At 54.3% G+C, this 60,948-nt stretch overlaps 4 protein-coding genes and 1 pseudogene across 14 annotated transcripts in view; 4 read left to right on the top strand and 1 right to left on the bottom strand.

The window, feature by feature from the left end:
• Positions 1-17,513, top strand: part of LOC138999548 (patr class I histocompatibility antigen, A-126 alpha chain-like) — a 375,823-nt gene extending 358,310 nt beyond the window's left edge. For 5 of the 11 annotated variants that reach the window (XM_070401695.1, XM_070401698.1, XM_070401692.1 and 2 more), the window contains exons 7-8: positions 5,248-5,295; positions 5,444-6,982. In XM_070401695.1, coding sequence (XP_070257796.1) covers positions 5,248-5,295; positions 5,444-5,448 — 53 coding nt within the window. In that variant the 3' untranslated portion in view covers positions 5,449-6,982. Of the gene's footprint in view, positions 1-2,279; positions 2,388-2,472; positions 2,788-3,018; positions 3,295-4,146; positions 4,423-4,545; positions 4,651-5,082; positions 5,116-5,247; positions 5,296-5,443; positions 6,983-17,432 lie in introns of those variants that run through there. The other 6 variants (XM_070401693.1, XM_070401694.1, XR_011469399.1 and 3 more) reach the window with 5 other exon arrangements.
• LOC138999563 (patr class I histocompatibility antigen, A-2 alpha chain-like) lies at positions 13,587-16,763 on the top strand. The gene is made up of 7 exons (XM_070401723.1): positions 13,587-13,698; positions 13,815-14,099; positions 14,409-14,684; positions 15,255-15,530; positions 15,654-15,758; positions 16,188-16,220; positions 16,545-16,763. The coding sequence occupies exons 1-7, from the start codon at positions 13,626-13,628 to the stop codon at positions 16,547-16,549; spliced, it is 1,053 nt and encodes a 350-aa protein (XP_070257824.1). The 5' UTR covers positions 13,587-13,625; the 3' UTR covers positions 16,550-16,763.
• On the top strand, positions 16,869-19,418 carry LOC138999574 (transforming protein RhoA pseudogene; annotated as a pseudogene).
• Positions 19,419-27,140: 7,722 nt separating this feature from the next.
• LOC138999579 (patr class I histocompatibility antigen, B-2 alpha chain-like) lies at positions 27,141-30,335 on the top strand. The gene is made up of 8 exons (XM_070401736.1): positions 27,141-27,214; positions 27,330-27,614; positions 27,828-28,103; positions 28,646-28,921; positions 29,045-29,146; positions 29,579-29,611; positions 29,742-29,789; positions 29,938-30,335. Exons 1-8 carry the CDS (start codon positions 27,142-27,144, stop codon positions 29,940-29,942), a joined length of 1,098 nt encoding a protein of 365 aa, XP_070257837.1. The 5' UTR covers position 27,141; the 3' UTR covers positions 29,943-30,335.
• A 4,475-nt stretch (positions 30,336-34,810) lies between these two features.
• NLRP9 (NLR family pyrin domain containing 9) lies at positions 34,811-59,794 on the bottom strand. The gene is made up of 9 exons (XM_070402494.1): positions 59,515-59,794; positions 53,117-54,680; positions 50,600-50,761; positions 48,816-48,983; positions 46,024-46,194; positions 40,603-40,773; positions 38,284-38,454; positions 37,658-37,828; positions 34,811-35,343 (listed from the first exon to the last, which is right to left on the bottom strand). The coding sequence occupies exons 1-9, from the start codon at positions 59,792-59,794 to the stop codon at positions 35,211-35,213; spliced, it is 2,991 nt and encodes a 996-aa protein (XP_070258595.1). The 3' UTR covers positions 34,811-35,210.
• Positions 59,795-60,948: the final 1,154 nt, after the last annotated feature.

Here is a 60,948-nt window from a genome sequence, read left to right on the forward strand (position 1 = left end):
GTCTCATGTGGCAGCTCCACGACCCCCATGGAAGCTGAAGTAAAGGTCCATGACATGAAAGTCCCCCTGCTCGGCACAGGACCCACGTGTCAAGGGCTCAGTGGCCACAGCAGTTGGTGGCTGTCATGTGGGAGGAACCGACACAGAGCGAGTCCTCGCTCACAGAATGTCCTGCTGGACAGACTGCTCTGCATGTTGTCTGGGCCTCAAGTGAGAGCACTCAGCCTATTTGCATAAAAGGGCCAAGATGGCTTCTCCTACAGACCAAACCACATCAGGTTTCTGTCTGGGGTGTGAGAACATACTCAGCCGGGGTACAGAAACCACAGTATGTTTTCTGTGGGACTGGTGTCTTCAACCACAAACTGTTCTGAGTTCTGAAGGGGAAACACCTGTCCCTCCACCTTCCTTCCAGGCTGAGGACACTTTCTGGCATAGAATATCCAGGGTGAGCTCTCTTCTAGAAGGTCCCAGGGGCAATGCTGTGAGCTCAGTTTTGGGTGCAGGGATTCCACCTTATGGGAGGGATTCTGGGAAGAGAAGAGGAGGCCAAGTCAGGGATGGGGTGGGAGACACCCCCAGGTTTATCCAGAACCAGCTTTCTCAAAGTGTGGTCTGTGGAACCCTGAAGTATCTGAGAGCCTTTCCCGGGATTTGGGGGGTCAGCACACTTTGCATGAGATGGAGGACATCTCCTTCTCCTTGCCTTTTCACTCTGCTGACATGGACACTGAGGGAAAGATGAGAGATTCATTGATCTGCTGCTGCCTGCACACCCCACACTGGAAATTGAGCCCACAATCCAGGCATGTGACCTTGATCTGAATCAAACCTGAGACCCTTCAGTCTGCAGGCTGACTATCTACTGAGCCACACTGGCCAGCTTTTAAATGACACTGTTGAAGGAGGTGAAATTATTGCCTTTACTAAAGCCTCATCCTTCCATCCACATTTTTAAACATCATGGCCTCCAGTGAAGATGCTCAAAAGGTGAACGCGGTGCCTGCATCGCCCACAACCACAGGACAATGACCACCACCCTCCCCACAACCAGCATTCAGAGCTGCCTGGAATCCGCCCAACAGGATCCTACAGCAGCCACAGACTCAGCCACAGAGAGCAGACTGCTGGCTGCCGCAGGGCAAGGGAGGGACTGGGCACAGCAGGTGGAGGGAGGAAAAAATACAACATGGTCCTTACAGTGTGGTCATGGGGAGGGGAAGTAGAGCACAGGGAACACAGTCAATCATGTTGTAACAATTACATATGAGGTCACATGGTACTAGATGTATGGCAGCGATCACTGTATAAGTTATATGAATGTCTAACCACAGGGTTGTACACCTAAACTAATACAATATTGTACATCAACTATACTTGAAAAATTAAAAATATTTTTAAAAAGAAGATAAATGTATCTTGCATTCATTACACAAATGGGTCCTCTTAACTGTCTTTAATAAAAATGGATGAAAAAAAAACCTTATATGATGGCCTGGGAAGTACACAAAAAACACTTCTGCCACATTCGCAAGTATCATGTACCAGGGAGATCATGTGTGGGCGCTGAGCTAGCCTATTTCTCATGGGATCCCATGTTTACTTTTCTTAAAAAAATAGAGCCCTAGCTGGTTTGTCTCCATGGTTGGAGCATAGCTCTGTGGACTGTAGGATCGCAGGTTTTATCCAGGTCTTGGGAAACTGCCTGGGATGTGGTCTCAATTCCCAGTAGGAGGTGTGCAGGATGCAGCGGATCCATGATTCTCTCATGTCATTGATGTTTCTCTCGCTCTCTTCCTTCCTATTTGAAATCAACAAAAATATATCTTAAAAAATAATAGTTGGAACCTGTTTGATTCCGTGAGTGGTCAGTATGATAGATGTAGCCACATACATAAGGTTATCTGGGCGCCTGCCTATGTGTGAGGCCGCACAGAGATGGTGACACCAAAATCCTGGAAAGTCCCTGGACAGCACAGCGCCCGGGCCCGGCCTCGGGGACAGTGTGACGGGCGCCCCTCGCAGAAGGAGGGGCAGGACCGAGACCCAGGGCCCAGGCCTGCGCTCAGGACTCCGCAGGGGACAGAGTCTAGGGGTGCAGCTCCGTGGTGGGGACTCCCCAGCGCCCTGGTTTCACTTCTCCTCTCCCAACCTGTGTCGGCGCCTCCTTCCTGGAGACTCGTGACGCGACCCCATTTCTCACTCCCATTAACTGAGCGGTTTCCCGAGCAGCCAATCAGCGTCCCCGCGACTCCGGTTTTAACTCCTCCCCGGCAGCGCCAGGACTCAGATGGTCGCCCCCCCCTCGCCAAGGATGCGAGTCATGAGGCCCCCCACCCTCCTCCTGCTGCTCTCGGGGGCGCTGGTCCTGACCCCCAGCTGGGCCGGTGAGTGCGGGGTCGGAGGGGGCGGCGGTGCGGGAGGAGCGAGGGGACCCGGCGGGGGCGCGGGGCCGGGAAGGCGCGTGTCCAGCCCCGGCCCTGCCCTCCGTCCGCCCCCCAGGCCCCCACTCCCTGAGGTTTTTCTTCACCACCGTGACCCGGCCCGGCCGCGGGGAGCCCCGCTTCCTCGCCGTCGGCTACGTGGACGACACGCAGTTCGTGCGGTTCGACAGCGCCGCCCCGAATCCGAGGATGGAGCCGCGGGCGCCGTGGATGCAGCAGCCGTGGGTGGAGCAGGAGAGGCCGGGGTATTGGGACTGGAACACGCAGATCAGCAAGAGCAACGCACAGGCTTTCCAACGGAGCCTGGAGACCCTGCGCGTCTACTACAACCAGAGCGAGGACGGTGAGCCGCGCGCCGGGCCCGTCACAACCCCCCTCCCCACGGACGGACCAGGGTCGCCCCGAGGGTCCGGATCCAAGTGTCACCCCGAGGCGGCGGGACCCGCCCAGCCCCCACCCGGGAGGAGCCCGCGGGGACTTTGACCCGATTTCACTTTCAGTTTTAGATTCAGTCCCCGCGGGGCGGGCGGGGCGGAGCTGACCTGGGGGCAAGCTGACCTCGGGGCGGGATCAGGGTCTCACACCATCCAGTGGATGTTTGGCTGCGAAGTGGGACCCGACGGGCGCCTCCTCCTGGGGTACAGTCAACATGCCTACGATGGCGCTGACTACATCGCCCTGAACGAGGACCTGACCTCCTGGACCGCGGCCGACATGGCGGCTCACATCACCCAGAGCAAGTGGGAGGCAGCTGGTCACACTGAGCAGCAAAGGAGCTACCTAGAGGGGGAGTGCATGCAGTGGCTCCGCATTCACCTGGAAAAAGGGAAGGAGACCCTGCAGCGCGCAGGTACCAGGAGCCCTGGGGCTGAACCCTCTCCCCGGGCCTGAGGGTCCTACAAGGAGACAGGACAGGGGGTCAGTGTCAGACACCCCTCCTTGGGTCAGGGAGGGAGCCCCCTGGAAGTCCAGGTCAGGTACCAGAGGGACCCCCCTCCACTCAGGGACAGTTAGGGGTGCAGGCTCTCCTGGGGTGCAGGGAGACCCCCCTGAAATAACCCATCAGCGGTTCCCATGGGCCCTGAGGGGCTCTGGGACCCACGGGAACCTTCTCTCTCAGGCCTTGTGCGCTGCCCACACCCACTGTGTCTGAGGTCTGACCCCAGCTTTAAGAGTGATGTAGCCTCCACCCAGGTCAGGACCAGAAATCCCTTTTCTCCCCTCAGAGACCTGCCTCCTGCCCTGGGCTTTGTCTCTCTGATTCTAAAGACTAAATTTTCTTAGCCGAAACCGGTTTGGCTCAGTGGATAGAGCGTCAGCCTGCGGACTGAAAGGTCCCGGGTTCGATTCCGGTCAAGGGCATGTACGTTGGTTGCGGGCACATCCCCAGTAGGAGATGTGCAGGAGGCGGCTGATCGATGTTTCTCTCTCATCGATGTTTCTAACTCTCTATCTCTCTCCCTTCCTCTCTGTAAAAAATCAATAAAATATATTTAAAATAAATAAATAAATAAATAAATAAATAAATAAATTTTCTAAAGACTAGGAGGTCCTTCCAGGTGCCTCTGTCCATGCTCATGTGTGGGCTGTGTGTTCCCTCCCCCACCCCAAGTGGTTGTCCATTCTCAGGATGGTCACATGGGCACTACTGGAGTGTCCCATGGCGGGAGCAGACTTCCTTCATTTTCTCCCCTCCCCTCAGACCCTCCAAAGGCACACGTGACCCACCACCCCGTCTCTAAGCATGAGGTCACCCTGAGATGCTGGGCGCTGGGCTTCTACCCTGCGGACATCAGCCTGACCTGGCAGCGTGATGGGGAGGACCAGACCCAGGACATGGAGCTGGTGGAGACCAGGCCTGCGGGGGACGGCACCTTCCAGAAGTGGGCGGCCGTGGGGGTGCCCCCTGGAGAGGAGCAGAGATACACGTGCCATGTGCAGCACGAGGGGCTGCCCGAGCCCCTGACCCTGAGATGGGGTGAGGAGGGGCCGTGGGCACAGAGCCTCTTCTCAGGGGAGCAGGGGCCCTGGGGGACCTCAGTGGGGTCGGGGCTGAGGCCTGGGGTCAGGGCCCTCACCCTCCCTTCCCTTCTCCTCCCAGAGCCGCCTCCTCAGACCTTCATCTTCATCATCATGGGCATCGCTGGGGGCCTGGTTCTGCTGGGAGCTGTGGTTGGAACTGTGATGTGGGGGAGGAGGCGCTCAGGTGGGCAGGGGTGGGGTCTGAGTGTCTGTCCCACTGGGGGTTCAAGCCCAGGTAGATGCGTGTCCCGCCTCCTTCATGGGAAGCACCATCCCCACCCGTGTGATGGCCAGTGTGGGGTTCTCTGTGCTCACACTTACTCTGTAGTGAGGCCCATGGGAAAATGAGCAACCCCTTATCACCTGATGATGCTGGTGGTGGGGACCCTGTTCCCAGCAGTCCTGGGTCAGAGGGAAGGTCCCTGCTGAGCACAGACCTCCAGGAGGGCGGTGGGTCCAGTCCCCACACATGCACTTCCCTCAGGTTTCCTGGTCCTGCCCTGGGTCTATACACAGGGTTCTGGAAACTTCTCTGGCGCCCAGGACTAGGGCTTCCTTTAGGACCTCATGGCCCTGCCTCCTCCCTGGTCTCTCACGGGATGTTTTCTTCCCGCAGGTGGGAAAGGAGGGAGCTACGCTCAGGCTGCCAGTGAGTATGGAGGGGTGACCCCTGAGACCCTGGAAGAGTGCAGATGGGAGTCCCTGGGGGACCTCACCCCCATGGTTCCTCCTTAGTCTCCTGCCCTGGGGCTCTGACCCCGTCCTTGTGTGTCCCCACCAGGCAGTGACAGCCCCCAAGGCTCTGATGTGTCTCTCTCGGCTTCTAAAGGTGAGACCCTGCCGTGGGGAGGGGTGGGCAGAGGGGAGGACTGGGTGGTGGGGAGTCAGTGGGACACTGTGAGCATGAAGTGGACTCTGAGAATGTCACCAGTTACAGCCACTGACCTGAATGTGTTCATGATGCTTGTCCTCCACAGCGTGAGGCAGCTGCCTTGTGGGGACTGAGTGATGGAAGATGTGTTCACGCTCCCACTTCCTGACTCAAGAACCTCTGATTGGGGGGCTGGCCCCGTCCTACACCCCACACTTTCCTGTTCAGCAGAGGCAGCACTGCGCCCTCACTATCGCTGTCTATTTCCTCATGCGCTGAGCTGCAAGTTCCTGCTCTGTATTGAAATGAGGTTTTGGATGTGACCTGGTTTGTTCATTTCTTGCGAAGAAGGGAGCTTGGGACACGGGACCAGCTCTGTGGGCTTAGCGAGGCCAAAGTCGGACCGGCTCCCGAGCACCTTTCACCTGAGAAGGTCAAGGTCCTTTGCAGAGCTTCTCTCACAGGCGTCGCGTGCGTCCTGCAGCACCTTTGTCAGCAATGGCTGCCATCCAGGGAAATCGGTGATGGTTGGTGAGGGCGCCGGTAGCAAGACTTGCTGGCTCATTGTTCTTACAAGGACCGGTTCCCAGGGGTGCAGGGACCTCCGGTGCGTGGGGACGAGGGGGCTGCAGGAAAGGCGATGGAGAGCAGGCCGAGTGGGCTTTGGGGTCACAGCTGGGCAGGAGGAGGATGGTCGCAGGAGTTCCCGCTCCTGCCCGGACATGGATGTTCTCCGGATGTGTCTCTCCATTGACAGCCCTGAGGGTTTAGAGAACATCCCAGAATAATGGCCTCTGCAGGTCAAGCTGGGAGCGAGGAAGATCTTGGGAAGGATGAGCCCACAGGAGGGAGCAGTTAAGCTGCAGCAGGAGTCAGTGAAACCAGAAGAAGGGGAGAGATGGCCACAGGACTGGCGCTTAGGGGACACGGAGTGCTCAGCATAGACAGAAGATGGAGGGAGGGAGGTTTTGGAAATGGCCACAGGAGCTGCTCTGCAAGCCAGAGGCGGGAAGAAGAAATCGGGGTGCCTGTGTGGTGAGCCTGCTGCGAGCAGTTTGGAAGCTATGTTTATTAATCTTCGTGTATGACTCCGGGCCTTGTTCCTATATCTGTAATTTACCAGAGATGACAAATCGGAAGTCACCTTGCTACCATTGCTTAGGAGCCAACCATGATTATGAAGGATCCAGCCCACCTGGCCCTCCGGGTCTCCTGCCACCGCTCTCCCAGCCTCTTCTGCGCTCCCACCTGATAGGCCAGGAGCAGATTCAAGGAATTCCTTCCCTTCCTGCTTCTCTCTAGAAGGAGAAATGGTAGCTTTTGTGAGTGAGGCTGTAACTACTTCATCACTCACGTGCTTGCCTGGCATCTGTCAGCTGCCAGGGCCTCTGGGAGCTGCCCCTTCAGGGCTGGACTCCTGAGCAGGTTTCCTGGTCGGGCCCCTGGAGGGGGCATCCAGTTTCCCAAACTGCTCAGCAGAGAGGCCCAGGGCCTGCAGCTGTGGCCGTCACAGTTCTGTGCTTCAGGGTAGTTACTGTATAATCACTGTGTAATGCACGCCACCTAATGTGTGTCACCAAAACATAATATATCTACCCAACTAGATGTAGTATCCTATATAATAAAAGGCTAATTTGCAAATTGACTGAACAGTGAAATGACTGGTTGCTATGATGCGCACTGACCACCAAGGGGCAGACTCTCTGAGGCGTTCCTGGAGGTTGTTGCACCTGAAGCCCTTTTCATTCCTGAGGGTGGGACCTGGCCTCCCAGCCATTAACCACCCACCCACAGCCCCAGGGACACATATGTGGACCCGCAAATCCATGTGAGTCACAGTAGGTCATGAGCCGCGTTTTATTTATTTTATTTTATTTATTTATTTGTTTTCTTACAAAGGCCTTTAGTTCCTCCTCATCAGTGTCACTGAAGTTCTCTTGTTCACCTTTCCCAGTGGCTCCTCCCCTTACAGTAGTGAATGTGAGGCTCCCTTACAGGCTGCAGAGGTGGGGGTGGGGGGGAGGCTCAGCCAGAGAAGGGCCGGTGTGGGCACTCCATGTGGACACTGCAGCTGGCCTGTCCCTCAGGAACAGGGGCGGGGACAGGGGCGGCCAGAGGCCTCCAGTCCTTTTGTGTTGGGGATTCTCCATTCATGCTTTTTCCTGGCTGCCCAGGTGGGTGTGGGAACCCTGAAGCTCAGAGCTGGGCTGAGAGAGGGGCAGAAGGGGAGGGAGAGCAGCAGGCCACCTGAAGGGAGGAGGGATGGGCACAGGGGTGGCTCCTGGGGTGAGGCACAACCCTGTGTTTGGCTCCCCTGGTGAGGAATCCCCCCCTTCCCCTCAACCCCCTCCCTCACCACCAACAAACAGTTCCCTGGAGCCAGAGGCACCTCCTGGGGTCCCTGAAACAAGGGCTTCTGCTACCCACCCCAGAGCTGCAGGGTCTGGAGGAAGGACAGGGGCAGGCCCTGCCTGAGGACAAGGCAGGGCGGGGGCCGGGCAGGGATCTGCCCAGAGAAAAGGAGCTGGCCCCCAACTGAGGCCTGGGAGGGGGAGTAGCTGGAGACTCCTGCTTCCTTTGGGGGCTGCCTGGAACCCCAGTCAACCCACCCCTCTGTGGGCCCTGGAGCCCACCAAGTGACCAGGATATTGTGCTTTGGGGTGATGCTAAAGTAGAGTGTCAAGGCCAGGATGAGGGGCAGGGGAGGTGCGACTAAGGTGATTCTAATGTAGCTGGGGTGTCAACTCCCCCTCAAACCTTTGCCTCCCCCCCACCCGCCCACACACACACACACACACACTTACACTTGGCCAGAGAGGGGAGGGCCAGGGTCACAGCCAGACCAGGCACCTACACCTCCAACTCCACAAACAGGTGCTGAAGGGACCCCCTTCCCACAGGCCTGTGGGGGCTACAGGGGGCACAGAAGTGGGTGAGGCCTCCACGTCAGATTCCAAGGGTCCATTGAAATAGCTCCACCACCCCACCACCACCCCCATCTCTAGCAAGCTCCTGCCTCTGGGAGCCATAGGCTGTCAGACTCAGAAGGGGATCAGAGGTGAAAAGAGAGGTGATGAGAGAGACAAGGAAAAGGGGACAAAAAATGTCACATGAAAACCAGCAGCACAGGGGGGTGGGGAGCAAAAAAGGAAAAAAAAAAACAGCACTCTGTTTCACATGTGAAACTCAACAAAATCACTGACACTGGATGAGGCTGCAGAGAGGAAGGGTTGGAGAGAAAACCCAGCAAACAGCTGCTAATAAAGGCAGTGGGTCCTGCCCCGTCCCCAGGAGCTGGGCTCTGCCAACAGGCCAAGACCAGGGGACCCTTCACATGCAGCCCAGGCGATGGTTGGGCCTGGGTCCCACCTTGGAAACGTGCATCCACACTCTCCATGCACCCACACATCCAGCTACTCCCACACCCCTCACCCCACCCTACCTTCCCCGCCCCCAGGGACAAAAGGGCACATCAGACACAGTCCCATTGGTTTGAAAATAGAAGGAATCTTATAGTTCAACTAGAGGCCTGGTGCACAAAATTCATGCACGGTGTGTGTGTGGGGGGGGGAAGGGGGGTCCCTCAGCCTGACCTGCACCCTCTCCAATCCGAGACCTTTCGGGGGATATCCAAATGCCGGTTTAGACCCGATCACACAGAAATTGGGCCTAAACCGACAGTCGGACATCCCTCTTGCAATCTGGGACCACTAGCTCCTAACCGCTCACCTGCCTGCCTGCTTGATCATCCCTAACCACTCTGCCTGCCTTCCTGATCATCCCTAAACCACTCTCCCCTGCCTGTCTGATCACCCCTAAATGCTCTCCTCTGCTGGCCTGATTGCCTCTAACAGCCTCTGCCTCAGCTCCTGCCACAGTGGCTTTGTCCAGAAGGATGTCCGGAAGACGTCCGGTCTAATTAGCATATCACCCTTTTATTAGTATAGATATTTCAAGAGCAAAAACAATGTATTAAAAAGTATGTGCAGGGGATGAGAGCTGGGAGCCCTGCCGTGGGATGGAGTGGGGAGGGAGAAAAGGGCAGCAGCCCGCCAGCCTGCTCCCCTGCTCCCACTGCCTCTCTTCTCTTCACTTATTTTAAAGCAAAACTTCCCCACATTCACACACACACACACACACACACGCACCTGTGAGTCCCCAAAACCTCTCCCCCTCCCCTCAGAGACTCTGGGTCTGTGCCCCTCACCCAGGACCTGCCCCACTCAGGTCTGAGGGGCCTGATGGGAAGAGAGGCTGAGTACAGGGAGGAGGGGGGGAGGGCGCTGGGCCCACCCCCGCCTGTCCCCTTAAGGGGGTGAGGTCCGTCCTGTACTGTCTCTGAGCCCAGGGTTCCTCAGCTGTCACAGGAGCGTCCCCACTGCCTGGCCCTCCCCAGCCCCTGGGGCAGGAACAGACCCAGGAGCCTAGAGTCGCTTTTGGAAACATGGAAGCCCTGGGAGGGGGTGGCAGGAGGGTCCCGAGCACCCCAGGGCGCCTGCATTCCCAGGGGGCTGCAGGGAAGGGTGGCGCAGAGGACTGCCCCTGCCTGCCCCTCCCCTGCCGGCCTGGTTGAGGGGAATGGGAGACAATGGCTCAGGGTTAGGAGAGGGGGAGCGAGTACTCCCTGACTGTGCTCCAGTGTGTGTGTCTCTGTGTGTGTGTGTGTGTGTGAGAGAGAGAGAGAGAGAGAGAGAGAGAGAGAGAGAGACAGAGACAGAGACAGAGAGAGAGAGACAGCTCCTACCACTGCCGCCCTCTCCCAGCCACTCGGACTGGGGTCAGGGGTGGGACAAACAGCAGCCCGTGACCAAGCTGGTGGGTGGGTGGGTGACAGGAGGGGGAGTGTGAGGCCTCATGGAGGGCTGGGTGGGGGTGGCTGGGGGGCCTCGGCTGCGGGCCAGCCTCGCCCTCATGGCTGCCTGTTTCACAGCTGCCCTCCACGCCCATCATGGCCGCGTCCGCCTGCCCCAGTCACTGAGGAAGGTGGTGCGGGTGTCACCCTCAGGCGGCTTCCTCTTGGGGACCCAGCTCTTCCGCACGACCCAGCTCTTCCGTAGGCCGCCATGGCATTCATGTCCCTCTCCTCGACTTCGGAGCCCAGTCCTGGCAGGTGTCCTTGGCACCAAGGGAGACTCGACTGTCCAGCGGCTGCATCTGGGGTCGCTGGTGGAGGAGCGGGTGCTGGCGAGAGCAGGAGGCCGGAGGCGCCGCAGCAGGACCCTGGGCCGGTGCCCGCGGGGACAGGGCAGGCCCTGAGCGGGGCCCTGGGGACGCACATGGGGGCTTGTCACACGCTCTGGCTGCTCAGAGGGGGCGCCCTCCTCCCCGCGCTGGGGGCGGCGGCAGGGACCGATCTGCTGGGTGAGCTCGGCTGGGAGAGACGCCAAATCTGGCCTACCCCGGAGGCGATTCGGGGTCAGGGGTCCCCTGCTCATGGAGGGCCTCCCCCTTCTGGGCACCGGGCCGGCCATCGTCCTGCTGTGCGCGGTGCCCATGGCGCAGACCTGCCGGGGCTGCTCTCTGCCCTCCCCGCCGCATCCTCCTCGGCGCCCTCCTCACTGTGAGGCGCCAGGCTGTCCTGGGACAGGCGCGGAGGGACCAGGGCGGGGCCGCGGGGACACGCTGGGCCGCTCACCGCTCCCCCGGCCGCCGCCGCTGCCGCCCAGGCCTCCCCGGTGGCCGGTGGCCGGCGGGCGGCCAGGTCCCATGTGGGGAAGCGGCCACCTTTCGGCCGCCATGGCCACAGCTGCCCCCACCCGCCTCCTTCTGGCTGCGGTCCCTCCGCCGCTGGGCCGCGGGCTGCGCTGCAGAGTCCGGCTCCCGCTGCTGCTCGGTGCTGACACGGCCCCAGGGCCGCGGGGGGCTGAGGCCACCCAGCTCCAGGTCTGAGCCCCCGGGCTCGGGGGCCAGACGGCGGGGCTTCCTGGGCAGGGGCCCTGGGAGTGGCCGCTGGGAGTCTCCCTGGAAGGTGGCCCGGCCGGGGGTCGCCGGCACACCCCCCTCCCCACCAGGCTGGGGAGACAGGGCGGCCCTGGGGCTGTGGGAGCCCCGCCCCGGGAGGGAGAGAGACGCTGGGAGGGGCGGGCTCTGCGTGGGAAGCGCGCTTCTTCCCAGTCCCTCGCCGGGAAGGGGTCGGGCGGGGGGGGGGGGGGGGGGGGGGGGGGAGGGACCTGGGCTGAGCCCTGGGATGATGGTCCCCCCGTCTCATCCCATAAACTCCTGCGGGAAGGGAAGGCCCCCACGGAGGGAGCCTCCTTTATGGGGACTCTGCCTCAGGGTCAGGGGGCCACGACCCAGACGCCAGGTGCGGGAGGAGTCCCCAGGAGAGCGCCCCCCCGCCCCACGCGGCCGGTCCTGGCTGCCCACGCGTCCTCTTCACACGGACACGGCCCCGGGGGCCCCGCGTGTTCCCATCAGATCATCTCTGGGGCCGCAGGGACTGGGCACAGCAACTGCGCAGGCGTCCAGGACCTCGAAGGGCCTCAGGAGCTTTCACAGAGGGTCCCGCGGCTCCCCCTCTCCCTTCCCCCTCCTTTCCACAGCCGCTTCCAGCCAACCCTCTCTTTTCATTTTTAATATATTTCCATTGATTTCAGGAGGAAGGGAGAGGGAGAGAAACATCAATGGTGAGAGAAAATCACTGATGGGCTGCCTCCTGCACGCCCCCCACCGGGGATCGAGGCTGCAACCCTGCAGGTGTCCTCACCAGGAATGGAACCCTGACCTCCTGGTTCATAGGTCAATGCTCAGCCACTGAGCCACACCCGGCCTGGCCCATGTTTATGTAACAGAATGAATGGCACAGACGCTGGGATTGCTGAGATCTGGTGAACTGGCTCACACTTTCTCAACCATGAACGTGAGCTGCTCCTTCAGGACATATCACCTGGCAGGTGCCAACTGACAGTCCTGTTGTCTTGATACAATGTCAGCCCCCAAGAGAAAACCAGAATGTGGGAACAGGTGTGTCCCACCACGTGAGCTAGACCGCTCCCCAGTACTGACTCGCTTTTCTAGGGGGCTCTGTGGGAACAGCAACACCTGTGAGCTTTGATGACGTCATTAAATGCATCAGCACGGGAAGGTCTCTAGGACTTAGAGACACAAGGCATCACTTTACATCACCTGCATGAGGACCAGAGCCACCCAGCAAGACAGCCCTGGGGACTGTGACAGAACAGAACAGAAATTATTCATTATTCCCCAGCCAGCGGGGCTCGGTGGTTGAACATTGACCTAAAACCAGGAGGTCACAGCTTGTTATGCCCAGATATCAAAATCCCCCAAGACAGACCACTAGGGAGCCCAGTCCGATGCAAAAGCAAAGAGTCTTTATTCAAGCTAGCTTGGTCCCTCTGTCTCCTTTACCAGCAGGATGCGAGAGAGCCCAGAGTCCCAAGAGAACAAAGAATTTATAGGGTTTGGGGTTAGGGGGTGGAGGCACTTGGTCAATTCCCGTTGGTTGAGTGAGGGGGGGGGGGGGTTGCTAGTTTCCCTTGCTTTCCCATTGGCTGAGATAAGGGCAGGCTGAGTAACTGATACATTCTGTGGCTTTCCTGGGAGAGGAGTTAGGGACACAGCTATCAGTTCCGTTCTGCTCTTTCACTATCAGTTCCGTTCTGTCCTTTTGTTAGGGACACAGCTATCCCCAGTTGGGGTGTGAAGGAGGCAGCCCATCAATGGTTCTGTTTCATCATTGATGTTTCTCTCTCTCTCTCTCCCTCTCCCTTCTTCTCTGAAATCAATATAAAATATATTTTTTTAAAAAACATGACTTCTGTTACCATCTCACAGGCAGTGAGCATGAGACATGGATTAATAACTGTTTCACCCTGTGTGATCCGTGAGTGGTCAGTATGATGACGTCACCAGATAAACAAGGTTATCTGGGCGCCTGCCTGTGTGAGGCTGCACAGAGATGCTGACACCAAAACCTTGGAAAGTCCCTGAACAGCACGGCGCACGGGCCAGGCCTCGGGGACAGCGTGACGGGCGCCCCGCGCAAGAGGGTCAGGACCGAGTCCCAGGGCCCAGGCCTGCGCTCAGGGCTCCGCAGGGGACAGAGTCTGGGTCTGGGACGCTCAGTGTGCGGGCTCCACATTGACCTGGGTTTCACTTCTCCTCTCCCAACCTGTGTCGGCGCCTCGGTCCTGGAGACTCCTGACTCGACCAGACTTCTCACTCCCATTGGCTGAGCGGTTCCAGAGCAGCCAATCAGCGTCCCCGCGGTTCCCCGTTATAACTCCCCGAGGAAGCGCCCGGACTCAGATGGTCCCCCGACGCCGAGGATGCGGGTCCTGAGCCCCCCCACCCTCCTCCTGCTGCTCTCGGGGGCGCTGGTCCTGACCCCCAGCTGGGCCGGTGAGTGCGGGGTCGGAGGGGGCGGCGGTGCGGGGAGAAGCGAGGGGACCCGGCGCGGGCGCGGGGCCGGGAAGGCGCGTGTCCAACCCCGGCCCTGCCCTCCGTCCGCCCCCCAGGCACCCACTCCCTGCGGTATTTCCGCACCGCGGTGTCCCGGCCCGGCCGCGGGGAGCCCCGCTTCTTCGCCGTCGGCTACGTGGACGACACGCAGTTCGTGCGGTTCGACAGCGACGCCCCGAATCCGAGGATGGAGCCGCGGGCGCCGTGGATGCAGCAGCCGTGGGTGGAGCAGGTTTACCCGGGGTATTGGGAGGAGGAGACGGAGACCAGCAAGACCAACGTACAGAATTACCGACGGAACCTGAACATCCTGCGCGGCTACTACAACCAGAGCGAGGACGGTGAGCCGCGCGCCGTGCCCTTCACTACCCCCCTCCCCACGGACGGGCCGGGGTCGCCCCGAGGGTCTGGGTCCGAGCGTCACCCCAAAGGGGCTGACCAGTCCGGCCCCCACCCGGGAGCAGCCCGCGGGGACTTTGACCCGATGTCACTTTCAGTTTTAGATTCAGTCCCCGCGGGGCGGGCGGGGCGGGAATGGGCGCGGGGGGGGGGGGGGGGGGGGGGGGGCGGGGGGGGAGGCTGCTCTCTGGCCCGGCTGCCCTCAAGGGCCCGCTGACCGCGGGGCGGGGCTGACTTAGGGGCGGGGTCAGGGTCTCACACCTTCCAGTGCATGCTTGGCTGCGACATGGGACCCGATGGGCGCCTCCTCCGCGGGTACAGTCAGTGGGCCTACGATGGCGCCGACTACATCGCCCTGAACGAGGATCTGCGCTCCTGGACAGCAGCCGACATGGCGGCTCAGATCACCAAGAGCAAGTGGGAGGCGACCCGTTTCCATGAGCGTAGGAGTAACTACCTGGAGGGGGAGTGCTTGCAGTGGCTCCGCCTTTACCTGGAAAAAGGGAAGGAGACCCTGCAGCGCGCAGGTACCAGGGGCCCTGCGATCGCCCCCTCTCCCCTGGGCTGGGGCTCCTACAAGGAGACAGGCCAGAGGGTCAGTGTCAGACACCCCTACTTGGGGTCAGGGAGGGAGCCCCCCTGGATGTCTAGGTCAGGTACCAGAGGACCCCCCTCCTCGAAGGGACAGTTAGGAGTGCAGGTTATCCTGGGGTGCAGGGAGACCCCCCTGAAATAGCCCATCCGCTATTAGAACACACGGGGACCTTCTCTCTCAGGCCTTGTGCGCTGCCCACACCCACTGTGTCTGAGGCCTCATCCCAACTTTTCTGAGTCACCTGGCCTCCACCCAGGTCAGGACTTCAAATCCCTTTTCTTCCCTCAGAGACCTGCCTCCTGCCTTGGGCTGTGTCTCTCTGATTCCAGAACTTTCTAAAGTCTAGGAAGGCCTTCCAGGTGCCTCAGTCCAGGCTGGTGTGTGGGCTGTGCTCCCTCCCCCACCCCCAGGTGTGCTGTCCACTCTCAGGATGGTCACATGGGCGCTGCTGGAGTGTCCCATGGTGGATGCAAAGTTCCTGCATTTTCTCCCCTCCCCTCAGACCCTCCAAAGGCACACGTGACCCACCACCCCATCTCTGACCGTGAGGTTACCCTGAGGTGCTGGGCGCTGGGCTTCTACCCAGCGGACATCAGCCTGACCTGGCAGCGTGACGGGGAGGACCAGACCCAGGACATGGAGCTGGTGGAGACCAGGCCAGCGGGGGACGGCACCTTCCAGAAGTGGGCGGCCGTGGGGGTGCCCCCTGGAGAGGAGCAGAGATACACATGCCATGTGCAGCACGAGGGGCTGCCTGAGCCCCTGACCCTGAGATGGGGTGAGGAGGGGCCGTGGGCACAGAGCCTCTTCTCAGGGCAGCAGGGGTCCTGGGGAACCTCAGTGGGGTCTGGGCTGAGGCCTGGGGTCAGGGCCCTCACCCTCCCTTCCCTCCTCCTCCCAGAGCCTCCTCCTCAGACCTTGATCTTCATCATCATGGGCATCGCTGGTGGCCTGGTTTTGCTGGGAGCTGTGGCTGGAGCTGTGATGTGGGGGAGGCGGCGCTCAGGTGGGCAGGGGTGGGGTCTGAGTGTCTGTCCCACTGGGGGTTCAAACCCAGGTAGACGTGTGTCCCGCCTCATCAAGGGAAGCACCATCCCCACCCGTGTGATGGCCAGTGTGGGGTTCTGTGCTCACACTTACTCTGTAGTGAGGCCTGTGGGAAAATGAGGGACCACTTATCACCTGATGATGCTGGTGGTGGGGACCCAGCTCTCAGCAGCCCCAGGTCAGAGGGCAGGTCCCTGCTGAGCACAGACCGCCAGGAGGGCGGTGGTTCCAGTCCCCACACATGCACTTCCCTCAGGCTTCCTGATCGTGCCCTGGGTCTATACACAGGGTTCTGGAAACTTCTCTGGGGCCCAGGATTAGGGCTTCCTTTAGGACCTCATGGCCCTGCCGCCTCACTGGTCTCTCACAGAATGTTTTCTTCCCGCAGGTGGGAAAGGAGGGAGCTACGCTCAGGCTGCCAGTGAGTATGGAGGGGGGACCCCTGAGACCCTGGAAGTGCAGACGGGAGTCCATGGGGGACCCCCCCCATAGTTCTGCCTTAGTCTCCTGCCCTGGGGCTCTGACCCCGTCCTTGTGTGTCCCCACCAGGCAGTGACAGCCCCCAGGGCTCTGATGTGTCTCTCTCACTTTCTAAAGGGGAGACCCTGCCGTGGGGAGGGGTGGGCAGAGGGGAGGACTGGGTGGTGGGGAGTGTGTGGGACACTGTGAGCATGAAGTGGGCTTTGAGAATGTCACCAGTTACAGCCACTGACCTGAATGTGTTCATAATGCTTGTCCTCCACAGCGTGAGGCAGCTGCCTTGTGGGGACTGAGTGATGGAAGATGTGTTCACGCTCCCACTTCCTGACACAAGAACCTCTGATTGGGGCACTGGCCCCGTCCTACACCCCACACTTTCCTGTCCAGCAGAGGTGGTGCTGCGCCCTCACTATCGCTGTCTTTATTTCCTCATGCACTGAGCTGCAACTTCCTGCTCTGTATTGAAATGAGGTTTTGGATGTGACCTTGTTTGTTCATTTCTTGCTAAGAAGGGAGCTTGGGACACGGGACCAGCTCTGTGGGCTTAGCGAGGCTGAAGTCGGACCGGCTCCCAAGCACCTTTCACCTGAGAAGGTCAAGGTCCTTTGCAGAGCTTCTCTCACAGGCGTCGCGTGCGTCCTGCAGCACCTTTGTCAGCAATGGCTGTCATCCAGGGAAATCGGTGATGGTTGGTGTTGGTGCCGGTAGCAAGACTTGCTGGCTCATTGTTCTTACAAAGACCCAGTTCCCAGGGGTGCAGGGACCTCCGGTGCGTGGGAAGGAGGGGGCAGGCAGGAAAGGCGATGGAGAGCAGGCAGAGCGGGCTTCGGGGGGGCACAGTTGGGCAGGAGGAGGATTGCCACTGGAGTTCCCTCTCCTGCCCGGACACGGATGTTCTCCGGACGTGTCTCTCCACTGACAGCCCTGAGAGTTTAGAGAACATCCCAGAGAAAGGGCCTCCACAGGGCAAGCATTTCTGTCCCCGTGAGCCCATCGTCCTGGCTGGGAGCGAGGAGGATCTTGGGAAGGATGAGCCCATAGGGGAGCCGCCAAGATGCAGCAGGAGCGGTGGAAGCGGAAGAAGAGGAGAGATGCCACAGGACTGGCGCTTAGGGGACATGGAGAGCTCAGCAAAGACTGAAGATGGAGGGAGGTTTGTAAATGGCCATGGGAGCTGCTCTGCAAGCCAGAGGCGGGAAGAAGAAATCAGGGTGCCTGTGTGGAGAGCCTGCTGCGAGCAGTTTGGAAGCGCCGTTTATTAATTTTCCTGTATGACTCCGGGCCTTGTTCCTTTATCTGTAATTTGCCTGAGATGACAAATCAGAAGTCACCTTGCTACCAGTGCTTAGGAGCCAACCATGATCATCAAGGATCCGGCGCACCGGGCCCGCAGGGTCTCCTGCCACCGCTCTCCCAGCCTCCTCTGCGCTCCCACCTGACAGGCCAGGGGCGGATTCAAGGAATTCCTTCCCTTCCTGCTTCTTTCTAGAAGGAGAAATGGTAGCTTTTGTGAGTGAGGCTGTAACTACTTCATCACTCACATGCTTGCCTGGCATCTGTCAGCTGCCAGGGCCTCTGGGAGCTGCCCCTTCAGGGCTGGACTCCTGAGCAGGTTTCCTGGTCGGGCCCCTGGAGGGGGCATCCAGTTTCCCAAACTGCTCAGCAGAGAGGCCCAGGGCCTGCAGCTGTGGCCGTCACAGTTCTGTGGTTCATGGTAGTTACCCTATAGTCACTGTGTAATGAGCGCCACCTAATGTGTGTCACCAAAACATTATATATATATAACTAGATGTAGTATTTTTGTATAATTGGATTTCCTAATACTGATATTTGTCATCCCCACAGAAAGTGTATTGGTTTTTTGGTTTTGTTTTGTTCTTTTAAAAACAAGAAAGTGTATTAGAATATAAAGTCAGATGGGAAATTCAAAAAACAAAACCAAAAAAAAGGTGATACCTTGGCCCTGGCCGGTTGGCTCAGTGGACAGAGCATTGGCCTGCTGACTGAAGGGATCCTGGTTTGACTCCTGTCAAGGGCACGGATCTCGGTTCCAGGATCCTCCCCAACCCAGGCCCTGGTCAAGGCTCCAGCAGGAGGCAAACAATGGGTGTGTTTCTCTCACATCGATGTTTCTCTCTGTCTTTCCCTTTCTCCTCCACTCTCTCTAAAAATCTATGGGAAAATATCCTCGGGTGAGGATTAACAACAACAACAAGAAAATAATAATAATAATTACAACAGAAAGAAGGTGGAGAAGAAAGTGTTCCTACAGCACAGTTTTGGGTGGTGCTGCCCTCAGGGGGATGGAGAGGGGTGGCGGGGAGGGGGTGGGACCCTCAGAGGGAACCAGGGATCCTGGGGGCTCCTCTTCTCCAAATGAAGGACATTTGCAGGACAATATGGAGCCTTTCCTGTCACTCTGACACTTTCTAAACTATATTTTAGCCCTTTATTTACTCTGCTCTTACCCCAATGGTAGTTTTTAAAATGTTATTCAGTAAAGAAAAGTCATCACAATAACATGGAAGAGCACTGGGTGTGACCCAGGCAATTGAGATTCTAGTAAAACACATGACTATGAACTTCAGAGGGGGGAGGGGCATGTCATTATGGTACATGCGCATTGGCTGAGCTTGGGAAGGCTTTCCGTACATAAGTCTAAAAACTGTACACTGTCGTAGGATCTAAGCTTCTTAAAAAAGGTAATTGATTATTCCAGCTGCATATGGTGTGAAGCAATATGGGGGTACAAGTGAATTTTTTTATTTGCATGTTTTTAAAGCCAGTGAATTTGATTTGCTTACTGAAAAGCAAGACGTTGTCCACTTGTGAGAAGTCTAGAAAGAAGGTTTTTAAAATGGAATTGAATGTCTATCTTACCTTCTCAGGAGGGTTAAGTAGACACTAGACCCCAAACAGAAGGTGCTTCGGGGAGCTCTGAGCCACTTAAAACAAAGAAATAGGAAAAGGCAGCGCCTACAGGTGAAAGTCCCAGGAATGGCCAGGCCTTGGTTCCCATGACAGTGAAATTGAGTGTAACAGGCCTTGGGAATAACCTTCAGATGACATGTTTACTGACTCCATGGAGGTGGTTAAACTGTATTTTCAACCTTTTTAAAGTTTCTCTTTCTCTGAAAGAGCTACCCGTTTCCTGTTTTGTGGTATTTCTCCGAAAGCTTAGAGGACATTCTATCCCGCCCTCAGTGGGTCCTGGGAGGGAGGAGGAGGCGTCGGGGCAGCTCACTCATGCCCAGAGGCTCCCCCTGAAAAGGCCTCCCTGGAGCCCTTTTCATTCCTGAGGGTGGGGGGCTGGCCTCCCAGTCACTAACCACCCACCCCCAGCCCCAGGGACACACATGAGGTGCTGCAAGTTCATGGAAGTGACAGAAGGTCATGAGCCCCATTTTATTTATTTTATTTATTTGTTTTGTTACCAAGGCATTTAGTTCACTCATCAGTGTCACTGATGTCCTCATGTTCACCTTTCCCAGTGGCTCCTCCCCTTACAGTCCTGAATGTGAGGCTCCCTTACAGGCTGGGCGGGGGGGGGGGGGGGGGGGGGGCTCAGCCAGAGAAGGGCTGGTGTGGGCTCTCCACGTGGACACCGCGGCTGGCCTGTCCCACGGGAACAGGGGTGGCCAGAGGCCTCCAGTCCTTTTTGTGATGGAGATTCTCCATTCAGGCTCCTTCCTGGCTGCCCAGGTGGGGGTAGGGGCTGGGGGAGGGGCAGGAGGGGAGGGAGAGCAGCAGGCCCCCTGAAGGGAGGGGGAATGGGCACAGGGGTGGCTCCTGGGGTGAGGCACAGCCCTGTGTTTGGCTCCCCTGGTGAGGAACCCCCCCTGCCCCTCACCCCTCCCCCACCACCAACACACAGTCCCCTGAGCCAAGGGCACCTCCTGGGGTCCCTGAAACAAGGGGTTCTGCCACCCACCCCAGAGCTGCAAGGTCTGGAGGAAGGACAGGGGCAGGCCCTGCCTGAGGACAAGCCAGGGAGGGGGCCGGGAAGGGATCTGCCCAGAGAAAAGGCTGGGGAGGGAGAGGACACCAGTCCCAGGAGCTGGCCCCCAGCTGAGGCCTGGGAGGGGGAGTAGCTGGAGACTCCTGCTTCCTTTGGGGGCTGCCTGCAACCCCAGCCCACCCCACCCCTCTGTGTCCCACGGGTCCCACCAAGTGACCGGGATATTGTACTTTGGGGTGACGTTGAGTAGACTCAAGGCCAGGATGAGGGCAGGGGAGGTGCAACCAAGGTGCATGCACTATAGCTGGGGTGTCAACTCCCCCTCATTGAGATAGAAATCGCAGGGTGGGGGGCTCAACCAGGGTAGAAAAGTACTAAACATAGCTTGTAACTTGAATTAGACATAGGGGAAGACCAGACTTGAAAAACAAGTCCAGATAAGAGTAGCATCTGGGGAAAGAAGGAAGCTGAGCAAAGCCTGTCAGGGAGAAGAATAGCTTTAGCAAAACAGCCGGAATTCCGCCTGGCCCTCGCCCGGCAGGGGGGGTCGGGGGGTGCGGGCTGTTAGTTTAGTAGCCAAACAATAGGAATAGGACAGATCAGCCAAGGTCGGGAGGGGTGATAAAAGGAGGGACTGCCCCTCCGCCCTTGTCCTTCGCCCAGCGATTGCCTGATTACAGATCCGGATCTGTAATCAATAAATGCTTGCTTGCTCAAACCATCTATGAGTCTGTGGTCTGTCTCTGGGGGACTCGCTCTGTAACACTCATACCCTTGCCTTCCCCCCGACACACACACACTCACACACACTCACACACACACACACACACACACACACACTCACACACACACACTCACTCACACACTCACACACACACTCACACACACTCACACACAAACACACACACAACACTCATGCACATTCACACACACTCACACACACTCACACACACACATTCACACACACTCACACACAACACACACACACTCACACACTCACACATTCGGGCCAGAGAGGGGAGGGCCAGGGTCACAGCCAGACGGGGCACCTCAACCTCCACAAACAGGTGCTGGAGGGACCCCTTCCCACAGGCTGGTGGGGCTACAGGGTGGGGGTGGGGCCTCCACATCAGATTCCAAAGGTCCATTGGGATAGCCCCCCCCCCATCCCCCGCAAGCTCCTGCCTCTGGGCGGAATGGGCTGTCAGACTCGGGAGGGGATCAGAGGTGAGAAGAGAGGTGAGGAGAGAGGCCAGGAAAAGGCTCCATGGAAAATGTCACATGACACCCAGCGGCACAGGAGGGTGGGGAGCTACAGAGAGGAAGGGTTGGAGAGAAAACCCAGCAAACAGCTGCTCATAAAGGCAGGGGGCCTGCCCTGTGCCCAGGAGCTGGGCTCTGCCAACAGGCCAAGACCAGGGGGACCCTTCACATGCTGCCCAGGCGATGGCTGGGCCTGGGTCCCACCTTGGAAACATGCACCCACACTCCCCATGCACCCACACATCCAGCTACTCCCGCACCCTCGCCCCACCCTCCCTTCCCTGGCCCCAGGGACCAAAGGGCACATCAGACACAGTCCCATTGGGTAGAAAAATAAAAGGAACCTTACACTTCAATATTTCATGAACTAAAAAACATATTTTTAAAAGTATGTGCAGGGGATGGGCTCTGGGAGCCCTGCCGTGGGGTGGGGTGGGAAGGGAGGGAAGGGCAGCAGCCTGCCAGCCTGCTCCCTGGTCCCACTGCCTCTCTTCTCTTCACTTATTTTAAAGCAAAACTCCTCCACATTCACACACACACACACCTGTGAGCCCCCAAAACCTCCCCCCCCCCCCTCAGAGACTCTGGGTCTGTGCCCCTCACCCAGGACCTGCCCCACTCAGGTCTGAGGGGCCTGATGGGAAGAGAGGCTGAGTTGGGGGGGGGGGAGAAGGGCGCTGGGTGCACCCCCGCCTGTCCCCTTAGGGGGGTGAGGTCCGTCCTGTACTGTCTCTGAGCCCAGGGTTTCCTCAGCTGTCACAGGAGCGTCCCCACCGCCTGGCCCACCCCAGCCCCTGGGGCAGGGACAGACCAAGGAGACAGGAAGGCGCTTTTGGAAACGTGGAAGCACTGGGAGGGGGTGGCAGGAGGGGTCCCGTGTACCCCAGGGCCCCTGCCAGTCCCAGGGGGCTGCCCTCCCCTGCCCGGCCTGGGTGAGGGGAATGGGAGACAATGGCTCAGGGTTAGGAGAGGGGGAGGGAGTACTCCCTGACTGTGCTCCAGTGTGTGTGTGTGTGAGAGAGAGAGAGAGAGAGAGAGAGAGAGAGAGAGAGAGAGCCACGCAGAGCTCGCACCACTGCCGCCCTCACCCAGCCACTCGGACTGGGGTCGTTGGTGGAGGAGCGGCTGCCGGCGCCGCAGCTGAGAGCCGGTGTGTCCGGGGCAGGAGGCCGGAGGCGCCGCAGCAGGACCCTGGGCCGGTGCCCGCGCGGACAGGGCAGGCCCTGAGCGGGGCCCTGGGGACGCACGTGGGTGCCCATCACCCGCTCTGGCTGCTCAGAGGGGCGCCCTCCTCACGATGCTGGGGGTGGCGGCGGGGACGGATCTGCTGGGTGAGCTCGGCTGGGAGAGACGCCAAATCTGGCCGCCCCCGGAGGCGATTCGGGGTCAGGGGTCACCTGCTCGGGGAGGGCCTCCCCCTTCTGGGCACCTGGGCCGCCATCGTCCTGCTGTGCGCGGTGCCCATGGCGCAGACCTGCCGGGGCTGCTCTCTGCCCTCCCCGCCGCATCCTCCTCGGCGCCCTCCTCACTGAGGCGCCAGGCTGTCCTGGGACAGGCGCGGAGGGACCAGGGCGGGTCCGCGGGGACACGCTGGGCCGCTCCCCGCGCCCCCGGCCGCCGCCGCTGCCGCCCAGGCCTCCCCGGTGGCCGGCGGGCGGCCAGGTCCCATGTGGGGAAGCGGACACCTTTCGGCCGCCATGGCCACCGCTGTCCCCACCCGCCTCCTTCTGGCTGCGGTCCCTCCGCCGCTGGGCCGTGGGCTGCGCTGCAGAGTCCGGTCCCGCTGCTCGGTGCGGACACGGGCCCCAGGGCCGTGGGGGGCTGCGGCCGCCCAGCTCCAGGTCTGAGCCCCAGGGCTCGGGGGCGGGAAGGCGGGGCCTCCTGGGCAGGGGCCCTGGGAGTGGCCGCTGGGAGTCTCCCCGGAGGGAGAGCTCGGCGCCCTTCGCCCTGACCTGCCGCCTCTGCAGGAAGCCCCGCGCCCAGGAGCCCGCGCTGCTCCCCAAGGTCACGCTCCTTCCCGGGCAGCAGCTGAGGACGCGCAGGGAGGACGGAGCCGCACAGCCCGCAGCTCCACCGCAGCGCTCGCTGGGCTGCGGGTGAACTGGGCCCGGAAGGAGGGGCTGCAGCAGCCAGGAGGGCGGGTGAGCGGGAAGGCAGGGCCTGTGACCACCCTGACGCCTCAGCACAGGCCTGACGCCGCTCACTCAGGCGCCCAGAAAGCCGCTGCCCAAGTTCAGGGTCCCCACCTGCAGGGCCTGGGCCCTGTGGCAGCCACGCCCAGGCCGAGCTCAGGGGTCTCTTGGCGGGATCCGCAGGGGCAACTGGGGCCAGAACTGGGCCCAGGGCGCACCCGCCTGCGCCGGAGCCTCAGCCTCCGCCTCCTCCGCGGTCTCACAGCCTGCGCCTCCGCCTCAGCAGCAGAGGCGGCCGCAGTGGCCATTCATCCTGGGCCAGGGCGCCCCAGCCCAGTGCCGAACCAGCGCAAGCCGCGCCCATGAGCCGCATCTTAGGGTTTGTTCTTGGACTTGAGTTTCCCTCTCAGTCCCCCTGGTTGAGGGGAAGGGGCTGGTTCCCGGCCTCAGGGCTGCACGTTCCACCCGCGGTCCCTGGGGCAGCAGGCCCTTCCCAGGCCCAGGGGCTGAGCCAGGGGCAAGTCTGTCCTCCTCAGGACATGTCCCTCCTTCGCTTCAATGAAACGGGGTCTCCTGCAGCCCCTGGAATCTGACATGTTGGGCGAAGGTCTGGGGGTCCCCACAGACCCCTGGGTTCCTGGTGGATTAGACAGCAGTGCCCTTAGGGGAGCTGCCGGGCTCCGGGGGGAAGTGATGGCTCCTCCCTCCCTCCTAGTCTTTGTGACCCGGCCAAGCAGGTGCCAAGTGCAGCTTTAGAGATGGTCTCCTGCCCTGGCTGGTGTGGCTCACTGGATAGAGCGTCGGCCTGCGGACTGAAGGGTTCCGGGTTCCATTCTGGTCAAGGGCACCTGCCTGGGTTGTGGGCTCCATTAGCAGAGGGGGGCGTGCAGGAGGCTGCTGGTTAACGATTCTCATCATGGATGTTTCTCTCCCTCTCCCTTCCTCTCTGAAATCAATAAAAATATATTTCTAAAGGAAAATAAAATCGTCTCCTTTAAACGACAGGATTCCTTAACTTAAATAATAATAATAATAATAATAATAATAGTAATAGTAGTAGACCTTCCCCAGTCGGTGCTAAGGGGGCGCTCAGCACACACCCCCAGGCTCCCCTCTCTGGGCCCAGCCCCCTTTGTCACGACGAGGCCTCTCCAGGAGCCCCCCCTCCCCCAGGGCTCCCCTCCCTGCGGGTCCCGCGGGGCCTGTGCGGGGTCAAGCGGGGGCTCCGTCCAGAGAGGACTCACTTTCCCAACCGCCCGGGACAGGCCGCAGCCCAGGGGCTGAGCGCGGCCCTGCGCCCCAGGTCTGAGCAGGAGGAGGGGCCGCTCCAGCCCGGAGGACGGTGTCCCTGTCTTGGGCGCTGCGCGGGGCTCCCCTCCTGCGGGCCGGGGGCCAGCCGAGGGGCCGCTCTCCCTGGGCGCCAGGGCTGAGGGGCGCCCGCGGGAGCCGCCAGAGTGGGTCCGGGTGGGGCACCCGCCCCGAGGCCTGCACCGAGTGCTGGGCCCGGCCGGGGTAGCCGGCAGCGGCCCCCCTGCGGGCAGCGGAGAGCGGGCGGCCCTGGGGCTGCGGGTGCGTCTGGGGGAGCCCCGCCCGGGGAGGGAGAGAGGCGCTGGGAGGGGCGGGCTCTGGGTGGGAAGCGCGCTCCTTCCCGGGTCCCTCGGGTCCAGCGCCGGGAGGGGGGTCGGGCCTGGGGGGACCTGGGCTGAGCCCTGGGACGGTGGCCCCGCGTCTCATCCCATAAACTCCTGAGGGAAGGGAAGGCCCCCACCGACGGAGCCTCCTTTATGGGGACCCGGCGTCAGAGTCAGGGGGGCCGCGTCCCCGACGCCACATGCGGGAGGAGCCCTCAGGGGAGCGCACCCCCGCCCCGCGCCCCGCGCCTGGCTGCCCACGCCTCCTCTTCACACGGACACGGCCCCAGGGGCCCCGCGTGTTCCCATCAGGTCATCTCTTCGGCCGCGGTTCCAGGCACAGCGACAGCGCAGGTGGCCAGGACCTCGCAGGGCCTCAGGAGCCTTCAGAGCTGGTCCCGCAGCTCCTCCTCCCTCTTCACCTTCCTTCCCACAGCTGATTCCAGCCAACTCATTTTTAAAATTTTTTAAAATATATTTTTATTGATTTCAGGATGAAGGCAGAGGGAGAGGGACAGAAACATCCATGATGAGACAGAATCATGGACAGGCTGCCTCCTGCACACACACACACACACACACACACCCGCCACCGGGGATCGAGCCTGTAACCCTGCAGGTGGCCTCACGCGAAATGGAACCCTGACCGCCTGGTTCATAGGTCAATGCACAGCCACTGAGCCACACCCGGCCTGGCCCATGTTTATGTAACAGAATGAATGACACAGACACTAGGATTGCTGAGATCTGGTGAACTGGCTCACACTTTCTCAACCATGAACGTCGGCTTGTCCCTTCAGGAGATATCACCTGGCAGGTGCCAACTGACAGTCCTGTTGTCTTTATAAAATGTCAGCCCCCAAGAGAAACCAGAATGTTGGAACAGGTGTGTCCCACCACGGGAGCTAGACCGCTCCCCAGTGCTGACACGCTTTTCTAGGGGCCTCTGTGGGAACAGCAATACCTGTGAGCTTTGATGATGTGATTCAATGCATCAGCACGGGAAGGTCTCTAGGACTTAGAGACACAAGGCATCACTTTACATAACCTGCATGAGGACCAGAGTCACCCAAGCAAGACAGCCCTGGGGACTGTGTCAGAACAGAACAGAAACTATTCAATATTCCCCAGCCAGCGGGGCTCGGTGGTTGAACATTGACCTATGAACCAGGAGGTCAGAGCTCAACTTTTTGTCAGAGCACATGCCCTGATTGTGGGCTCCATCCCCAGTGTCGGGCGTATAGGAGGCAACCGATCAATGATTATTTCTCATCATTGATGTTTCTATCTCTCGTTCTCTCTCTTCCGTCTTTTCTGAAATGAATATAAAATATATTTTTTTAAATACATGACTTCTGTTACCATCTCACAGGCAGTGAGCATGCGACATGGACTAATAACTGTCTCACCCTGTGTGACTCCGTGAGGGGTCACTATGATGACGTCACCACATACACAAGGTTATCTGGGCGCCTGCCTGTGTGTGAGGCCTCACAGAGATGGTAACACCAAAACCTTAGAAAGTCCCTGAACAGCACAGCGCCTGGGCCAGGCCTCGGGGACAGTGTGACGGGCGCCCCGCGCAGGAGGAGGGGCAGGACCGAGTCCCAGGGCCCAGGCCTGCGCTCAGGTCTCCGCAGGGGACAGTGTCTGGGGGCGCGAGGGCAGCTCCGTGGTGGGGACTCCCCAGCGCCCTGGGTTTCACCTGTCCTCCCCAACCTGTGTCGGCGCCTCCTCCTAGAGACTCGTGACGCGGCCCCACTTCTCACTCCCATTGGCTGAGCGGTTTCTAGAGCAGCCAATCAGCGTCCCCGTGGCTCCCGGTTATAACTCCTCGGTCGAAGCGCAAGGACACACACCTTCCCTACGACGCCGAAGATGCGGGTCCTGAGCCCCCCCACCCTCCTCCTGCTGCTCTCGGGGGCGCTGGTCCTGACCCCCAGCTGGGCCGGTGAGTGCGGGGTCGGAGGGGGCGGCGGTGCGGGAGGAGCGAGGGGACCCGGCGGGGTCGCGGGGCCGGGAAGGCGCGTGTCCAGCCCCGGCCCTGCCCCCCGTCCGCCCCCCAGGCCCCCACTCCCTGAGGTATTTCAGCACCAGCGTGTCCCGGCCCGGCCGCGGGGAGCCCCGCTTCCTCGCCGTCGGCTACGTGGACGACACGCAGTTCGTGCGGTTCGACAGCGACGCCCCGAATCCGAGGGCGGAGCCGCGGGCGCCGTGGATGCAGCAGCCGTGGGTGGAGCAGGTGTTCCCGGGGTATTGGGACTGGCAGACAGAGATCTTCAAGGGCCACGCACGGACTTTCCAAGGGACCCTGCAGAACTTGCGCGGCTACTACAACCAGAGCGAGGACGGTGAGCCGCGGGCCAGACCCGTCACGACCTCCCTCCCCACCGACGGGCCGGGGTCGCCCCGAGGGTTTATGTACAAGCGTCACTCGGAGGGGGCGGGACCCGCCAGGCCCGGACTAGGGAGGAGCCCGCGGGAACTTTGACCCGATTTCACTTTGTTTTAGATTCAGTCCCCGCGGGGTGGGCGGGGCGGGGCTGACCTCGGGGCAGGGGCAGGGTCTCACACCCTCCAGAGGATGTATGGCTGCGAAGTGAGACCCGACGGGTGCCTCCTCCGCGGGTACAGTCAGTGGGCCTACGATGGCGCCGACTGCATCGCCCTGAATGAGGACCTGACCTCCTGGAACGCTGCCGACACGGCGGCTCAGATCACCCAACGCAAGTGGGAGGCGGCGGGTTGGGCAAAGCGTGTAAGGAGAGACCTGGAGGGCCTGTGTGTGGAGTCACTGCTCATGTGCCTAGAAAAAGAGAAGGAAACCCTGCAGCGAGCAGGTACCAGGGGCCCTGGGGCCGCCCCCTCTCCCCGGGGCTGGGGTTCCTACAAGGAGAAAGGACAGAGGGTCAGTCTATGACACCCCTACTTGGGTCAGGGAGGGAGCCCCACTGGATGTCAGGTCAGGTACCAGAGAAACCCCCCTCCTCTCAGGGACAGTTAGGGGTGCAGGCTCTCCTGGGGTGCAGGGAGACCCCCCTGAAATAGCCCATCAGCGGCTCCCATGGGCCCTGCAGGGGCTCTGGGACCCACGGGGACCTTCTCCCTCAGACCTTGTGCGCTGCCCACACCCACTGTGTCTGAGGCCTCACCCCAGCTTTTCTGAGTCACATGGCCTCCTGCCCTGGGCTGTGTCTCTCTGCTTCTAGAACTTTCTAAAGACTAGGAGATCCTCTCAGGTGCCTCTGTCCAGGCTGGTGTGTTGGCTGTGTGCTCCCTCCCACACCCCAGGTGGCTGTCCACTCTCAGGATGGTCACATGGGCGCTGCTGGAGTGTCCCATGGTGGATGCAAAGTTCCTGCATTTTCTCCCCTCCCCTCAGACCCTCCAAAGGCACACGTGACCCACCACCCCGTCTCTGACCGTGAGGTTACCCTGAGGTGCTGGGCGCTGGGCTTCTACCCTGCGGACATCACCCTGACCTGGCAGCGTGACGGGGAGGACCAGACCCAGGACATGGAGCTGGTGGAGACCAGGCCTGCAGGGGACGGCACATTCCAGAAGTGGGTGGCCATGGTGGTGCCCACTGGACAGGAGCAGAGATACACGTGCCATGTGCAGCATGAGGGGCTTCCTGAGCCCCTGACCCTGAGATGGGGTGAGGAGGGGCCGTGGGCACAGAGCCTCTTCTCAGGGCAGCAGGGGCCCGGGGGGAGCTCAGTAGGGTCGGGGCTGAGGCCTGGGGTCAGGGTCCTCACCCTCCCTTCCCTTCTCCTTCCAGAGCCGCCTTCTCACACCTTCATCATCATCATGGGCATCGCTGGGGGCCTGGTTCTGCTGGGAGCTGTGGCTGGAGCTGTGATGTGGGGGAGGAGGCGCTCAGGTGGGGAGGGCTGGGGTCTGAGTGTCTTGTCCCACTGGGGGTTCAAGCCCAGGTAGACGTGTGTCCCGCCTCACTCACGGGAAGCACCATCCCCAAGCATGTGATGGCCACTGTGGGGCTCTGTGCTCACACTTACTCTGTAGTGAGGCCCGTGGGAAAATGAGGGACCCACTTATCACCTGATGATGCTGGTGGTGGGGACCCCGCTCCCAGCAGTCCCAGGTCAGAGGGCAGGTCCCTGTTGAGCACAGACCTCCAGGAGGGTGGTGGGTCCAGTCCTCACCCATGCACTGCCCTCAGGTTTCCTGATCCTGCCCTGGGTCTCTACACAGGATTCTGGAAACTTCTCTGGGGCCCAGGACTAGGGCTTCCTTTAGGACCTCATGGCCCTACCTCCTCCCTGGTCTCTCACGGGATGTTTTCTTCCCGCAGGTGGGAAAGGAGGGAGCTATGCTCAGGCTGCCAGTGAGTATGGAGGGAGACCCCTGAGTCACTGGGACAGAACTGACACGAGCCCATGGGATCCTCACCACCATAGTTCCTCCTTAGTCTCCTGTCCTGGGGCTCTAACCCTGTCCTGGTGTGTGTCCCCCAGGCAGTGACAGTGCCCAGGGCTCTGATGTGTCTTTCTCAGCTTCTAGAGGTGAGACCCTGCCGTGGGGAGGGGTGGGCAGACGGGAGGACTGGGTGGTGGGGTGTCAGTGGGACACTGTGAGCAGGAAGTGGACTGTGAGAATGTCACCAGTTACAGTCACTGACCTGAACCTGTTGATTATGATTGTCCTCCACAGCGTGAGGCAGCTGCCTTGTGGGGACTGAGTGTTGGAAGATGTGTTCACGCTCCCACTTCCTGACTCAGGAACCAGGCCTGCTCCCCACACCACCTTCCCTAGCCGCCCCTCCCCACCCCCTCCGGCCCCCATGTCTACATGACTCCACAGGAGACCAGGACATAGTCATCCACTGAACCCCATTCCCTTGTTCCTCGATGGACAACGAACATGATGTCCTTTATTTTTGTGTGGCTTATTCCCGGGTAGAAGTTGTTCTGACATACAGACAGGATTCAGGTAAGGTGGTACATAGGACAGATAGAGGGACACCATCAGAACTCTTAACATTGAGGTAAAGGCAAAAGAACACATCGAAAATTGGGCAGAATAATAAAGAGAAAATGTATACATGAAAAGACCCTGAGTCATAGGAAATGTTCAATATGGCAAGTCATTCGATTCATTAGTTGTTGAGATTGCTTGAAATATTCCATATGTTTTGCATTTTCATACTCTTTTTAGAATAAGGTTTCCAATGGCACCATTGACAATAGCATCAATACCAGTAGGATGGGATCATTATTGCCATTTATCAACTGTTTAGACCAAGGGTGGGGACTTTGACCTGATTTAAGATCTGTGAAATCATTTGGTCTGGCGCTGCCAAGGGATTAGAGCTAAGTCAGTTGTTTGGCCAAATATAGCAGGCTAATTACTTTTTTAAACGTACTGTTTTTTTGTGGTTTTTTAAAATATATTTTTATTGATTTCAGCGAGGAAGAGAGAGATGGAAACATCAATGATGAGAGAATCTGGTCAGCTGTCTCCTGCGCGCCCCTTACTGGGGATTGAGCCTGCAACTTGGGCATGTGTCTTGACCACAATTGAACCCAGGACACTTCAGTCCACAGGCCATCTGTGCCTATCCACTGAGCCAAACCAGGCAGGGCTAGCAGGCTGGTATTTAAGCTGATAGTTTTGTATGGCCTGTGAATGATGCTGTAAACATCCAACCAGCCCTTGGCAGAAAAAAGGTTCCCACCCTTGGTTTAGTGCAACTAGGCACGTGTGGTAGCATCGAGTATGTCTCTCATCTATGAGACATCTCTGTACCTTCCTCTAAGTTCTACTGTCGACATAAACTGCTCTAAAAAATAAAGGTGGTTGCCCTGGCCCATATGGCCCAGTTGGCTTGCATTATCCCATACACCACATGGCTGCTGGTTTAGTTACTGGTCAGGGCACATGGCCGGGATTGGGAGCGTGCAGGAGGCAGCCAATCAATGTTCCTTTCTCTTCTCTCTCATATTTCTTTCTTTCTCAAAAAATTAATTTTAAAAATCTAAAAAAAGAATACATATTAAAAATAAAATGTATTATATATTTTTTAAAATTACACTCAACGTAAATCAAATCCCATGTAGGGTCAAGAGGCATGAATGTTATATGTACAGGCAAAGGGGAACCGGGCAATGTTGAATTATGACAGGTGTTTATGTATGCTTGCAAAGGAAAACATTGAATTAAGCTGGGTGGATACATTTGAAAAAGATAATACTAATATTTTAAAAAGCTAGTTAGGGTGTCCTACACGAAAGGAGGAGTGGAGATTTGGAAACATAATTTCTATTAGACCAGAAACTAGTCAAATCTAAATATTGGAGTGGCACAGCAGCCTCACTGCGGAGGGACAGGCCCTTCATATCTCCCCTGAAATTTAAAAGTGGAACATCTATAATTGAGCAAAGTTTCCTCTGCTCAACATGCACACACGCGCGCACACACACACACACACACACACACATACAGGCACGCTTGAGAGATCCATACAGTGGGCCATTTCCTCAAAAATTAAAAACGAGCTCTAGCTACAAACAAAACAAAGATAAATAAGAGCCCTAGCTGACTTGACTCCATGAATAGAGTGTTGGCCTGTGGACTGAAGGGTCGGGGTTCAATTCCTGGTCAAGGGCACAAGCCTGGATTGCAGGCTCCATCCCCAGTGGGGGGCATGCAGGAGGCAGCAGATCTAAGATTCTCTCTCATTGTTGATGTTTCTGTCTGTCTCTCCCTTTCCCTTCATCTCTGAAATCAATAAAGAATATTTTTTTTAAAAAATTTAAAATGACTTTCCTTTTGCGCCCAGCATGGTGACTGTTGCCTCCTCTCCCAAACCCCGCAGGGGCCTTGGGCCCTGGGCCAAGACAGGGATGTGGGATGGGTGGTGGCGAACTCGGCTCCTTTCCCAGAGAGCGGGGGGGGGGGGGGGGGGGGGGGGGGGGCGCGAGGGCGGGTTCCCTCCTCCCCTTTTTTTCCACCCCCTCTGAGGAGCCAGGTCGACCAGCATTCCCAAAACCACTGGCACAGGGTGGTGGTAGGGACTGATGGTTGCCTTGTCAACCAGATGGCTTGGCCAGGGCTTAGTCCCCAGCAGTAGTGGGGACCATGAGAGACAGGGTCGACCAGATGGCTGGGCCGGAATTTCTCTCTAGTGGCAGGTCAGAGTGATTGGGTTGACCAGTTGTCTGTGGAGATGAGAGACTGGCAATTGAGTGGGGACAAGGGGGGCGCGGGTGCTGGGGATGGGGGCAGGGCCAGGCCGAAGAGCAAATAAATGTGGACAGAATTTTTTAAAAAAATTAACCCTGACTGGTTTGGCTCAGTGGATAGAGTGTAAGCCTGCGGACTGAAGGGTCCCAAGTTCGATTCCGGTCAAGGGCATATACCTTGGTTGCAGGCACATCCCCAGTAGGGAATGTGCAGGAGGCAGCTGAATTGATATTTCTCTCTCATCAATGTTTCTAACTCTCTATCCCTCTCCCTTCCTCTCTGTAAAAAATCAATAAAATATATTTTTTAAAAAATTAAACTGCCTTTTGACCCAGGGAATACATCCAAAGAAACGTGAAACACTTATTTGAAAGAATATATTCACTTTTGTGTTCAATGCAGCATTATTTACAACTAGAGACCCAGTGCACAAAATTCATGCATTGGGAGAAGGGGGTCCCTCAGCCTGGCCTGCACCCTCTCACAGTCAGGGACACCTCAGGGGATGTCTGCCCACTGGGGGGATTGGGCCTAAGCTGGCAGTCAGACATCCCTCTCACAGTCTGGGACCCCTCGCTTCTTACCGCCCACCTACAGCGGAGGCAGGAGAGGCTCCCGCCACTGCTGCTGCATTCACTCGCCATGAGCCTGGCTTCTAGCTGAGCAGCGCTCCCCCTGTGGGAGCACACTGACCACCAGGGGGCAGCTCCTGCATTGAGCGTTGGCCACTGGTTGTCAGTGCATGTCATAGCGATTGGTCTTTCCACCATTCGGTCGACTTGCATATTAGGGTTTTATTATATAGGGTAGGCAAGATTTAGAAGCAGCCTAAATGTCCATCAGTAGATGAGTGGATAAAAAAGCTGTGGTCCATTTACACCATGGAATACCACTGAGCTATTAAAAAAAAAAAAATGAAATCTTACCTTTTGTGACAGCGTGGATGAGCCTAGGGATTATTATGCTAACTGAAGGAAGCCAGTCAGAGAAAGACAAGTACCATAAGATTTCACTTATATGTGGAACCTAATGAACAAAATAGAAACAGACTCATAGATAAAGAGAACAGACTGACAACTGTCAGAGGTGAGGGGGCTTGGGCGTTGAGTGAAAATGGTGAAGGAATTAAGCGAAGAAAAGAAACTCATAGACCTAGACAACAGTATGGTGATTGCCAGAGGGAAAGGGGAGATGGAGGAGGTAGGAGAGGGTAAAGGGGGAATAAATGGAGATAGAAGGAGACTTGACTTGGGTTTGTGAACACACAATACCATATACAGATGATGTATTACTGCCCACCTGAAACTTACTAGTATATAATTTTATTAACCAATGTCACCCTAATGAATTCAATTAAATGTTTTTTAAAACATATGTACCCCTAAAAATGATATGTACCCCTATGTTCATTACAGCACTATTTACAATAGCCAAGACATGAAACAACCTAAGTGTCCATTGACAGGTGAATAAAGATGATATGGTATGTATATGTATATGTATATGTATACAGGGTGGGGTAAAAGTTTACAGTTGTGAGTACACAAAACACAGTTTATTCTTATATTATTATTTATTAATTATATTTTTCCATATGACCAACTGTAAACCTACTTCTGCCCCACCCTATATGCATATGTGTGGATATACAATTGCATTGTCTATGCACGTGCTTGCACACACACACACACAATGAAATACTATTCAGACATAAACAAAGATAAAATATTGTGTTTGATGGCAACACGGATAGATCTTGAGAGTACTATGCTAAGTAAAATAAGTCAGATCAAAAAGAACAAAAATTATTATTGCACTCATATGTGGAACATAAAACAAAACGGAACTAGCAAAACAAACTCATAGATACAGTAACAGAATGGTGATCACCAGCGGAAGAAGAGAGTGGGGAGGGCAACTTTGGTAAAGGGAGCCAAATATGTGGTGACAGAAGGAAACTAGACTCTGGGCGCTGAGCACACAACTGGAAGGACAGATATCAAATGGTAATGTTGTCCAACTGAAAGTTATATCATGTTATTAGCCAATGTTACCCCAATAAATTGAATCTTCAAAAAATCTAATTTGAGCCCAGCCGGAGTGGCTCAGTGGTTGAGCATCGACCTATGAACCAGAAGGTCACGGTTCAATTCCCAGTCAGGGCACATGCCCGGGTTGCAGGCTCCATCCCCAATAAAGGGCCTGCAGGAGGCAGCCGATCAACAATTCTCTCTTATCATTGATGTTTCTATCTCTCTCTCCCTCTCTCTTCTTCTCTGAAATCAATACAAATACATATTTTTAAAAATCTCACTTGAGCCCAGAGAACTAAAAACGTCATGTTTGAGTGGATGTTTGCTGTTGTGATAACGATGAAATCTAAAACCCACGGACCCATTGTAGCATCACTTCTCCGTCAGAAGTGTCCGAGGATGGTGGTTCCCTCAAACCCAAGCGCCCGCGTTTGAAGACATCCATGAAGACAGTGAAGGCATGCTTGCCAAAGTGTGTATCCCTTTAATGTATTTGTTCTTCTAAGCGTTACCAGGTGGGGTGGAAGTTTCAAGGATGGGGGATTGAGGTCTTGGGCACAAACAGCAGGTCCCCACTGACTCACTTTCCACAGTGACTTTGCTAGAACACTGTGGAGCAGCAGCTAGAAACTCACAGCACCCACCGCCCTAATGGCCAGTTTGCAGGACTGGATGTGCCCGAAGGAGATGACGCCAGGGTGCTCCCTGTCAGACGAACACACCTTTCAGCATCAGCTCATCTATGTTCCAAGGTTTACTGCAAATGGTCAGCTGCGGGTTCCTCTCTTCCACAGCCTTCAGCAGACACTGCGTTTCTGCCTCAAATGCATCTTTGTCCAGCCTGGGGAGATAGACATAATTGCCCTCTCTGCACCCCAATGCCACCCTCCCCTAGACACGACTGGGGGACTTGCACGAAAGGTGCGAAGTGAAGCCAGACTCATGGATACATAGAATAGACTGACAGCTGTCAGAGGGGAGTGGGTTGGGGGCTAAGTGAAGGGTGAAGGGATTAAGCAAAGAAGAAAAAAAAAAGAAGAGAAAGACTCATGGGCACAGTCAACAGTGTGGTCATTGCCAGAGGGAAAGGGGTTGGGGGAGGTTGATGAGGGTAAAGGGGGGATAAATGGTGATGGAAGGAGACTTGACTTGGGGTGGTAAACACACAATCTTGCCTAATAATAGACAAACATATAAATGAACCATCCCTCCACTACACTCACCAGCCAATCAGGAGAGTATGCAAATTAACCCAACAAAGATGGTGGTTAATTTGCATACATAGGGGCAAAGCAGCAGAGTGAAGACTGAAGGCTCTGGCTGGAACGAAGGCCTGGTCCCAGGTGCCGGAGGAAAACCGATGCTGGCAGCCAGGGGAAGGGAAGACCTATTGCACGAATCTCTTCGTGCAATGGGCCTCTAGTCTATATATATAAAAGCCTAAGTGACCATTCAATCATTCGACTGTTTGACCAGTAGCTCTAATGCACATTGACCACCAGGGGGCAGACACTCAATGCACAGGCATGGAAACATGGAACAGACTGATGAATCTCAGAGGGAAGTGGGGAGGGTGGGAAGAGATTAACCAAAGATCTTATATACATACTAGAGGCCCAGTGCATGGATTTGTGCACCGGTGGGGTCCCTCGGTCTGGCCTGCGGGAATCGGGCCGAAACTAGCAGTCCGACATCCCCCAAGAGGTCCCAGATTGCGAGAGGGCATAGGCCAGGCCGAGGGACCCCACCGGTGCACGAATCCATGCACTGGGCCTCTAGTACAATATGAAAATGAAGTAGTGTAGGATTATATGCCTGAAACCTGTATGATTTTATTAACCAATGCCACCACCCAATAAATTAAGTATTTTTAAAAAAGTAATTTTTTTAAAGAGAAAGCACAAATCTTCCTGTAGAATAGCTATATGAACAGTAGTGAAGTGAACCATTTTGTTCATCCATCGGCCTAGCATATGGAAGGGAGTCAAGTATTTTCTCTACAGGTGTCCATTATGTCCACTCTAAACGCAGATACGATGTTCAGAACAATATTACGTGCTACTCTTGATTCAGGAACAAACTTCTGAGTCAAGGCCCTGCTCAGCTATCTATAGAACCCCTCCCATCTCTGAGCTGGGATTGCATCTTTTAGGGAAGCATACGTAGAAGATGGTGTGTCTAGCAAAAAAAAGTGCTTCTCACCTGGGGAAATTTTGCCTCTGAGAGGACATCTGCCAGTGTCTGGAGACATTTTTTTAAACTTCAGGGAATGAATGGGATAGCCAGTCTTTTTTGAAATTAATTCATTTTTGTTGAAATGTGATTGACATATAACATCGTATAAGTTTAAGGTGTGCAACGGGTTGGTTCAATATATCTGTAGTATATTGCAATATGATAATCTCCATCACATCATATAATAATAATTTTTCTTGGTGAGAACAAATAATATCTAGTCTCTTGCCCTAGCTGGTTTGGCTCAGTGGATAGAGCATCATCCTGTGGACTGAAGAGTCCAAGGTTCAATTCTGGTCAGTGCACATGCTCGGGATGTGGGCTCGATCCCCAGTGGGATGCATGTAGGAGATAGCTGATCAATGATTCTCTCTCATCGTGGATGTTTCTATCTCTCTTTCCATCTCCCTTCCTCTCTGAAAGCAATAACAATAAATATATTTGAAAACGGGAACTTCAAAGTTGTTAAGAGACTAGATCTTTTTTTAATATATTTTTTATTGATTTCAGAGAGGAAGGGAGAGGGAGAAAGATATAGAAACATCAATGATGAGAGAGAATCATTGATTGGCTGCCTCCTGCACGTGTCCCCACCCTCCCCCCCCAATGGGGATCGAGCCCACAACCCAGGCATGTGCCCTGACCGGGAATCGAACCATGACCTCTAGGTTCATAGGTGGACACTCAACCACTGAGCCACGCCGGCCCCGCTAAAGTTTCCATTTTTTTATCATCACAACTGGAGAGAGGTGCTATGGGCATGCGACGTGCAGGTAGACACCAGGGATGCTGTTCAACACTCTGCGATGCAACCAAGAGCTCTGCAGCCCTCGCGTCCATTGTACCAAGGCTCAGCAGACCTGCCCCAGAGATGAATGTCACTCTGAGATCACTCACCACCAAGACAAGCGTCCACTCACCCAAGCAGCTGCAGTGCACAGTCCTGATGGCCCAAAGCTTCACACAGCACCACCATCCCATCGTGGTCCAAGCTGTTCCATTCCAGGTTCAGGCCCCTCAGTGATTTGCAGACGGTGAGAGCCGAGGCCAGGTCCTCACAGCAGGCAGTGGTGAGCTCACAGAGCTCCAGCCTGCCACAGAGAAGCACACCAGAGAAACCACCCGGCTTTGGCTGGGCTGGAAGGCCCGCTATTGTGAAATGCCAGTTCCACGCGTCTGAGCAGGAGACTTGATGGTCTAGACCAGTGGTTCTCAACTGGGGCCATTGTGTCCCCTGGAGGACACGTGGCAATGTCAGGAGAGCATTCGACACATCTGGGGATGCTACTGGCAGCTGGTGGGTAGAAAGAAGCCAGGGACGCAGCCAAACATCCTACAGTGCACAGGACAGTCCCCTCTCCCCGTCACAACAAAGAACGATCTAGTCCCAGATGTCAATACGTAGTGCCAAGGACAGCACTTTACTTAGATAGTTCCAGACCCACTTGTTTTTGAAACTGCTTCCCTTCAGTCCTGGGAATCCTCCAGCTGTTCCTATTCTTGAAACAGGGAAGCTTTCCCACAAAGACCATCAGTACACACTCACCCAAGATTCTCCAGTTTACAGTTAGGGTGCTTCAACGCCCCACATAACTGTTTGACACCAGCATCTTGTATTTTATTTTCCCCTAGTTTCAGAGTCTTCAGTTTTTCGTTGCTAATAAGAACAGTAGAGAGGTCCTCACAGCAAACAGGAGTGAGGTAACAACCCACCAACCTGAGGGGGGGGGGGGGGGGATACACACATAAACAGACACAATCATGAGGTCCAGACTTGAATGCATCAGCTTACTTCCACTTATTGCTATGAAGGAGGAAATGCCCTAGCGCTTCCGAGATGATGATGATGACAGTGATGACGCAGGAGATGGTGATGATGATGATAGTGATGATGGTGGTGGTGATGATGATGATGATGATAGTGATGATGATAGTGAAGATTATGGTGATGGTAGTAGTGATGATATGGTCATGGTGGTCATGGTGATTGTGATGATGGTGATGATAGTGATGGTGATTGTGATGATGACAATGATAATAGTGATGATGGTGGAGGTTGTAATGATGATGATGATGATGCTGGAAGTGATATGGAGATGATGATGGTGGTGGTGGTGATGGTGATGATGGTGGTAGTGATGGTGATGATAATAGTAATGATGGTGGTGATAGTGATAATAGTGGTGATGATGCTGGAGATGATGATGGTGGGGAAGATTATGGTGATGGTGGTAGTGATAATGGTCACGGTGGTCATGGTGATTGTGATGATAGTGATGGTGATTGTGGTGATGATAATGATAATGGTGATGATGGTGGTGGTCATGGTGATGGTGGTGGTGGTGGTGGTGATAATAGTGATGATGCTGGAGATGATGATGATGAAGGTGATGGTGATGGTGATGGTGATAGTGATGATAACGGTCAGTAGTGATGATAATGATTGTGGTGACTGTGGTGATGGTGATGATGGAGGTGGTGATTGTTGTGATGATGAAGATCCTACAACTTCTCAGTTCCATCTCTTCGGCCCAGCACTCTGGGCTCCCTGCAATTCTCCTGCCCTCATGGCCTCTCTGCCTGGGGCCTCTGCTCTTAGTGTTCTCATTGGTGGGAATGCTCTCGGCTCAAATACTAGCACATTGTTTGCGGGTAGTTTTTATCACCCGCGCTCTACTACCAGTCAACTTAAACATATAACTAAAACGTATAAATACGTTTCCCGCTTTCAATGCGCTAGCAAGGCTACTCCTCACGCCCTTCAAATCTCTCCACGAATGGCACCTTTTGGTGAGGACTGCCCTGAATACTTTACATAGTATCATGTCCCAGTCTGCTCGCTGCATTTAAGCTTGTGCTTCTCCACAGTACTCATCACCTGCTAACATACATGTGCCTATATACACATGCACACATATATACACACATGTGCATAAGTCTGACATGTATACCTGCATGAGTGAGTGTCTATGGGCATGCATATATAGGCACACATACATACACACTTATGTGTAATACATCTGATACATGCATGTGTATGTGTGTATTGCTGTGTGTACACTTATCTGTGGTTCTCAAGCAAAGATGATTTTTGCTCATGCCCCTCCCAGGGGACATTGGGCAATGCATGGAGACATTTTTGGTTGCCACACTAGGACACAGGGTGCTACCAATATCCCTGTTCGGTTAAAACATCCTACAAAGCACAGGACAGCACTCCCATGACAAAGAATGATCTAGGCCAAATGTCAACCATGCCGAGACTGAGAACCCACCATATATACACAAATATACACTTACTTGCAGCCTCACACTCACATGTGTGTGTATGTACACACACCTATGTGTGCATATGAAATTCCATAAAATCGACTTCTATAGAAACAGGGCTGATGGAGCGTTTCAGTTACCATGTTCCTCATCTACCCACAGGAGGAATGAATGCTCCCATGAGGTGTCTCCTACTGTTATCAATCATGCGCTGGTCACGGGCAAATCATAGGTAATGTTTCTGTATGTGCATCATTCCCACTCGGTGCCTCAATTCTTTCCGGTGGGCAATATACTTATCCTCATGGGGAGAGGGGCAGCGCCCTCACACGTTCACCCAATGAGTGTAGAGCACAGAGGGCCCCGAGACCCAACTACAGAGGAGCATGTCCCAAAATTCCAGGAGCCCTTTAATTAAGACACACACGCATCAACACACCACTGGCATTCCTAGAAGTACCAAGTGGGGTCAACACGTAGCCTTGTTTTTTTTCCCAGCAGACCCCACACTTTCCCTCCTTCCTGTGTCCTTTGCAGGATAGGACTCCAGCATCAAAAACCACCTGACATTTGAGTCAATTGTAGCCAGACCTACCACAGCTGCTGTAAGTTGCAGCTTGGCTGCCTCAATGCTTCACAGAGAAGCTTCACTCCACTGTCTTCCAGGAAATTGGACCCCAGATCAAGAAGGGACAGAGTGGTGCTCCGCACGAGGGCCTGGGCGATGTAGTCACAGGCATCAGAGGTGAGGCAGCAGTATGTCAGTCTGCAGAGAGACGAGCACACACACATGCACTGTCAGCCTGCTTATGCTGCATGCGGTAACAGTTTCCTGAAGGCACATGCAAGATCTTTACCGTTCCTCGTACCCAGCGCTCACTTGAGTAAACATAAGAGGACTAAAATGTGTAGCAGTTGCCCTGGCTGGTGTGCTCCATTGGTTGGAGCATTGTCCCATACACCAAAAGGTCGCAGGTTCAATTCTTGGTCAGGGCACATATAAGAGTCAACCAACCAGTGAATGCATCAGTAAGTGGGACAACAAACAGATGTCTTTCTCTCTCTCTCTCTCTCTCTCTCTCTCTCTCTCAAATCAATAAATTAATTAAATAGTTTGGTTTTGATGTTTACTATCCCTGGAATTTATTTATATATATATATTTTTTTATTGATTTTTTACAGAGAGGAAGGGAGAGAGATAGAGAGTTAGAAACATTGATGAGAGAGAAACATCGATCCTCCTGCACATCTCCTACTGGGGATGTGCCTGCAACCCAGGCACATGCCCTTGACCAGAATCGAACCTGGGACCCTTCAGTCCATAGGCCGACGCTCTATCCACTGAGCCAAACCGGTTTCGGCTGGAATTTATTTTTTTAATATATTTTTATTGATTTCAGAAAGGAAGGGAGAGGAAGAGAGAGATAGAAACATCAATGATGAGAGAGAACCATTGATGGGCTGCCTCCTGCATGCCCCCCACTGGGGGTCGAGCCCATAACCCAAGCATGTGCCCTTGACCGGAGTCGAACCTGGGACCCTTTAGTCTGCAGGCCAACACTCTATCCACTGAGCCACACCAGCTAGGGCCCTGGAATTTATTTTACTGTTAAATTTCTTTCACAGTCTAAAAAAATCATCTCATCCCTGACCAGTTTGGCTCAGTGAATAGAGCATCAACCTGTGGACTAAAGGGTCCTGGGTTCAATTCCGGTCAACGGCATGTACTTCGGTTGCAGGCTTGATCCCTGGCCCTTGTCAGGAGGCAACTAATCGATGTGTCTCTCTTACATTGATGTTTATCTCTCTCTCTCTCACCTCTCTTCTACTCTGTAATTATCAGTCAATAAAATTAATTTTAAATAAATAAATAAGTCATATCAGTAACAGTATTCCAGTCCTCCTCTATTTTAAATGCCACTGTGTGTGTGCACAACGCATATGTCTGTACACACCTGCACACTGAATGTGTGCACACACACACAAGTAAAAGTTGGGTGTATTTTTTTTACCCTCCCCTGAGGATATGTTTATTGATTTGGGAGTGGGGGAGGAGGAGAGAGAACGAGAGAGGCATCAATGTAAAAGAGAAACATCCATCGGTTGCTTAAGGTATGTGCAATGAATGAGGATGGAAACAGCCTGGGTACGTGCCCTGACCGGAATCAAACCTGCAACCTTTTGGGACAAACCAACCAATGGAGCCACAAGCCACGGCAAATAGAAGGCCTGCTTCTGGAGGCCCCTCTGCTCCCTTAGACGTGACTGCCCCTGCACCAGCCCCCACTTCAGGCGGCACCGTATTTTTCTGATTTAACACCAAGTTTCCTGTGGCCCCACAGGCAAACCAAGTCTGCACTCTGCTGCCCTCACCGCCGAGCCCCAGCAGAGGGAGCGGTCCCCTCGTACATGAGCAGGGGGAAGGTCACAACACGGGACTTGCGAAGCCCTGCACCTGAAAGGAATCCAATAAACACCTTTTTGTTTTATTTTTTAATACGTTTTTATTTCTTTTTTTAAGAGCAAGAGGAAGGGAGAGGGAGAGAGAAACACCGATGATAGACATCAATGGGCTGCCTCCTGCACGCCCCCTACTGGGGATGGAGCCCTGACCTGGACTCTAACACGCCACCTTTTGGTAAGCAGGTCAGGGCGCTCAATGGAGCCACACTGGCCGGAGCTGAATCCCTTTTTCTTTCCCTTTCTTTTTTTCCTTTTGTTAATCCTCACCCAAGAATATTTTTGCCAATAATTTTTAGAGAATGGGAGGGACACAGAGAGAGAGAAAGACAGAGAGACAAACACGGATGTGAGAGAGACACATCCACTGGTTGCCTCCCGCATGTGCCACACCCGCCCTGACCTGGGTGGGGGATCAAACCTGCAATCCACATATGTGCCCTGGACCAGGAATCGAACCCGTGACCCTTCCGTGCACAGGCAGACACTCCAGCAGTTGAGCAACACCTGCCAGGGCTAAATCCTTTTTTTTTTTAATATTCTGTCAACTTTTATTTGGTCTTCGGGCCCCGGCCCCTCCCCTGGACCCAGCCCCGCCCCCGGCCTTGGACCCGCCCCCTGCTCGCATCCCCCACTTCCCCACCCCCTCCCCCCGCATCCCCCAGTTCAATCACCAGCCCCTTGTCTTCAGTCTCTCAGTTCTCATCTCCACAGACAACTGGTCAACCCAATCGCTCTGGCCCACCGCCAGAGACAAAGTCTGGGCCGGGCCATCTAGTCGACCCCGTCTCTTGCGGTTCCAAGCGCTGCCTCCGCCAGAGACTGTCTGGGCCTGGCCATCTGGTCGACCCCGCCTCTTGCGGTCCCAACCGCCTCCGCCAGAGACTGTCTGGGCCGGGCCATCTGATCGACCCCGTCTCTTACGGTCCCAACAACCTCCGCCAGAGACTGTCTGGGCCTGGCCATCTGGTCGACCCCGCCTCTTGCGGTCCCAACCACCTCCGCCAGAGACTGTCTGGGCCGGGCCATCTGATCGACCCCGTCTCTTACGGTCCCAACAGCCTCCGCCAGAGACTGTCTGGGCCGGGCCATCTGGTCAACCCCGCCTCTTGCGGTCCCCGCCAGAGACTGTCTGGGCCGGGCCATCTGGTCGACCCTGTCTCTTACGGTCCCAACAGCCTCCGCCAGAGACTGTCAGGGCCGGGCCATCTGATCGACCCCGTCTCTTACGGTCCCAACAGCCTCCGCCAGAGACTGTCTGGGCCGGACCATCTGGTCGACCCCGAGCCACCACACAACCTTCTGTCCCTGCAGCCGCCCTGCGCCAGCGGTTTTGGGAGGCTGGTCGACCAAGCTTCTCAGAGGGGGAGGAGCCGGCCCTCAGCCCGCCTCGGTCAGGGACCGAGTCCACCGCCACCCACCCCCACTTCCCAGTCCCAGCCCGGGGCCAAAAGGCCCTGCGGTGGGGTTCCGGAGAGGAGGCGACTGGTCGCCATGATGGGGCACAAAAGGAAGGAAGGAAGGGTCGCTAATGCCACCATGGGCTCCAGGGGAGCGGTGTCCCCCTTTCTTTCCTAGGCTGCTGCGTGCCCCCACCGTAGGGCGCGGGCGACCGTCCCCTCCCCACTTCCCTCCCCCTCCCCAAGGAAAGAGGCCAGAAGCGAGACAAACCCTTGTGTGGAGGGCTGACTTTCAATAGATCACAGCGAGGGAGCTGCTCTGCTACTTACGAAACCCCCACCCAGAAGCAGGTCAACTGCGAATGGTTTAGCACCAGGCTCCCCACAAACGTGCATTTCGTGAAGAACAGAGGGGGCGGACCCCTTTCCAGCGGCACCCCATTTCCCAGGACCAAGGGCTCTCCGCACCAGACCTACCAGATGCACAGAGGAAGCGAGACAGCCCGCTGGCAGGGACCGGCTATCTGAGGGCAACCGAGGCCCGAGGTGCAGCCTTATGGTCCTGTCTGGGCGGGATTCTGATTTAGAAGCTTCAGTCATAATCCCACAGATGGTAGCTTCGCCCCATGGGCTCCTCAGCCAAGCACATCCACCAACTGAACCTGCGGTTCCTCTCCTACTGAGCAGAATTACCATGGCAACAACACATCCTCAGGAGGTTGAATCTAACCCATCTCACGTTCCGTCTTAGTGGGTGAGCAATCCCACGCGTGAGGAATTCTGCTTCACAATGATGGGAATGATGGGAAGAGCCCACAGCGAAGGATCAGAAAGCGACGTCGCTATGAACGCTTGGCCACCACAAGCCAGTTATTCCTGTGGTGACTTTTCTGACACCTCCTGCTTAAAACCCAGAAGGTCAGAAGGATTGTGAGGCCCCACTTTCACGGTCCATATTCGTACTGAAAATCAAGATCAAGCGAGCTTTTGCCCTTCTGCTCCACGGGAGGTTTCTGTCCTCCTGAGCTCGCCTTAGGACACCTACGTTCCTGTGTGACAGATGTACCGCCCCAGTCACACTCCTCACCTGGCACTGTCCACCCAGTGGTGGTATTTCACTGGCTGACCCCACCCCCTCGCAGAGATGGAGGGGCGCCAGGCCTCCCATTTATTCTACACCTCTCATGTCTCTTCACCTGCCAGACTAGAGTCAAGCTCAACAGGGTCTTCTTTCACCGCTGATTCCGCCAACCCTCGGCTATGGTTTCACTGGATAGTAGGTAGGGACAGTGGGAATCTCGTTCATCCATTCATGTGCGTCACTAATTAGATGAGGAGGCATTTGGCTACCTTAAGAGAGTCATAGTTATTCCCTTTTACCCGCACTTCATTGAATGTCTTCACTTCACAATCAGAGCCCTGGGCAGAAATCACATCATCTCAGCACCCGCTGGGCCTTCACGATGCTTTGTTTTAATTCAACAGTCACCAGTTCTAAGTGAGCTGCTAGGCGCCGGCCCAGCGCGGCTGGGTGGGGGAGAGGGGGATGCGATCCTGGCGTGGGAGACAAGCGCATGGCCGGAGGCGAGTGGAGGTGCAACCCCTTCTCCACACCACCCCGGGCGCAAGGGAGATGCCTGCCAAAGCCGGCTCGCATCCAGAGTACCCACTGCCGCAGCCCTCCCCGCCCCCCGCCGTGTCTGGGCCCCCGTGGGCCTACGGGACCCGCGGGAACCTCCTTCCCACCCCCCTCATTGCTGCCACAGCCTCACCCCCGCCCCTCCCCGACACCCCTTCCCAGGGGAAGGGAAGAGAGCGACGAGGGGGTGGGAGAGCTCGCAAGGGGTCGGCCACTGGAGGGGAAGGGCTCCTTTTTTCTTTTCTTTCTAAAAATATATTTGTATTGGTTTCAGAGAGGAAGAGAGAGGGAGAGAGAGAGAGAGAGAAACATCAATGACGAGAGAATCACTGATCGGCTGCCTCCTGCATGTCCCACCCGGGAATCCAGCCGGCAACCCGGGCATGTGCCCTTGAGGGGAATGGAACCCAGGACCCTTGAGTCGTCCGGCCAAGGCTCTATCCTCTGGGCCACACCGGCCAGGGCAGCTTGGGTTGCCCTGATGGCTGAGGGGTCCGTGAGGCCCAGACACACTTACAGCAGCGACTCCAGCGCGCAGTCCGGGTGCTTGAGCGCCTCGCTGAGCAGCAGGGCGCCGCTGTCCATCACCGGGTTCTCCATCAGTGACACCAGCTTCAGCTTCCGGCTGCTCACCAGGAGCAGCGCGATGTCTTCGCAGGCCTCGTCGGTGATGTCGCACTTGCCCAGCCTGCAGGAGCGGGGAGGGGACATGGGGCGCAGGGCAGTGAGCAAGGCGGTGCAGGGCTCATTGGCAAAGAGACAAACAGAACAGACCGAGGGTCGGCAAAGGGGAGGGGCTTGGGAGCAGGTGGGAAAGGTGAAGGGATCAAGAAGTACAAATACAAAGTGCCAGTCACAGGGCCCTGGCTGGTGTGGCCCAGTGGATACAGCACCGCCCTGGGACTGAAGGTTCCCAGCCCTATTAGGGTCAAGGGCACATGCCTGAGTTGTGGGTTCTCTCCCCAGTGGGGGGCGTGCAGGAGGCAGCCAATCAATTATTCTCTCCCATCATTGATGTTTCTCTCTCTCTCTCTCCCTCTCTTTTCCTTCCTGAAATCAATAATTATATATATTTAAAAGAACAGACTGAGGGTCACCAGAGGGGAGGGGTCTTGGGGGGCAGGGTGGAAAAGGTGAAGGGATTAAGAAGTTCAAATTACCAGGTATAAAAACCACCAGGGCCGAAACCGGTTTGGCTCAGTGGATAGAGCATCAGCCTGCGGACTGAAAGGTCCCAGGTTCGATTCCGGTCAAGGGCATGTACCTGGGTTGTGGGCACATCCCCAGTAGGGGGTGTGCAGGAGGCAGCTGATCTATGTTTCTCTCTCTCTCCCTTCTTCTCTGTGAAAAATCAATAAAATATATATTTTTTTAAAAAACCACCAGGATGTAAAGTACAGGACAGGGAATATAGTCAATAATATTGTAGTAATTGCCCTAGTCAGTTTGGCTCAGTGGATAGAGCATCAACCTGCGGAGTGAAGGGCCCCAGGTTCAATTCCTGTCAAGGGCACATGCCCAGGATTGTGGGCTCGATCCCCAGCAGGGGATGTGCAGGAGGCAGCCAACCAATGATTCTCTCTCATTATTGATGACTCTCTTTCTCTCTCTCTCTCTCTCCCTCTCCCTCTCCCTTCCTCTCTGAAATCTATAAAAATATAAAAAAAATATAAAAAATAATATTGTAATAACTGTGTATGGTGCCAGGTGGGGACTAGACTTACTGGGGGATCCCTTTGTAAACTATATAAACATCTAATCACTAGCCTGTATACCTGAAAGTAATATGTTATTGTATGTCAAGTATAACATTTGCAACAGCATGGATGGAACTGGAGAGCATTATGCTAAATGAAATAAGCCAGTCAATGAAGGAAAAATACCACATGATCTCACTCATTTATAGATAATAAAGACCATTATAAATTTATGAACAAAAATAGATACAGAGGCAAAGCAGCCTCGAACAGACTGTCAAACTACAGCGGGAAGGCTGGGGAGGGTTGAGGGGCGGGGCGGGTAAGACATCAACCAAAGGACTTGTATGCATGCAGATAAGCATAACCAATGGACATAAGACACTGGGGGGTAGTGGAGGCCAGGGGATTGTTAAGGGTGGGAAAAAGAGTAGACATATGTAATACTCTTTGTAATACTTTAAGCAATGAAACAATTAAAATATATATATATTTTTAAAGATTTCTCAGTAGATTTGAGAGAGAGGGAGGGAAACACCGACGTGACAAAGAAGCATCAAGCATGTGCCTTGACCAGAATCGACTGGCAACCTCCAGGTGCACCGAGGATGTCCAACCACTGAACAACACCAGCCAGGGCAAAAAAAAATGTTTTTTAATCAGGCATGGGCCACACCCAGCTTCTATTCTTGCACCTGCCAATCCAATGGCCACATTTCAGACTTCCTAACAGAAAATGTGACTCCATCATTCTCCTTATTAACCTTTTTAAAAAAATATTTGTATTGCCCTGGCCGGTTTGGCTCACTGGATAGAGCGTCGGCCTGTGGACTGAAGGGTCCCGGGTTCGATTCCAGTCAAGGGCATGTGCCTTGGTTGCGGGCACATCCCCAGTGGGAGGTGTGCAGGAGGCAGCTGATTGATGCTTCTCTCATCGATGTTTCTAGTTCTCTGTCCCTCTCCCTTCCTCTCTGTAAAAAATCAATAAAATATATTTTTAAAATATTTGTATTGATTTCAGAGAGAAAGGGAGAGGGAGAGGCAGAGAGAAGCAACAGTGATGAGAGAGGAGCATTGACTGGCTGCCTCCTGCACACCCCCTACTGGGAATCTAGCCCAAAACCCGGGCGTGTGCCCTTGATGGGAATCGAACCTGGGACCTTTCAGTCCTCAGGCCGACACTCTATCCACTGAGCCACACCAGCCAGGCTCTCCTTATTAGCCTGGGGTTGCCTTTCACTGACATTAGGAAAAAGTCGGAGTGTGTGGTTCTCACAATGACTGTTGACATACGCAGATGTTTCCCCGCGTCTGGAGACGTGTGTGTGGTTGTGGGCCTGGGGGAGGATGCTGCTGCCATGAGTGGGTGGAGGCCAGGGAGCCACTCAATAGCGCCCCCCTCCGCAACAGAGGATTACCTGGCGCTCGATCTGCTGAGCTGATGATTTGTCAGTAGCTCTGAGGTTGAGAAAAACCCCGTCGGAGCCCTCATGCGGTTAGAAAACCATCTCCTGGCCCTCGCCCGCGGGCAGGTACTGAGAGGCAGTGAGGAAAGTCAAAGATTCTGAGCATCAAAAACACGTCACTCCCCACAGCCGCCGCGGAGACTCACATCAGCTGTTGGATGCTGCACATGGGGTGCCTCAGCGCCTCGCTCAGCTGCGCGACCTCCTCGGAGGACAGGTTGGTGCCGTGCAGGTTCAGGTAGGTCAGGTTGGGGTTGTGAACCAGGGCCTTAAAGAAGTCTGCGCTCTCTCCCACGTTGGAAGCAAAGTTGTACCTGCCAAGGACGAGATGGGGGACCAGGGGGTGAATCCCAGCACCAAGCAGGTACTTCCTCCCGGCTCTTCCTGCCCGCCCCGCTAGGCCTACCACGCTGTCCGAAGAACCCTGGTTATTCCCACCTGCAAATTCTTTCCCTGGGGTCTTCAGGCAGCGGACAGGCACCGGGGCTCCATGGCTTGGGGTATGTGTCCTGACTGGGAACTGAACCCCAAACCCTGACCAGGGATTGAATTCACAGCCCACCTATGTGTATGTGTCCTGACTTGGGATTGAACCCGAAACCTACATCTGTGCCCTGAGCAGAGATTGAATTCAAAACCTGCATATGTGCCTGTGGATTGAACCTGCAACCTAGGTATCTGCCCTGACTGGGAACTGAAGCCAAAACCTTTTGGTTTACAGGATGACGCTCCACCCAACTGAGCCGCCAGCCAGGGCCACGCTCCGTTTGGCGGTCTTCCTGTTTGCCAGAAGTTTGTTTCTTGCTCAGACTTTCCTATCAAGTGATGCTCTCTGAGCTGTCTTTGGACACATTGGTTTATCAAACTAAAAAGCTGCTGCACAGCAAAGGAAACTGGCAAGAAAACAGAAAGACGGTCTGCTGCGTGGGAGATGACATTCATAAATGATATATTTGAGAAAAGGTTAATATCCAACATATATAAAGAACTCATACAACATGATAACAAAAAAAAATAATAAACAATCTGACCAAAACATAGACAGAAGGCTGAAAAGACATTTCTCCAAAGAAGACATCCAGATGGCCAACAGACATATGAAAAGATACCAGATATCACTAATCATCAGAGAGATGCAAATTAAAACCACAATGAGGTCTCACCTCACACCTGCCAGAATGGCTACCACCAGTAAATCCGCAAGCACGTGCTGGTGAGGATGTGGAGAAAAGGAATCCTCATGCACTGCTGGTGGGAATGCAGGTTGGTGCAGCCCAGTGATGGCGAACCTATGACACGCGAACTCATTTCTTGGTTGATTTTTCTTTGTTAAATGATATTTAAATATATAAAATATCAAAAATATAAGTCTTTGTTTTACTATGGTTGCAAATATCAAAAAAATTGTATATGTGACATGGCACCAGAGTTAAGTTAGGGTTTTTCAAAATGCTGACATGCCGAGTTCAAAAGGTTCGCCATCACCGGTGCAGCCACTGTGGAAAACAGTGTGGAGTTTCCTCAAAAAATTAAAAATAGGACTCCCATATGACCCAGCGATCCTACTACTGAGTATTTATCCAAAGAAAATGAAAACATGAACTGGAAAAGATATATGCACTGCTGTGTTCATTGCAGCATCCTATATAATAAAAGGGTGATATGCAAATTGACCCTAACTGCAGAACTACTGGGAATGACTGGTTGCTATGACACACACTGACCACCAGGGGACAGATGGTCAACACAGGAGCTGCCCTCTGGTGGTCAGTGCACCTTATAGCGAGCAGTTGACCAGTGGTAATGGTCGCTTAGGTTTTAATATATATAGATAAGATTGCACACTAACCATACTTACTTTTTCAAAAGCCAGAATGGAGAGAATGAATGTCTACTATGAAAAAAAAAAACAGGGTGACACCCCACTTACACCAACTTTTGAAGTTTGCAAGTGGGCTGAGCCAGCGCCTTCCAGAGGATCGCCTGGGAGGCCTCGTTGAAAATGCAGTTGTCCAAATCCAGCATCTGGAAGTCCCTGCTGTTGGTGAACACGCAGCACAGGGCCCGCCAGTAGGAGAGTTTCTGGTCTTTGCTGTGGGAAGACAGACACTGTGCCACACCCGTGGTGACATTCAACTCGGGACGGTCTCAGAACAGGCAGGACACCGTTCCCAAAGCCCCTCCAAGCTGATGGGCACCCAGGCCTGAATACAGAGAGGTGCAGCCAGGTAAACTGAGTCAACGTGGCTCAGAGAGAGCAGACCCTGGGCAATGGGATCAAATCCCGTTGGAGCCACTTGTGAGTTATGTGACCTGTGCAAATGACTCAGTCTTATTCTGCCTCCATTTCCTCGTCTTTGAAGGGATAATACTTGATTTTTATGAGCAAAGGTTGGTGCTGGGTGATCCATCAGTGAACGGGGAATCACATCCAAAAACATGACCATGCAGCCCTGGCTGGGTGGCTCCGTTGGTTGGTGCATCATCCCATACACCAAGAGGTTGTGGGTTCAATTCCCCATTAGGGCGCATACCCAGATTTCAGGTTCAATCACTGGCCAGATCTGAGTATTTAGCCAACGAAAATGAAAACACGAACTGGAAAAGAGTATTTCCTTTTCTCCACATCTGGCCAGTGTATGGGAGGCAATCAATCAATGTTTCTCTCACATTGATGTTTCTCCCCGTCTGTCTCCCTTCCTCTCTCTGAGGTCAATGAATGTATCCTCAGGTGAGGATTAAAAAACAAACAAAAACAATAAAAAAACAAGCCATAGCTGGTTTTGCTCAGTGGATAGAGCATTGGCTTGCAGACTGAAGGATCCTGGGTTTGATTCCAGTCAAGGGCACATGCCCGGGTTGTGGGCTTGAGCCCCAGTAGGAGGCATGCAGGAGACAGCTGATCCATGATTCTCTCTCATCATTGATGTTTCTATCTCTCTCTCTCCCTCTCCCTTCCTCCCTGAAATCAATAAAAATATATATTTTTTTAAAAAAACATGACTGTACAGGTATACAATAAGTAAGTCCTGGGGATGTAATTGCAGCATGACTGCAGTTAATAATAATGTAGTGTGTGTTTGCAGTTATAAAACAGTAGATCTTACATGTCATTGTCCCAAGACCAAGAAAATACTGCAGTAGCTATGTATGGTGACGGGTGTTCACTAGACTTGTGGTCATTTCACAACATATAAATACTGAATCATGATGTTGTGCCACAGAAACTGAGGTAACAGTACATGTCCATTGACCTCCATTAAAATTTAAAAAAATTAAAACGAATGTGAAAGATGGGATGCATTTAAGAGCTGAGGTGTGAGCTGGTGGCCTATACCTGCTGACAGGCCACAACGTTGAAAACCAGCAGAGCCGAAACCGGTTTGGCTCAGTGGATAGAGCGTCGGCTTGTGGACTGAAAGGTCCCGGGTTCGATTCCAGTCAAGGGCATGTACCTTGGTTGCGGGCACATCCCCGGGTTGCGGGCACATCCCCAGTGGGAGATGTGCAGGAGGCAGCTGATCGGTGTTGCTCTCTCATCGATGTTTCTAACTCTCTATCTCTCTCCCTTCCTCTCTGTAAAAAATCAATAAAACATATTTTTTTTAAAAAAACCAGCAGAGAGGCCCTGGCCAGGGAGCTCAGTTGCTTAGAGTGTTGTCCCCACGCATCAAGGTTGTGGGTTCAATCGCTGGTCAGGGCAGGTACAGAATCAACCAATGAATGTATGAATCAGTAGAACAACAAATCGATGTGTCTCTCTCCCTCCCTCCCACTTCCTCTCTCTAAAATCAGTAAATAAATGAGAATTTTAAAAACACGTTTATCCATATCTCTACAGATGGAAAACCTTCAGAAGTCACCGCTCCTGGTCACAGCTAGCAAATTTGATTTTAAAAGCCATATTTTGCCCCAGCCTGTGTTTCTCAGTCGGTAAAGCGTCAGCCTGGGGTTCCATTCTGGTCAAGGGCAGGTACCTCCGTCTCAGGCTCCTCCCCCCTCCTCCGCCCCCCATCAGGGCGAGTCCAGGAGGCAACCAATCAATGTGAGTTCTCTCAGTCTTTCCCTCTCTCTTCCACTCTCTCTAAAATCAGTGGGAAAATGTCCTCGGGTGAGGATTTAAAAAGATAAAAAAATAAATAATAAAAGGCTAGTATGCAAATTGTCCCCTCTGGGAGTTAGACAGGGAACTGACCACTTGCTATGACATGCGCTGACCACCAGGGGGTGGCCCAGAATGAAGGAAGGCCCCACCGCCAGGCCTAGGGACCCTACCCTTATGAATTTCTTGCACTCGGCCTCTAGTAAAAAAAAAAAAGAATCCATGTGTGTTGTTTGTTTCTAAGCGCAAAAGTATAAGGACCCATAAAATACCCAGCAAGCGAGCCACAGATGTCGTGGGGGCGGGGCAGGGTGGGGCGGGGCGGGCGTGGGCCGCTGGACTCACTCTAACAGGCCTCTGCAGTCTTCCGAGAACACGTCCTCTACGCTCAGGTGGAGAGTCTGCAGGTTCAGGGCGTACTGGAGGCAGCAGGCGTAGGTCATCAGGTCGTCGGGCTTGCTGATGCACACGTCAATGTCCGGGAACATGCTCATCACCTGTGTGGCAAAGCCGGGGTCCTGCGTCTCAAACACGCAGTTGAACAGCTCCTGGAAGTTGATCTGCAGCTCACCGCGGGCCACCTGCTGGCTCAGGCCCTGCAGGCACTGTGTGATCTCCTCCCGCAGGCTCGCGGCCAGCTCGAAGCCCCAGGCCGCCTCCAGCAGGCCGGCCACCCGCTCCGTGGCGAACCCAAACAGAAAGAGTGCCGTGTCCTTCAGGTAGAAGGGGGCCTCGGTCATGACGGCCGTGACCAGCTGCGTGGCGCTGTAGATGCGGGGGTGCTGCGGCTCCCGGGGGAGCCTGAGCAGGTACCACAGGGCGGCGCACAACTCCTGCAAGGACTGGTGCGGGAAGACCCAGCGGCTCCCGTTCTGGCGCAGGAGCCCCATTCTCACCCAGGCCAGGGCGTGGGCCTCCGACACCGTGTTCTCGTCCAGGTCCGAGGGCTGGAAGGCGAACCGGCCGGCCCACGTGCCCTCGGCAGCCAAGGCGCACAGACACTTGAGGCGGCTGTGGCAGTGGCCCGGCGCCCAGCCCGTGCGCTCCGGCTGGAACACGCTGGTGAGGAAGGAGGAGTAGATACACGTGGTGGTTTGGGAGTTCACCCCCAGGGGCTGGCATCTCTGCAGCTGCTTTTTCAGACACTCGCACACCAGCCAGCACACCAGGGGGTACTGGCACAGGGTGAACAGTGGCATGTGGCCACTCACCACACTGAAGGCCTGGTCGGCCTGGTCCGCGTCCTGGAAGAACCGGGAGAAATAGAGCCACTTGAAGTAGCCCGAGAACCCGGGGAGGTAGACGAACACCGGGTGGTGCAGCAGGTGGTTGAACTTCCTGAGCCACTCCCCGCTCAGGGAGACCAGCAGGGAGGCCTCCGGCAGCAGCGTCCTCTGCAGCAGGCTCTGCAGGACCACGTGGACCGGCCGCGGCTGCTCCCAGTTGCTGCACAGGTCGCCGTCCAGGCCCATGTCGACCTTCAGGTCCTCCAAGCCGTCTATGATGAACAGGATCTTCTTGGGCCGGGAGAAGACGTCGTGGATGGGCTCGGAAGACTCGGGCCAGTCCTTGGAGAGGAACTCCACCAGGCTGGTCTTGTCGATGATGTTCATCTCGCAGCAGTTGAGGAAGAAGACAAAGGTGAACCGGCCCTTCCAGAGGTTGCCCTCGGCCCATTGCAGCATCACCTTCCTCAGCAGCGTGGTCTTCCCGGTCGCCTTCGCGCTGCCCAGGGCCACCGTGACCGAGTGCTCGCCCACCTTGTCGGCCGCAAACGCCTCGCTCAGACTCTCGTATTCAGTCTTGGTGGACTCCGCGTGGAAGCTCTCTGGCACCGCCAGGCACGTCTCGTTCTGCCATATGTCAGAGAACTTTTTCCTCATGTGGCTTTTATACGGGTTGATCTGACCTGAGTTCAGGAGGACAGAATACAAGGCAATTTAAAAACTGGAACTCCCCGCCCTAACCGGTTTGGCTCAGCGGATAGAGCGTCGGCCTGCGGACTCAAGGATCCCAGGTTCGATTCTGGTTAAGGGCATGTGCCTTGGTTGCGGGCACATCCCCAGTGGGGGGCATGCAGGAGGCAGCTGATCAATGTTTCTCTCTCATCGATGTTTCTAGCTCTCTGTCCCTCTCCCCTCCTCTCTGTGGAAAATCAATAAAATATATTTTTAAAAAAAACAAAAAACAAAAAAACTGGAACTCCCATTTGCCCCAGTGATCTCACTTCTAGGAATGTATCCCAAGAAACCAGAAACACCCATCAGAAAGGACATATGCACCCCTACGTTCATAACAGCACAATTCACCATAGCTAAGATCTGGAAACAGCCTAAATGCCTATCAGCAGAGGAATGGATTAGAACACTGTGGTACATCTACACAATGGAATACTATGCTGCAATGAAAAGGAAGGAACTCCTACCATTTGCAACAGCACGGATAGGCCTGGAGAGCATTGTACTAAGTGAAATAAACCAGTCAGAGAAAGATAAATATCACATGATCTCACTCATTTGTGGAATATAATGAACAACATAAACTGATGAACTAAAATAAATCCAGGGGAAGGCGGGGGGGGGGGGGGGAGGGGAGATCAACCAAAGGACTTGTATGCATGCATATAAGCATAACCATGGACACAGACAGTAGGGGGGTGAGGGCATGTGCTGGGCAGTGGGGGTGGCTGGGGAGAGATCAATGAAGGGAAAAGGAGACATGTGTAATACTTTCAACAATCAAGAATTTAAATTTTTTAAAAATGTGCTCATTCACAATAGCTAAGACAAAGAATGATGGGATAAAAAAGGCATGGGACGAGTATACAGGGAATACTACACAGCCATGAAAAATGACAAAATATAAGTGAAACCATATGGTATGCGTTTTCTTGGTCTGACCTATTTCACTGAGTATAATACCTTCTAGATCCATCCACATAGTCGTAACTGGCCAGATTTTATTTTTATGGCCAAGTAATATTCCATTGTATATATGCATCACATCTTTATGCATTTGTCTATCTGTGGGCACTTGGGTTGCTTCCATAGCTTGGCTATTGTACATAATGGTGCAATGGACATAGGGGTGACATACATCTTTTCGAATTAGTGGTTTTGTTTCCTTTGGATAGACACCCAAAAGTGGAATTGCTGGGTCGTAAAGAAAACAAACACACAAAGGAATTGAGAACAGATTCATAGAAACAGAGACCAAAGGAATCGTTACCAGAAAGGAGGGGGGGGGTGGATGGGTGCAAAGGGGGAGGGGAATATAGTCAATAATATGTGATAAGTTTACCCAGTGACAGATAGTTACTAGTTGGGTGATCATATTATAGGGTATAAAAATGTCAAATCACTATATTGCACACCCAAAACAAATATAACCCATATACAATTACACATTAACAAAGGTCAAATATTAAGTTGTGATCCTAAAGATAATTGTAATGAAAGTTCTAATGCTACACTTTCAGGAATTTTTAAAAAGTGAAATATTGCCATTTACAACAACACGGGTGGATCTTGAGAGTATTAAGCTAAATGAAATAAGTCAGACAGAAAAGGACAAGAACCCTATGGTTTCACTCACATGTGGAGCATAAAACAGAAAGCAACAAACGAACTCACCGACACAGACAACAGTGCGGTGGTTTCCAGGGGGGAAGAGAGTGGGGTAAGGATGAAGAGGGTAAAAGGGGTCAAATAGTCCAGCCATGTGGCTCAGTGGTTGAGCACTGACCTATGAACCACAAGGTCACAGTTGGATTCCCAGTAAAGGCATATACCCAGGTTTCGGGCTCGATCCCCAGTAGGGGATGTGCAGGAGGCAGCCTATCAATGATTCTCTCTCATCGTTGACATTTCTACCTCTCTCTCCTTTTCCCTCTCCCTCTCCCTCTCTGAAATCAATAAAAATATATTTTAAAAAAATTTTAAAGTTGGGAGATGAACATACAACCCAATATACATATGTTGTATTATAGAATTATACACCTGAAACTTACATAATGTTATTAACCAATACCACCCCAATAAATTTAATTTTTAAAAAAACAATTTTGGGAGAAAAAGGAAGATGGCGGCATAGGTAAACACCGAAGACTGCCGCCGTGGACAACCACTTCAAAAATACAACTAAAAGTCGGAGCGGACATCAACCAGAACCACGGGAAGGCTGGCTGAGGAGAGTCTCTTCAACTAGAAGCAAAAACAACAGCATTCCGACGCTCAGCGGAGGCGCAGTGTGGAAAATTTAAAGGTACGGCGGTGCGGTGGTGAGGGTGCGCGCGCAAAGCGGGCTGGCGGCTGAGGGCGCGATTGTCGTTTTCAATCAGGAGCGAGTCTCAGACTCTGGGCTACAGATCCGGATGAGTCTCTAGGGACCCAGACTCAAACGGGAGAAGCGGGACTGTCTGGCTACGGCCCCTCCAAGGTTTGCAGCGATTGCTGGGACAGAGAGGCAGAGCCCCTGGGGACGGACTGAGAGCGGCCATAGCTGCTCCCTCCCCCCGCCCTGTTGAGCCCACCCCGCCCAAACCCTGCGCACAGCCATTTACCGATCGCCTCAGGCAAGGGCTGGACTAGCGCCTCCCCTGAGGACTGAAGTTTTCCCACAGCTGATTTCCACAGCCAGTCGGCCTGGTGGTCAAATCCCTCTAGTGTTAACTACAACAATTAAGGCTTGGCTAGAACAAGACTGCGCACAGAGACCACAAGGGGGTGCACCAAGAAAGCATAAAAGATGCGGAGACAAAAAAACATGACAGAAATGGAGGATATGGAGCTAAGAATCACAATTTTGAGGGCTTGCCATAAATTTGTGCAGAGCCTCACGAAAACTAATGAGACCCTCGATGCTACGATAAAGAAATTAGAAAGTAAGCATACACGGACTGAAATAAAGAATATTATACCCAATAGCAGACCAGAGGAGCACAAGCATCAAACCAAAGATTCGACAAAAAACACCCAATTGGAAAAGCAAAATGAAAGAAGAATCCGAAAGTGTGAAGATAGTGTAAGGAGCCTCTGGGACAGCTTTAAGCGGACTAATATCAGAGTCATTGGAGTGCCAGAAGATGAGAGACAGCAAGATATTGAAAACCTATTTCAAGAAATAATGGCAGAAAACTTCCCCCACCTGGAGAAAGAAATGGACTTACAGGTCCAAGAAGCGCAGAGAACCCCAAACAAAAGGAATCCAAAGAGGACCACACCAAGACACATCATCATTAAAATGCCAAGAGCAAAAGACAAAGAGAAAATCTTAAAAGCAGCAAGAGAAAGAGGCTCAATTACCTACAAGGGAATACCCATACGACTGTCAGCTGATTTCTCAACAGAAACTTTGCAGGCCAGAAGGGAATGGCAAGAAATATTCAAAGTGCTGAACACCAAGAACCTACAACCAAGATTACTTTATCCAGCAAAGCTATCATTCAGAATTGAAGGTCAGATAAAGAGCTTCACAGATAAGGAAAAACTAAAGGAGTTCATCACCGCCAAACCAGTATTATATGAAATGCTGAAAGGTATCCTTTAAGAAGAGGAAGAAGAAGAAAAAGGTAAAGATACAAATTATGAACAACAAATATGCATCTATCAACAAATGAATCTAAGAATCAAGTGAATAAATAACCTGATGTACAGAATGAACTGGTGATTATAATGAATCAGGGACATAGAAAGGGAATGGACTGACTATTCTTGGGGGAAAAGGGGTGTGGGAGATGCGGGAAGTGACTGGACAAAAATCATGCACCTATGGATGAACTCAGTGGGTGGGGAGTGAGGGTGGAGGGTGGGGTGGGAGCTGGAAGGAGGGGAGTTATGGGGGGAAAAAAGAGGAACAAATGTAATAATCTGAACAATGAAGATTTAAAAAAGAAAATAAAAAAAATAAAAAAATAAAAAAACAATTTTAAGCCTGGCCAGTGTGGCTCAGTAGGGTCATGCAGGAGGCAGTCAATAAGTTTCTCATATTGATGTTGCTCTCTCTCTCCCTTCCTCTCTCTAAAAAATTCATTAGACATATCCTCTGGCAAGGATTTAAAAAAACAAAAGTGCTTCCTATATACCGGGAACGTAAGCTCTCTGCCACTATTTCCTACTATTGGATTCCGCCTGGCTCCTTGTGCAGGTCCGGTCAAAGGATGGACAACTGTCATATGGAATTCCACCTCACAGACTCTAAGTCCAAGGCCATCTCCTGGGACAGCATGGACTCTAATTGGGACTGAAAAATGGGAACACCACTGAGAAACAGTCTGTCTCCGGCACTAGCCACCGGCCGGCCATCACTGGCCCACATATGAGTGGAGCTGCCTTGTCATTTTTCTACCACCGCCAAGTCTCCCCTTAACCCATCACATTCTCAATGGAAGGAGGGGTGACCATTATTCGAGGACGAGATCACCTTTGTTAATGCAAGCTCCCACAGACCCACCTTTGTTGTGAGTTGCCAATACACCCCCCCCCCCCCGGGTCCTACTCCTGCATCGCACACTTACTTCTTTTTATTTATTTATTTTTATTTCAGAGAGGAAGGGAGAGGGAGAGAGACAGAGAAACATCAATGATGAGAGAGAATCATTGATTGGCTGCCTCCTGCACAATCCCCTATTGGGGATCCAGCCTGCAACCCAGGCATGTGCCCTTGACCAGAATCGAACCTGGGACCCTTCAGTCCTCAGGCTGACGCTCTATCCACTGAGCCACACTGGCTAGGGCCACACTTACTTCTGATCTCATCCCCGGCCTTGGCCCAGAGGTCTCTCCGATTGACCTGAGGAAACAGCCTCAGGGCGACTTCCCAGGCCTGTTTGCCTGGGTAGTGCCTGCATAGCAACTTGGCCAGATCATCTTTGGAAGCCCTCTTCAGCTCTGGCCACGGGATCGGCCCGAGGTCAGATTGTTTGGGTTCTTGCTTGAGGAGCTCCTTAAATTTCCAGAACTCATTCTTCCTCAGCTCCTTTAGGTACGACAGCAAGCAAATGTCAGAAAAAAAAGATTCAGCCATGGTGTCCCAGGACTATGAGCTCAGACTCCTCCAGGGAGGCGGGAGGGGAGGTGGAAATCTTCAAAAACAAGAAATCGGTGATTCCTGGGGAAGAATGAGGAGATTAGAGAGTTAAATCCCAGCCGTTGAAAGTAGCTTCAGTCTATTATTTACAGTAGAGGCCCGGTGCGTGAATTCATGCATGGGTGGGGTCCCTCGGCCGCCCAGTCCTGGGGGAGGGACCGCGGGAGGTTGACTGGCCAGGGGAGGTTGGCTGTACTAACCACCAGGGGGCAGCTCCTGTGTTGAATGTCTGCCCCCTGGTGGTCAGTGTGCGTCATAGCAACCAGTCAACTGGTCGTTCAGTCTACCGATCTTTTTTTTTTTTTTTTTCAGTCTACCGATCTTAAGGGTCACTTAGGCTTTTATATATATAGATAGCCAAGATATGGAACCAACCCAAGAGCCCACGATGGGATAAAGATGTGGTGCAGCCCAGTGGCATGGCTCAGTTGTTGAGTGTCAACCTATGAACCAGGAGCTCACGGTTTGATTCTCAGTCAGGGCACAGGCCCAGGTTGCAGACTCAATACCCAGTGTGGGATGTGCAGGAGGCAGCGATCAATAACTCTCTCTCATCATTGATGTTTCTCTCTCTCTCTCTCCCTCTCCCTTCCTCTCTGAAATCAATAAAAATATATTTGGAGGGAAAAAAAGAAGTGATGTAGCCCTGGTTGGTTTAGCTCAGTGGATAGAGTGTCCACCTACAGACTGAAGGGTTCCAGGTTCGATTCCAGTCAAGGGCACATGCTCGATCCTAAGCTCGGCCCTGGCCCTGGTCGGGGGCAACCAATGACGTGTCTCTCACATCAATGTTTCTCTCTCTGTCTCTTCCCCTCCCTTCCACTCTCTCTGAAAACGCATGAAAAAATATCCTCAGGTGAGGATTAATAAATTTAAAATAAAAAAGAAAACGTGGTGCAAATATACAATGGAATATGACTTGGCCATAAAATTAATGACATCTTACATGGATGGGCCTGGAAGGTGTTATTGTGCTAAGTGAAAGAAGTCAGATGGAGAAAGACAAATACCTCATAGTCTCACTTACATGTGGAATCTAAAAATCAAAATATATGAACCAACAAAACAAACAGACTCATAGACACAGAGGG

Source organism: Myotis yumanensis, unplaced genomic scaffold, assembly GCF_028538775.1.
Source record: "Myotis yumanensis isolate MYYU_CA2020_CCGP unplaced genomic scaffold, mMyoYum1.0.hap1 SCAF_23, whole genome shotgun sequence".
In the NCBI taxonomy this organism is placed as follows: Eukaryota; Metazoa; Chordata; class Mammalia; order Chiroptera; family Vespertilionidae; genus Myotis; species Myotis yumanensis.

Coding starts and splice junctions, on each gene's coding strand:
- LOC138999563 (XM_070401723.1), top strand. CDS start 13,626: ATGCGGGTCCTGAGCCCCCCCACCCTCCTCCTGCTGCTCTCGGGGGCG. Junction 14,685..15,254: donor GGAGACCCTGCAGCGCGCAG/GTACCAGGGGCC, acceptor CCCTCCCCTCAG/ACCCTCCAAAGGCACACGTG. Junction 15,531..15,653: donor GCCCCTGACCCTGAGATGGG/GTGAGGAGGGGC, acceptor TCCTCCTCCCAG/AGCCTCCTCCTCAGACCTTG.
- LOC138999579 (XM_070401736.1), top strand. CDS start 27,142: ATGCGGGTCCTGAGCCCCCCCACCCTCCTCCTGCTGCTCTCGGGGGCG. Junction 27,215..27,329: donor CCTGACCCCCAGCTGGGCCG/GTGAGTGCGGGG, acceptor TCCGCCCCCCAG/GCCCCCACTCCCTGAGGTAT. Junction 27,615..27,827: donor CTACAACCAGAGCGAGGACG/GTGAGCCGCGGG, acceptor GGGCAGGGGCAG/GGTCTCACACCCTCCAGAGG.
- NLRP9 (XM_070402494.1), bottom strand. CDS start 59,794: ATGGCTGAATCTTTTTTTTCTGACATTTGCTTGCTGTCGTACCTAAAG. Junction 50,762..53,116: donor GACTGCAGAGGCCTGTTAGA/GTGAGTCCAGCG, acceptor GTCTTCCCACAG/CAAAGACCAGAAACTCTCCT. Junction 37,829..38,283: donor TGTAAACTGGAGAATCTTGG/GTGAGTGTGTAC, acceptor TCTCTGTGGCAG/GCTGGAGCTCTGTGAGCTCA.